Source organism: Zootoca vivipara, chromosome 9 (genome assembly GCF_965207765.1).
Source record: "Zootoca vivipara chromosome 9, rZooViv2.hap1.1, whole genome shotgun sequence".
Lineage (NCBI taxonomy): Eukaryota > Metazoa > Chordata > Lepidosauria > Squamata > Lacertidae > Zootoca > Zootoca vivipara.
This window is the reverse complement of record NC_142592.1, coordinates 37,446,397-37,518,485: the sequence shown is the minus strand read 5'-3', so window position 1 is coordinate 37,518,485 and position 72,089 is coordinate 37,446,397. Positions and strand designations below refer to the sequence as shown.

Here is a 72,089-nt window from a genome sequence, read left to right as displayed (position 1 = left end):
GCCTGCCCCTCCTCCTGCATCTGTATACTGTAAATCAGGGGTGGCCACCTCCCAAGAGACTCTGATCTACTCACAGAGTTAAAAACTGGGAGTGATCTACCCCCTTTTGGGGGGTTCAGGTCAAAGCTGTTGAGTTTTTTTAAGGAAGGGAAGCCCTGTTTTGGGGGGTTTAGGTCAAACTTGTTGAGCTTCTTTTAGGAGGGAGGGAGGCCCATTTTTGTTTAGGGCTTCAGATCATAGTTCAACTTTTTTTAGGGAGGAGGAAAATTTTGGGTGAGCTTTTTTTAGGGGTGCCAGTGACCCCTAAAAACATCCAGTGATCTACTGGTAGATCACAATCTACCTGTTGGACGTGCCTGCTGTAAATCAAGCAGAGAGAAAGCTGCTTACAAGACTCCTCTTGCTGCAGAGTTCCAGCATCACAGCGTCACCCAGAGGCACCCAAAAATATGAGTTATCCCTCTCTCTATTTCTTCCTTCCTTCCCTCCCTCTTCCATCCTTAATAAAATACTGGGGGGGGCAGATAAGCCCCACATAGAAAGCCCATCAACATGGGGGGGGTGACTCTTTCAAATACGGTATTTACCAGTAATTGGGGGGGGGGAGGGGAGAGGCACCTAGGCCTCTAGGAGTTGGCTGCTATGCCTAGGAGTAGGACAATTCAAGAAAGCAGAATGATGCATATGCTATGGTAATATATCAATAGAATTGTAGTCGGAAGGGACCACAAGGGTCATCTAGTCCAACCCCCTGCAATTCAGGAATTTTTTCCTAAGGTGGGGCTTGAACCCAAGACATGGTTGAAATATTATGCTGATATGCAGCAACGCCTTGGAGCCGTCGTGGCTGCGGCCGTGCCTTGCCTTGCCCTCGCCCGCGCTGCCACCCCCTCTCGCCTGCCCGACCCTCCCATCCTCTCCAGCCAAGCAGTGTAGCTGCCAACGCTGCCAGCCCCAGAAGCACAAGGTGGCCGCTGCCACCGCCGCCACAATGTCATTGGGCCCACTGGCCCTGTGGCCCCTCCCCTCCCGTGCCTTGGCCCCGCCCCTGAACGACCATGGCTTGCCCCCCCCTAGTTTTGATCCTGGCTACGCCCCTGCTCAGCCACCCTACAGCCGAGGGGAAGGTGGCGGAGAGGCTTTGCGCAGTGTGCCCTGCCCCGGCTCGCTCCCCAGCAGCTAGCTGTGCCAAATACACCCTTTTCCTGTCACCACACACACACTCACCTTGGCAACCTCTGTCACTGGTGAGCGGGTTACTGTAATCAAGGGTGCAGGGAAGAAACATGCCCATATCAGAACTGTTGGGAGATAGAGAGGAAGATGGCTGATGAGGGTGGACTTGAATTGCCCTGCAGTAGTGGCTGAGTACTGGCTAGCTGATTGGCTAGCTGATTGCCTAACAGCTAATTGGCTAACAGCCCATGCTCATGCTAGGAGTTTGCATCCAGTCAGCAATCACATGTTGCATTGTGATGACTGAGTAAATCCCTGCTTACTCTCTTGCCATTGGTTGCTAGAAAGTATGGGCTTGCCCTTCTCCTCTTGATTGTCTTGGAATGGTGCACTGGTGGCAAATGGTGGCCACCAGAGAACCACCTCAATGGACACTGCTGCCCAGAGCTTCACTGTTTCCGGTAGTTTTTATACCCAGGTAAATGTGCGTAGTGTTGCAGACTTACCGGTAGAACATCTGTCTGTCTTCATCCCAAATTCAGGTTCAAGCCACACTATATATATATATATATATATATATATATATATATATATATATATTGGCTTGGCCTGTCACCACGTTTATCCATAAACAGCAGCAAGGGGTGAATCCGTGATTGGGTATGATTATTTATATACTTTATAGAACTTGAAAGGTGTAGTCAAATAACGGTAAAAAAAAATCAATAAAGGAGAATCTACATTTTCATTTTCATAGAATCTCAGGCTTCCTTTTGTAATGTTCCATTTGAGAAGCAGTTATCAGTAGTAAGATATTTCTAGGTAGCAAACCTTTATCGACTAACCTAGGAGTAAGTCCTTTTGAATTCTCTGGGACTTACTTAAGTTGACATATATAGGATTATTGCCTCGCTTCTGACACTGTTACAGGCATGGCTGCATTACCTTCTAAATTATTTCAATTCCCCACACATGAGAGAAAACATAAAACATTGCCAATTGGAATGAATAACAGGATTATTTTGGGGTTTTTCTATATAAGTTTCATAATTCTTACATTTTATTTTATATGTAACAGCAGAAGCAGTTAAGAATTTAGCAGGAAGAAAAAATGAGTAAAAAGAGTAGCTTCAATTTGTAATGCTGCTTCCTTCTTATCTTAGGAGGCTGCTCATTATATAAATTAAACAACTGGGGAAATTATTCTTTAAAGCAATTGGTTTATAAATCAACTAAGTATATATCACTTTAAGACACACAGGCACCATAGCAATTTCTGACCTTTTGATGTCAGAAGGTGTAATCAATCCACGTTGATTATTTGCTTCAATGTGTGCTGGCAACTAAAGTTTAAATGCCAAATAGTGTTTCTTACTTCACATGTGAGAGTCTGAGGGGCATTTATTGTAAAAGTTAAACAGAGTGACAGCTTGCTTTGGTTGATGTGGAAAGTTCTTGATGGGGCTAGTTTACTTTCTCCCATAATAAGCAGTTAATAGAAATTCACTGACCTGCAGTGCAGGCTTAATTTATCACGAACAGCAAGTTGATTTAACAGGATTGGAACGCAGTAGAACAATAGATTTTTTGTTGTTGTTGCACCTCCTGGTGATCTTTAGACATTTTGTCAGTAAAGAAAATCAGTCTTAACATCCGGGAAGGCCTGTGTGACTTTGAATAATTAGGCTACATCTGCAAAGGTAATTGATCAATATACACCAAATCAGAGCCAACGACAAATTAGAAGATATCTGTTGATTATTCCTTTCAGCTGAAACCTTTTCAGTGCATAATGGTGCCATTGCTTGATTATGTTTGACAAATGAGATCGGTATGTTTAATATCTCAGCAAAAAGACATTGACCTGCTTTGCACATCATACTTAAGCCAAACCATGGCATAGTGCAGACCCACGGCTGTACACGTTCCAGGAGAGGAAACTATGGCCGCTTTGTTCCTCTCCGCACTAAGTCATGATTTGTCTTAGTATGTCATCCAAATTCCAGTTCATGGCTTAGCCCTCCATGACAAAGCACAAGCTGTAAGCCATAGAACAGGCATCCCCAAACTTCAGCCCTCCAGATGTTTTGGACTACAATTCTTCCCATCATCCCTGACCACTGGTCCTCTTAGCTAGGGATCATGGGAGTTGTAGGCCAAAACATCTGGAGGGCCGCAGTTTGGGGTTGCCTGCCATAGAACAAGCTTTAGTTTTAGATCATGGTTACTGTGGAGAGTGCTAAACCATGAGCCCATGTCTGAATGGCATGCCCATACCTTCCAACATTTCTCTGATGAAAATAGGTGTGTTTCATTCCATAATGATAATTTAACTATTTATACCCCCACAATCTTACTGGGTTGTCCCAGCCTCTCTGGGAAGCTTCCAACATATGTAAAAACATAATAAAACATTAAACATTAAAAAAAAAACCTTCCCTATACAGGATTGCTGTCAGACGGCTTCGGGTCAGATAATTCCATACCCTCCAGTGAAAATAGGGACATTCTACCATACCCTCCAACATTTCTCTGATGAAAATAGGGATGTCCTAAGGAAAAGCCTGACATTCCGGGATCAATTCAGAAACCGGGGTGGCTTCTCTAAATCCGGAACATTCCTGGTAAATAGGGACACCATGCCACAGTCACTGTGTTCCACTATTAACTGAGATATTAAAACAAGCGCAATTAATATATGCTAGAGATTCTCCATGGAGCTTTCAACTTCAAGTATCAGTGCTTCTATATCCATTGTTATTTAAGTAATAAAAGCGGTAGAAACCTTGCACAGTCAAGATGAGAAATGTCAAAGCAGACAGAAGCAAGTCAGCCTGTCTTGAATACCTCACTTTCTGTTCAAAGGCTGACACATGCTTTGCCATTTGAACTAAATTACTTTCTTCCCTATTCATCAGTTGTTTAAAATCATTATTTTGCATTCTGGATCATTCTTAATTAGCCAAGTAAGAGAACATACCTAATTATATTTTCTCTTTTGCTGTTTAATTAACAAAGTGTGACATCGTATTGAAACTTCTTGCCTCAGCATTGCATTGGTACTCATTATGTAATACATTAGAAGGCAGAAAAATCACAAATAAAGTGGCAAGAGGGGTGGGGGTGGTTAAAGAGGATGTGCATGGCAGAATAATATTTTTGTATAGGGCTTTTCTTTAGGGGGGGACAAGTTATAATGAATTATGGCACTTTAAACTTAGTTTTCTGCCTTGTGTTGAATTTTAGATTGTCAACATCATTATTTATTCGACCGTCAGTCAGAAAAGATACAATTCTCAGTAGAAAGTTAAAACATCTAAGACATCTAAAAACTAAAATAAAACATGGGCAGCACTAATAAAGACTATACAGATAAACCCGAATTTTAGATTGTAAGATGCGTGGCGCAAGGACCTGTCATCCTATGCTTATAACCCAGAGGAGGAGGAGAAAATACTTCCAAAATTCACATGTGTGCATGTGGATATGTGCTACTAGCGCATTTTTCTAAGAAAGCCTTTTTAGAAAGGTGCAGAATTTCTACTCCAGTGGATAAGGCTGCCCCCCCCACTACCACCTTGGGTGGATGTACTGCTGAAGAATAGCAAGGAAAGAGTGAAGCTGTGATGACCCCAAGAAGTGTCACAGAATGGGAATGGTATGAGAGGACGGCTGATGCCCAGTTGTGGCAAGCAGTGGCAAACCTACATTTTTGGGGCCCTGAATCTTGAACCCTTCGCAACCAGCAATGAGATCTGGTAACCACTGTTATCTTCTTCAGTGGGGTTGTTCCATGACAGATCACCACACCTTTACAGTATCTGTACTACTGGCTGTCAAACTTGTTGAAATATATACCCCAAAAAATTAATAGATTTGAGTCGTGCCACTCAAATTGGATCTACTAGACCCCAAAAAATTAAGCAATGTGGACTAAAGTTGCCTCTGTGGCCCCTCTGGGATTAGGGGCCATGGAGTTGAAGCTTCAATATTGGATGCAGAGCACATCTGTGGACATTTTGTCGAAAGCAGTATATAATTTATCTTAGGCACAAGATGCTGTACCTGTAAATCTACTGGATTGGCATTGGATTGGCATTAGACCACCAGAGCCCCTTCCAACTTTAATCCAATGATTCTATGTTGTAAGACCTGCAGGGTAAACAGTATCAAAACCGTATCAAAACCAAGCCAGACAAACCTTAGAACAACATGATGAGCAAATTGTCTTAGGCAAAGTGAACAAAACCTACAGCCTCTATTGTACATTGTCCAATGTGTCTATAAAATTTATGAATCTGAAAGTTGTGATAGCTCGCAAGCGTTTAGCAGTGGTCACTATCACCGGCAAATTGCTGATTTAGATGTCTTGTGACAGCATGGCCGTTTCAAAGTTCTTATGAAACGGGATTAGTTGGTTCCCTAAATCTGACCAGCAAATCAATAATAGCAACTTGGTAATGTGCATCTTAAAACAGAAAAAATAGAAAATAGATACTAGTATGTTTGAGAAATACAACACTGTCTTCCAGGTGTAGCCACTGGTGAAACTGCCCAGCAACCCAGTGAAAAACAAACACATTTCAACATTTTCAAATGTTATTCATTTATTTCTGGATGCTAAAAGGTGTAAGAATCAATAGGTCAGGTTTTTTCAGTTTACCTATAATAATTGCTCCAGTAAATTAGACAGGTGTAGGATGATGTTAATGGACACTAAATGCTGTGGATATTTATACTTTTCTTTTGAATCCTCCCCCACAGCCAAGTAAAAAGGTTTTCAATCTTCATAATTAGACTAAGTTATCCAGCTTCTTTCTAAGTTGCATAAGCGGTTGAGGGAAAATAATAACCAGGATTCTCCCCATAAAACGTATCTTCTGCCCTTCATATAATCTCCCTGTAATGTTAAAGGTTTGATTTACAAAAGTATGTGCAATGTCTCTCTCTCTCTCTCTCTCTCTCTCTCTCTCTCTCTCTCTCTCTCGTATTTTTTCCATTTATCATTTTTACAAATCAGTTTCATTTGTTGAGACATTGGGAAGAAGAGGGAATGCCGAGAAAACTAGTGCCAATACACCCAGGAACCTCACCAAAATGCTGGAGAGGGTGCACCTCCACATGTGTTGGGAGTGCCCCAAAATCTAGCTGTAATGTTAAATTCAAGATAGCGTGTAATAAACTCCAACTAGACTAAACGTGAAGTACTATACACATTTTCTTTAGGAGTAAGTCTAACTGAATACTTATTTCTGAATTACAGTCTCCATAAGAGTAATCGTGTTAGTCTACTGCAGAAAAAAATGGTATTGTATCATCTTAAAGACTAAACAATTTATTGTGACATAAGGTTTTGGGGACTTCAATATACTTCATTGGATGTATGAGCCATTATCCTAAATTGCAGGTATATGTGGTGGGGGATTGTAAACAGTGAAGTCAGAATGAAAGGAAATGTGGGAAAGTATTAAAAAAAATTAGGAAAAAAAGGTAAAGGACCCCAGTCACAGACGACTCTGGGATTGCGGCAATCTCGCTTTACTGCCGAGGGAGCCGACGTTTGTCTGCAGACAGTTTTTCCAGGTCATGTGGCCAGCATGACTAAGCCACTTCTGGTGAAACCAGAGCAGCGCACATAAACGCCGTTTACCTTCCCACCGGAGCGGTACCTATTTATCTACTTGCACTTTGATGTGCTTTCAAACTGCTAGGTTGACAGGGGCAGGGACCGAGCAATGGGAGCTCACCCCGTCATGGGGATTCAAAACGCCGACCTTCTGATCGGCAAGCCCAAGAGGCTCAGTGGTTTAGACCAAAGCACCACCTGCGTCCCTGTGAAAAAGTATAGACAGTGATAATTACATTATTAGCAGTGACTAGTTAAAACACACACACACCAGTTGTTGCTAATAACACAGACCATATTGGCTGTAGAGACCAGTATGGGAGAGACATGTTTTGTTGCAGTTGGGGCAGATGAAGATGCCCAGTAGTCATGCTACTACAGAGATGCACCATAGCGTTTCTTCTCTCTGTGCTCCTCCCAGTGGTCATTCCTCCTCTGGTCACATTGCCAGCCTTCATGTCACATTTGCAGACATCTTTGTAATGCAGAATTAGCACAGACATTCTGTCATTGGTAAGCCAATTAACATGTCAATCCACAAGAGATAACACTGAATCTCTTGATGAACTGTAATTCAGCAGTTTCACATGGTAATCTCCTTTTAAAGTTCCTCTGTTCCAGTATGGCCAATTTGAGGTTAATTGCAGAGCATCCCAAGAGACTGAAATATTCACCCACCAGTTTGGAGCTATTGCCATTTTTGATACCAGACTTGTTTCTGTTTATTCTTTTGCGTACAGACCGGCTAGTTTGTGCTATGTAGAATGACAAAGGACATCGCTGGCAGAGGACGGAATGGAAGACAAGTGAGTGGTCAAGGTTATGGGTGGCATTATTAGGTTCTGCAATAGTGTTACTAGAGTAGACATAGGGACAGAGTCACATCTGGGTCTATGCACAGTATGTAAAAGGGAAATTGTCCAGAGTGAACTGTAAGTCATTAATTATAGTTTTGAATGTTTTTAATTGGAAGCGGTAAGTGAAAAGTGGTGGTCTGCCATTTTCTTTTCTAAGTCTACTCTGTAGTATATTATTCCTGGAAATGCTGGAGAGGGTGCACCTCCACATGTGTTGGGAGTGCCCCAAAATCTAGCTGTAATGTTAAATTCAAGATAGCGTGTAATAAACTCCAACTAGACTAAACGTGAAGTACTATACACATTTTCTTTAGGAGTAAGTCTAACTGAATACTTATTTCTGAATTACAGTCTCCATAAGAGTAATCGTGTTAGTCTACTGCAGAAAAAAATGGTATTGTATCATCTTAAAGACTAAACAATTTATTGTGACATAAGGTTTTGGGGACTTCAATATACTTCATTGGATGTATGAGCCATTATCCTAAATTGCAGGTATATGTGGTGGGGGATTGTAAACAGTGAAGTCAGAATGAAAGGAAATGTGGGAAAGTATTAAAAAAAATTAGGAAAAAAAGGTAAAGGACCCCAGTCACAGACGACTCTGGGATTGCGGCAATCTCGCTTTACTGCCGAGGGAGCCGACGTTTGTCTGCAGACAGTTTTTCCAGGTCATGTGGCCAGCATGACTAAGCCACTTCTGGTGAAACCAGAGCAGCGCACATAAACGCCGTTTACCTTCCCACCGGAGCGGTACCTATTTATCTACTTGCACTTTGATGTGCTTTCAAACTGCTAGGTTGACAGGGGCAGGGACCGAGCAATGGGAGCTCACCCCGTCATGGGGATTCAAAACGCCGACCTTCTGATCGGCAAGCCCAAGAGGCTCAGTGGTTTAGACCAAAGCACCACCTGCGTCCCTGTGAAAAAGTATAGACAGTGATAATTACATTATTAGCAGTGACTAGTTAAAACACACACACACCAGTTGTTGCTAATAACACAGACCATATTGGCTGTAGAGACCAGTATGGGAGAGACATGTTTTGTTGCAGTTGGGGCAGATGAAGATGCCCAGTAGTCATGCTACTACAGAGATGCACCATAGCGTTTCTTCTCTCTGTGCTCCTCCCAGTGGTCATTCCTCCTCTGGTCACATTGCCAGCCTTCATGTCACATTTGCAGACATCTTTGTAATGCAGAATTAGCACAGACATTCTGTCATTGGTAAGCCAATTAACATGTCAATCCACAAGAGATAACACTGAATCTCTTGATGAACTGTAATTCAGCAGTTTCACATGGTAATCTCCTTTTAAAGTTCCTCTGTTCCAGTATGGCCAATTTGAGGTTAATTGCAGAGCATCCCAAGAGACTGAAATATTCACCCACCAGTTTGGAGCTATTGCCATTTTTGATACCAGACTTGTTTCTGTTTATTCTTTTGCGTACAGACCGGCTAGTTTGTGCTATGTAGAATGACAAAGGACATCGCTGGCAGAGGACGGAATGGAAGACAAGTGAGTGGTCAAGGTTATGGGTGGCATTATTAGGTTCTGCAATAGTGTTACTAGAGTAGACATAGGGACAGAGTCACATCTGGGTCTATGCACAGTATGTAAAAGGGAAATTGTCCAGAGTGAACTGTAAGTCATTAATTATAGTTTTGAATGTTTTTAATTGGAAGCGGTAAGTGAAAAGTGGTGGTCTGCCATTTTCTTTTCTAAGTCTACTCTGTAGTATATTATTCCTGGAAACCTACGTGGCTTTGCTGATTGGTTCCTTTACTTTGTTGAGTAGATATTGTAGTCTGAAGAACACTTGAAGTAAATTTTAAGTACTCCGGTTGAACTCATTAGGGCTTAGTTTTGAGAGACGTGCATAGGATTGCAGTGTTAAACATCATTCTTTATTCACATCTGTAACTGTGGTAAATAAGGAGGCCATATGTGAATCTTGAAAGTTTTAAGCTTAAATGAGGCTTTGGGGAGGTAAAAACCTATGTGCATTGGGATGAAAGATAGGTTACAAATGTAATGAATACATATAAAATATAGTCTGGATCATAAACACATATTTGAAAGAAATGCTTAGCTGATAAGCCGCCCAATATAGAAAAGAAATATTGAACACTAACTCCTACTGATATATATATAAAGTATAAAGATGTACTTCCATCATGATAATTAAACCTAAAGACACTTTTTTCTATAAGCGGTGAAGAAGTTTCATGATCCAAACTATTTAAAGAAAAAAAAGTTATAATGAAATAATCTGGAGAGATTGATTTTTCTCTGAAAACTAAAGTAATAGGTCTAGGAGACACCATAGCATTAGAATGACCATTACAAGGAGTTGATAGAACATGACTTATCCCTCTAACTACCTTTTATTTTTTGCTGTAATGGTCTAGATTCTTGATGCTAATTCTGCCAGACGGCAGTGGGATATGACCTGCCTTCCCACTGCTTGATATAAATCTCCACTGATACAAATTGAGTTCAGCCGCAGTGAACTCAAATGCTAATGCTGGTAACATAAGGCAACCTGCTGTTTGTTACCAGAAAGTTTTTAACACTGCCATACACCCACACACTCCCTTTCACAGTGTAAATCAAAGTGGCACCACACCATTAAGGGCTGTAGCTAGATTTACATAAGACAACAGTTCACATAAATAAGCCATCCATCAGCATCAACATTTTGTGATGATGCTGCCTCCCCGCCGCAAGGTTAGTGCTTATTTCCCCGAAACAAGAGATGCCAGGGCTCAGGCCTATGAGGGGGAATCGCACCCTGTGACCTGAATACTTATCCTATGAGTTGAGACAACATTACCCAGAGGTCATTTTTCTGATAATTTTTTTGAGATTCGTTTCCCCTCAACTCCCTGCCCCCTCCCCATAAAAAGAATTTTGCCTGCTTTTTGTTTGTGGGGGTCGCCATTTTCCCACTCATTTGTTCATTTATCTGGACGTCTGTTTTGCACACACACACAAAATCATGCTCCAAGTGGTTTGCAACAAAGGAACAGGGATGCATTTCAAACACTATTAAAAAAATTCATAACACTATAACAAAACAATAGCAAATATGATAACATACTTAAAAAAAAACACAATCCAATACAATGGTACCTCAGGTTACAGATGCTTCAGGTTACAGACTCTGCTAACCCAGAAATAGTACCTCAGGTTAAGAACTTTGCTTCAGGGTGAGAACAGAAATCGTGCGACGGCTGTGCAGCAGCAGTGGGAGGCCCATTAGCTAAAGTGGTACCTCAGGTTAAGAACGGTTTCAGGTTTAAGAACGGACCTCCAGAATGAATTACGTTCTTAACCAGAATGAGGTTCTTAACTGTACTATAAATATAACCAACAACATCCAGCGGCAAAAACAAGGGAGCATCACATTTTCATCTTAAGAAACACGACTTCCATGACATTGCTCCTTGCAATGCCTCTGAACAATGCTAAATTCAGGGCAGTGTGGGGATGCTAAATCGTGATTAGGAGGCTAATACAGTTGTTGTCACTGTTACTTGAAGTGATGGTCCAAAAAAACCCCCCACAGAAAACACCCTTTTGGGGGGAGGGGGGAGAAGTTTAGCAATGGTAAATTGGGAGCACCATTCCAATACCATTCCAACCTTACAGCTACCCACTTCAGCCCAAATGTAAGTATGAGCTATTAACGGCTGTGTGGTTGGCCCTGACAGGAATCTGCATAACCTGCAGGATTAATTTCACTAAGAAATCTGTTTCCTAGCCAGGAAGACAGATTTCCATAGAAAATTAATTTCTCCTTGTTTCAGTTTCAGACTCCAAAATGTCAATTAAAAACCCCAGAGGTCTTTGTGCATATGTATTTAGCACATCCAAGCACTCACAAGGCTCTGGATCCAGAATGAAAATACAGGGAAGGATGGAATCTCGCATAACCTCATTAGCTAGGGGAAATTAGGCAAAATACATGAGGCAAAAAAATACAAGGGAAATTGCTCTAGCAGTTGACCTGGAGCATGTTTCAGCTTTTTAAGCAAGCAATTTGCAAACATTGTTTGAAGTATTCTCTTTTTTAAAAAAGAAAAAAAGTCACACATACAGAAATCTGAAACCTCATTTCAGGCTGTATTGCTATAACTTTAAGTACAGCATCTGAGGAACAGAAACAAGTCTACATCCAATTAGAGGCAGAGGTTGTTTATAACCAGCCTGGAGTCAATAAAATCCTAAACATTTTGGAACTTCTAAAGAGAAAGAAAAAATATTTTATTATTTCAACTTAATTCTTATCTATACCAAATTTATAGCTAATGAAGAATGGGTCAACCAGCCAACTAACCACCTTTTTAAAATTTTGGTCCCTTTTTCTAGGTTTTTAACTGTTTCTGTTTTATCTGTAAGCCACCTTGAGTCCCTGTCAGGTGAAAAGGCAAGGAACAACAACAACAAATGTCCTAAAGTCCTTTGGACTAAAAGTCTCTCTACCCAACCCTTGGTAAGGTACCTGGCAGTGTGGGGAGTGACTGTGGTGGCAGGGAAGCCAGCACAGTGAAGGTGGTAGAGCCTAGTGGTGACTATAGGCTACGCACTCACTTGCAGTCTAACCTACTTCCTAAGATTGGTTTGAGGAAGTTGAAGCAGTCATAGGGAAAAACCTTGAACCCTGCCCTGAGCTCCTTCAAGACTGAGCAAGATAGAAACATAGATCAATTAAAATACATCTGTGAAGTTTACAAGTGGGACGTAAAGTTAATCGCATCTCACCGTTGCTTGTAACTCACACCTGGCATTCAGTAAGGGAGTCTTTCAGGCTTTTTAACATGTAGGTGATATATATATAATCACATCTCTGAAGTTTAAGTGTTACGTTCCCATCTCTAAAATAGGTAAATGTTTTCTGGAAAGTTTTCTACATACAGAACTCCACTTCTTGGCACTATAATGCACATTGTGTGTGACCTGACTTTGCTTACGGGGCGGCTGAGTGCATTGCAAAGGGTGCATTGCGGGTGAGACCCCAGAGGCATTTTGCCCCGTCCCACAATGCGAAGGTGGGTGTCTGAGCATGATTGAAAGCAGAGGGCAAGAAGCCACCATTCCTTTTCTATTTTAGCGTCGCTTCCTCTTCATCTTTCTGAATTGCATCATGGTCCTGCTCAGTCCCATTATTTCTCTCTCTGTCTGCGTTTCCCATTCTGCATTCACCCTGGTGGTGTTCTTCACACTGTCACCTTTATGTTAATAACTTCTCTTGCTCTTTCACCTTCATCGCCCTGTTTCTTTTGCATTCCCATTAGGATGTTCTGTCTCCGCCTGAGAATGGCAAAGGCACAGGTCTCATCTTTCCTTTCAATACTCCCACAAGCTGCAGCCACACACATGCCATTTCTCTTGGTCCATGCCTCTCCAGTACAGGTATGTCATCCTGACCCTTTTCTTCCCCCAGCAAACCAGGGCATCTCCAGAATCTCCCCATTTTCCCACCTTTATCCACTGCTAAAACCTTCATTGGTTGCTTAATCACTCCCCAGCCTTCCTTTCCTATTGTTGCTTCTCTGAAGTCATCTGCGGTGGTCTCTCTTTCTCTGAACTACTTCTTCTCTTTCCTCCTTTTCTAATTTTTCACAAACCTATTGCCTTTTTGGATCCCAGTACAGTCAAACCTCGGTTGAAGAAGATTTCAAATAATGTCAGCTTTATTAATGTGGGAAAGTTTTGCCTTGGCTAATAGTGACTTGAGGCCATTTGTCTGCCATAAGGTAAATATTTAGCAGCAAGTTAAGTCAATTCAAAACCAGTAGAGAAGCTTTTTAGTCCCTAGCAAGTTCTCTGCCTTTACCCAGTCTAGTTGCTGGCTCAGAATTCAGTTACTAATTAAGGACAGAAAGTAGTGCACTATTCTTACTAAGGACTGGGGGGAAATCTGCTTTCTTGCTAATTTACCATGAGGTGGTTTTAAAATGCACATTACCAGAAAATTTTCATCATACATTTAAGGAGCTCTTGGCTACAGATCAGACTATGTTTTTATAGAAAGGAAGTATTGCATATTGCAGAGTCTGCTCTACTTTATACAACCAAAACTTGCACACCAAAGTTAGTGAATATGCAAGTGTATTAAATATTAATCTTTTGTTAAGATTGCTTGTTTTCCATTTCTGTACTAAATGTGGCCAATAACTATCCACACTTGTTTCCTTGTAGCTGCTGAGCTGGTGTTCAGGTAACCGGTTACCAAGACAACATATTGGCAAGGGATTATAGCAGACACTTGTATGTGTAAAACTCTGAATAATGCAAACAATGTTAAGTGATACATTTTTCATTATGCTAACATAATGCACCATGTGATGCCATCTACTCCTTGCCTGTTGAACATGGCCTTATTAAGAATCCGGTTTCAAACCTTACCGGTGGGTACAATGATTGCTTTATTAAAACAATAAAAATACTGGTTCATACACTTTTTCAGATGAGTTCCATACACAGTTGGTGAAACATCTGTTCAACTTACTGTAATTCACTTTTAGAAGAAAATAATCATCACCAAAAAAACCCCCACATTTTCTTTTACTAAGGGGGGGGGGGGACAGTGATCACGCAATCTTCTGTGTGGGCTTAGGAAGGGAATACACCCACAATGACATTTACAAATGATTAGTGACATATTTAAGCGGCCTTCTGCAGCCTGGGAAATGTTGGTTTACAAATTTCCAATGCTCCTTCAAAATTATTGGAGTGGCAGCAATGCAGAATGTAAATTGTAAATTGCAAACCATTACTAAAAAGGAAAGCTTAATTTGACCCCATCAAATGAGCTTGAACATCCACTAGAGGTTGAGAGATCAAAGCTTCAGGATAAATAAAAGGGGCACCTTGTAGTGGGAGTAGTCAGAAATAAGTCCTGGTGATGCACACAGCAAGCCGCATGGTAGCAGAAGGTGCTATTGACAACAGTCCCAAGGGCAATGCCAGAGAGGAGTCAGACATTCCAGTGATCAGATGCACATTCGGCTCCAATGCTATGAGAAAGATTCAAAGTCATACCATAAGGCCAGGTGCCCATCTCTGAAGAAGATCCAAGGTTGGAATCTTGGGGTCAGTCCCAAAATCGCAGTCCAGGGGAGCTCCCAAAACAGTGGTCTATCAATGGTGAAAATTGAGCAGGCAGAGTCTCTGCCTTGCTTCTTTTTTTGTTCCTCCCAATCTTATTTGATGCACCTGAGCTTGCTCCAGCTGAGTAGCTGTGTCTCTCCACTTAACAAAGCCTGTGATTGTCACCTGCCCTGAGATTAAACAAGCTGAGTGACCACAAACCTCTTCCCAGACCTAACGAATCCCATGACCTTCACCTCATCAGCTAGTAAGCTGTGCTGTCTTCTCTCACCTGCCTCAGTCTCTTAAAGCATACTTCCCACACCTTAGAGCCCATCATGTTTGCCAAGAAGGGGTGACCTCCAGTTCTGGGGATGTGTCGACTTCCTCTGGCTCCCATGAACTGTTGGTTGCCCCTTCAGTGTCCTCTGAAGTCCACTGAATACCTCCTAAGCCCCCAACTTCCTCTTCCCCATCTTCAGCTTGCCCCAGTCAGCGGCAGAGCAAGCTGATCAGGCGCCTGGGTTGGTGTGTGCCCATTGCCCAGGGGCAGGGCCAGCCACCCACAGGGTGGGGCAGAGCACTCCGTGAGGCCTCCAAGAAGTCTGTCTGCGTCCTCCCACTCAGCTGCCCTACAGCTGAGGGGGAGGCAGTGGGTGGACTGTTTGGGGCAGCGTGGAGCCAGTGGGCGCCCAAGCCACCACGTCATTCCCAGGAGAGACGCATGGCTCGGGCGCACTGCATACCCCACGGTGAGTGCCACCCAGCATTTTGTCACCCCCTCAGTGGTGACACCCGAGGCAGCCTGCCCCCACCCCCTTCCTCCGCCCCTGGTCCCAGTGTGAACCAATCGTGGCCTCACCAGGATCTTCTTCCTCCTCTTCAGTGTCCTGCCAGTTCATGACACCAGTGTAGGCAAACCAAGTCTGAAGTTTAAGTTACCTCCTTATTTGGAACAGCAAAATACCACTATAAGGTAGCACCAGAGGCTGTTGTTTCCCCCTTTTCATTATCCCTTCTTCTGAATGCAGCCCCATGTGATGAAATGCATAGTTGCCTACATTATGCAAAAACAATAGAAAGCTAGCATTTTCCAGGGCATGCTGAAATATCAGTCTGAGCACATGAATGTGCATTGGGGGGGGGATATTTCCCACAGGAGGGTGATGGAAAAGCTCGTAGTAATGTTCCCCATTCAAAAGCTATTATTTATTTATACACTGCTTATCCTCCAAAGACCTCCGAGCAGCTTGCAAGGGATTCCTGGGTTGTCTGACACCCAGGAGACCGCTTGCTGTATCATGTGCCTTCAGAACATTTTCTCAACCCCAAAAACTAAAGCTGCTCAATTGTTAACATGCTTTGGAACCGTAGCATAAATAGGAGAGTATTAGTGTACCTTTACGCTCACTATTTGCATGACATTCTCTGTATATTTGTGCAGATATAAGTCAATGGGACAACCTGCTCATCCTATAGTGTCCACCCTAATTGGCCTTAACTCTTTGGGGTCTCGGGATTTTGTTTCCCTAGTCCCAAATCCCTCTGCATGCCTGAGGAGATACTTTGAAGTGGAGATGACTGAAATGGAGACTTTTCACATGCAAAACATTGTGTCCCCTGGTTGGATCTATACTTTCCTCATGCAACATAGCTGTCAACTTTCGGATTTGAAAATAAGGGATCAGCAGCAGCCTCACCTGTCCCGGGGGACAGTCTACGGTATATCTAACAATCCAGGATAGCAGCGGGAAACGGCGCTGGAATAAGGGAATTTCCAGCAAAAAAAAGGGAAGGTTGACAGCTGTGGCTTGGAATAAGGGTAAAGGTAAAGGTAAAGGGACCCCTGACCATTAAGTCCAGTCGTGTCCGACTCTGGGGTTGCGCGCTCATCTCGCATTATTGGCCGAGGGAGCCGGCGTATAGCTTCCAGGTCATGTGGCCAGCATGACAAAGCCGCTTCTGGCAAACCAGAGCAGCGCATGGAAACGCCGTTTACCTTCCCGCTGTAGCGGTTCCTATTTATCTACTTGCATTTTGATGTGCTTTCGAACTGCTAGGTTGGCAGGAGCTGGGACCAAGCAACGGGAGCTCACCCCGTCGCAGGGATTCGAACCGCCGACCTTCTGATCAGCAAGCCCTAGGCTCAGTGGTTTAACCACAGCGCCACCTGGGTCCCGCAAAAAAGGGAGGGTTGCCAGCTATGTCATGCAATCCCTGAAATCTGCATGTCATACATACATACATACATACATACATACATACATACATACATACATACTGTGTTCTTAAGGCACTGCAGAATCTGTAAACAATGGAGTTGATGTCCTGCTTGTGGGAACAGAGGGAGAAAACATTACTGGAACTAAAATGGGCCACAACTTGATTAATAAGCATGGCATGAAAAACAGAAAGACTTTAACCTAAGGTCAGTGCATACCTCCCAACATTTTGGGAGAATAAATCAAGGCACCCCCCTTCCCTGCTCGCTACTGCCTCCCCCCCCCTACCTTTATCTGCAGCTTCCTCCTCCCCCTCCACAGCCTTGGTAAACACCATGCCGGCCTAGGGGGGAGCCTCAACAAAGGGGAAGCCTCTGCCTCCTCCTCCACTGGGACCCCACAGAAAGGAGGAAGAAGAGTGGTGACATGCAGGGGAAATGTAAGATTTCATTCTGTTTTTTTTTATCCTGTGCTCTGATGTGAGACAACTGACAGTCTGCGGTTTGGAATCAGCTGTCTGGCACAACAGTAGGTTTCTAAAAGTCTAGCCTGGCTTACTCTTTGCTGAGTTACCTATGCTGAGATTTTTGTTGCTTGGTTTTACATACCAATATTTGAGAGGGCAGGGGGAGTGGGAAGAGGAGAAGACCAGTTCTCCTCAACATTCATGCTCAGGAAATATTCTATAAATTATATTGGAGGAGGAAAGTGTTGCTGTTCTTGCCCTTATCTGAAGAGTGGGCATTTTCCAAGTTTGGATGGTTTGTTTTCCCCAGTCCCCTCCCTACAAAGTTCTATTTTGCATAAACAACCATCATCATTGCACTCTTTGATTCAGTGTAGAGATAATTTGATGAGAGGCTTATACAGATAACCTTTAGAATTTTCCTCTGTGGCACAAGTATCTATTTTTATAGAAACATAAATAGGAAAACAGAACTTTTACTATGCAGAGATCTTCAGTGATACTCTTTTTAATTAGATCTTTGTTTCGCCTCCTAATTAAGCAAGTTTTATCTTACTTCCACTGTCCTGCCACTCTTCATCAACCTCTCACTTCCAGCAAAATCATTTCTGGCTCTTGAATTTGCTGTTTTCTATGTACAAAGGCACCCTCTCAAGATTGTTCAAGCAAAAAGAAGCAGCAAGATGCCTGTATTTCTCTCTTGAGCATAATTGCCAGCAGAACAGTTTAAAGTTGCTTTATATTTAACATAAATGTGACGAACTCTTCTTTTCTGTTGTTTGCAATTACAAAACTGACTTCCACAGTAAACTTAAAGGTTTACAGTCAGCGGCAGAGCAAGCTGATCAGGCGCCTGGGTTGGTGTGTGCCCATTGCCCAGGGGCAGGGCCAGCCACCCACAGGGTGGGGCAGAGCACTCCGTGAGGCCTCCAAGAAGTCTGCCTGCATCCTCTTGAATTTGCTGTTTTCTATGTACAAAGGCACCCTCTCAAGATTGTTCAAGCAAAAAGAAGCAGCAAGATGCCTGTATTTCTCTCTTGAGCATAATTGCCAGCAGAACAGTTTAAAGTTGCTTTATATTTAACATAAATGTGACGAACTCTTCTTTTCTGTTGTTTGCAATTACAAAACTGACTTCCACAGTAAACTTAAAGGTTTACAGTCAGCGGCAGAGCAAGCTGATCAGGCGCCTGGGTTGGTGTGTGCCCATTGCCCAGGGGCAGGGCCAGCCACCCACAGGGTGGGGCAGAGCACTCCGTGAGGCCTCCAAGAAGTCTGCCTGCATCCTCTTGAATTTGCTGTTTTCTATGTACAAAGGCACCCTCTCAAGATTGTTCAAGCAAAAAGAAGCAGCAAGATGCCTGTATTTCTCTCTTGAGCATAATTGCCAGCAGAACAGTTTAAAGTTGCTTTATATTTAACATAAATGTGACGAACTCTTCTTTTCTGTTGTTTGCAATTACAAAACTGACTTCCACAGTAAACTTAAAGGTTTCCAAACAGAGCCACCAGGAGATTGGTATAGGAGTATATCTGCACAAGACCAGGGCCAATGAAAGGAGGGTGCAGACTCCAAGGTTTCATGACAATAAAAAAAAGGAAGATGGTACCATGTACAGAATGAAAGTTATGAAGAAAGCTACGAAATTATGAAGCATGAGCCCATTCCGGCTCTTTTGTGTTTTTAGCAAGTGTTCCCAGCTTCAGCTCTGATTGTTGAGTGCTATAAAGACAAACAGAGGCCTAAAAGAGGCTTCAAAATTATCCAGGAAGTTCCTTCTTTAGACACTGGCGCCATAGCACCGATATGCCATGTCCACATCCAAATCTCCCCATACATGGCTGCCAAAGCAAAATACATCAAGAGATAGGATTACTGTAACATGTTGTATATTAAATATCTGACTGTAGGCACCATATAGTGGCTGTGTTCAGACAATGGTTTTAGCATACGAGAACAAACCTGGTCTGACTCTGGCCTTCTGCATTCCCCATGGAGAAGCCACTCACTATTTCTTAGCCTAACCTTCCTCACCTTGTGAATTCTCTGGAGAAAAAAGTGGGAGATAAGTGTAATAAATAAAGGGACAAAGGAAAGTTAAAGCAGCTGCTATGGCTGTAGAGATCAATATGGGAGAAACATATTTTATTGCAGGTGGGGCAGATGATGGCATTCAGCCTTGCTGCCACAGGTGCACCATGGCGTTTCTTCTCTCTGCTCTCCTCCCAGCGGTCATTCCTCCTCTGGTCACTACTGTGGATACACAACTTGACTGTCTTGTCTCCAAAATGTAACATTCTGCAAACTGTGACAGTAGAATTATAAGCAGAACACAAGGTATGATAATAGAAATGCTTCATTATTCATTTGATTCCAAAGGTAAAAGCAATTTCACACAAATCTTCTGCAGTTCTTACAATCTTAGCAATACAAAGCTGCACATATTAAATATAACCTATTGCATATAAAATTGAAGAGACAGCTGAGTTTTTAATACTTTCAATAGTTTTAGTGTCTTCAGAAGTATAAGTAGAGAATGCTTCTGTACAATACTGACTTTTATTTAATAATTAGTTTTAATACACATATACAAAGTATTCTGCACTGGTTTATGCTGAGGTGTGCAATCATGATGTATTTATGAAGTTTCTTGAGAGAAATTCCTCCCTCTTTCCCTCCCACCCTATTCGATTCATTTTCTACAATAAAGTCCTTGCAAAGTTTTCAAAAATTCTGGATGTTTCTCTGTTCTCTGAAAGTCCCAGAATAACAACCTGAATACGGGGGTTATTTATTTTAATTCTTGGGAGCTTTCTGGCCATGTATATTCATATCTGCACATGCAGCTTCCATCTCTTTTAAACAACCCATCTGCTATTCAGACAGAAAGGTGCCAGATGACGAGGAAAGCACTGGGGTGAATTACAAATTCCCTGTTTTTGCTGTAATATTCAAAACGTGAACTTCAAAGCTCACCTGTAGCAAGATCTGAACATGCCAGGGGCTCCCCTGCCCCATTGCAGCACATCACCTCTGGGGGTATTCTCTCCACCCACTTGAGATTCTTGTACATGAGGGGGGCAGGGATGTGCACCCCCAGGCATTATTACTGGTACCTCTCCCCTAACCCCAAATGACATGCTTAGTCTAGAATACAACATACCTGCTCTGTTCACTGACAGCATGTTGAATGTTTGCTCTCCATGGCAAGAGACAGAACGTTCTCTGTGGTGGCATTATGGCATTATGAAAGATGGTTCCACACTCAGGGAGCACTCAAGCAGACAGCAGAGCAGCGTGGTGTTCATGTCGCCTTTAACAGAGAACGAGGGCAGAGAAGGAGCTGAACTCAAACTGGTGTAAGGATTGACTAGATCGTTAGACATCTGGGGATGGGAATGGACATTTCTGAAATTAAACTGCTCTAAACCAGTTGCTATAAATATATTTGGGGGTGGGGTTGTGAGCTGAGATGAATAGCTTTCACTATCAAGGGACATTTTTTGAAGAAATATGAAGCCCAGTAATAAAGAACTGTTGAAGAAGAAATGCAGGATAAAAATATGGGGGAAAGAAAGAAATAAAAACCTTGAACATATTGACTTGCTTGTTGAAAGGAGAGGGAGAGGCAGTATGCCCTCTTCCACTAAACTAGGAAGACCCAACTGGTAAGGTCCAACTGGCACTTGGTCGTCCCCTCTTCATATAATTGCATCAGTCACCAGTTGCCCTAATTCTGTGCAAAGATCCTGCCCTTTCCATTTCCCTCCCCAATTGGCCTCATAAACTGGCACCTCTGGCCCTAACTGTTTAGGGTTGCCAGACTCAATAGAGGACAGGACTTCTGTGCCTTTAATTGCCCTGCTCTCTTTTGAGTCTGGAAACCTTAAAGAGAAACCAGCAGACCCTTTGCTTGGAAATTAAACAATATAATTTATAGAATATTTCCTGAGCATGAATGTTGAGGAGAACTGGTCTTCTCCTCTTCCCACTCCCCCTGCCCTCTCAAATATTGGTATGTAAAACCAAGCAACAAAAATCTCAGCATAGGTAACTCAGCAAAGAGTAAGCCAGGCTAGACTTTTAGAAACCTACTGTTGTGCCAGACAGCTGATTCCAAACCGCAGACTGTCAGTTGTCTCACATCAGAGCACAGGATAAAAAAAAACAGAATGAAATCTTACATTTCCCCTGCATGTCACCACTCTTCTTCCTCCTTTCTGTGGGGTCCCAGTGGAGGAGGAGGCAGAGGCTTCCCCTTTGTTGAGGCTCCCCCCTAGGCCGGCATGGTGTTTACCAAGGTTTACACAGAAGTCCTGTCCTCTATTGAGTCTGGCAACCCTATAACTGTTCCCCTACCGAAAATTTCATCCCACGCCACTGCATAGAAGGTACTTGTGGGCATACTGACACCAGCATGGATATATCCATAATGAAGAAATTCTATTTAAAATGAGTATTTTCTTGAATTTATCAACAGTTAAGCGATCTACATAATTGATTGGAAATGCTCCCTTTCCTTCCAAACACTGTAACTCCCTATCTTATTCTCACTTCACCTCCAGATTTATTATCTGCAATTTTAACATGCTGTTTACCTTCGTTTCCTGATGCTAAATAAATATGTTAATTAAAAAATTCAACTCCCTGGTGCACACCCTGGAAACACTACAATTTATAATTAACTTATTTATTTCCAAATTTGTAAATCGAACACTCATACCAGTCTCTGTGAATTTAGATCAACAGATTTTCAACACTGCCAAAGACTGTTTACATTCTTTCATTAGTTTTAAATCCATGTAGTAATCTTCATATCCAAGCCCATTTGAGTTACCTTTTTCCATGAAGACTGCACTTGGTAGGTTATCAAAATAACGTAATGAACTCCAGACATCTATATCAGACAAAATACCTGCGGAGGCTTAATCTTTTAAAAATTAAGCTGCTTCATCAGTTATGCAAATCTCTTACATTTTGCATCAGCAAATCAATGGGCCATAACAAGTCAGTGGACTCTAATAAAATGGTAGGTAATTAGAGACATTCACAGAAATGCAGCACAGATGTTTATCTAAAGTATTTGAGGCTCTTCAACTTTTTTGATGCTTATATTTTTACAACCTTATACAGTATTTGAAGAGTCAAATACCATAATTTTCAGCCACTCGGTTTATAGCATTGTAGAGTGCCTTCTTTTACAGTCAGCTAAAAATATTATATTGTTTAAAATGTTATTCCAAAAGTTCACTCAGAGTTAGTGATGAACTCTTGTATTCTGATGGAGTTCAACAGTGTTCTCCATTTCCCCACGCAAAGTATCTTTACACATATGGGTATTTGGCTTCATTGGTTTTAAAATAATTTCTATAGAATGTCTCCCTAAACTCTTCCCTGCGTGCTAGACTGTGCAGCTATTAACTTAGAATCATAGAATCATAGAGTTGGAAGAAACCTCAAGGGCCATCCAGTCCAACCCCCTGCCAAGCAGGAAACACCATCAAAGCATTCTTGACATATTCCTGTCAAGCCTCTGCTTAAAGACCTCCAAAGAAGAAGACTCCACCACACTCCTTGGTAGCACATTTCACTGTTGAACAGCTCTTACTGTCAGGAAGTTCTTCCTAATGTTTAGGTGGAATCTTCTTTCTTGTAGTTTGAATCCATTGCTCCGTGTCCGCTTCTCTGGAGCAGCAGAAAACAACTTTTCTCCCTCCTCTATATGACATCCTTTTATATATTTGAACATGGCTATCATATGACCCCTTAACCTTCTCTTCTCCAGGCTAAACATACCCAGCTCCCTAAGCCGTTCCTCATAAGGCATTGTTTCCAGGCCTTTGACCATTTTAGTTGCCCTCTTCTGGACACGTTCCAGCTTGTCAGTATCCTTCTTGAACTGTGGTGCCCAGAACTGGACACAGTACTGCAGGTGAGGTCTGACCAGAGCAGAATACAGTGGTACTATTACTTCCCTTGATCTAGATTCTACAGGCATCCCCAAACTTCGGCCCTCCAGATGTTTTGGACTACAATTCCCATCATCCCTGACAACTGGTCTTGTTAGCTAGGGATTTGTAGGCCAAAACATCTGGAGGGCCGCAGTTTGGGGGTGCCTGATTTAGATGCTATACTCCTATTGATGCAGCCCAGAATTGCATTGGCTTTTTTAGATGCTGCATCACACTGTTGACTCATGTCAAGTTTGTGGTCTCCCAAGACTCCTAGATCCTTTTCACATGTACTGCTCTCAATCCAGGTGTCTCCCATCCTGTATTTGTGCCTTTCATATTTTTTTTTTGCCCAAAAAACTTGGGCAAACTTTACATTTCTCCTTGTTAAAAACATCTCCTTGTTTGGCCCAGTTGTCTAATCTGTTAAGGTCATTTTGAAGTGTGATCCTGTCCTCTGGGGTATTAGCCACCCCTCCCGATTTGGTGTCATCTGCAAACTTGCTCAGGATGCCTTCAAGCCTATCATCAAGTCATTGATAAAAATGTTGAATAAGACTGGGCCCAAGACAGAACCCTGTGGTACCCCACTAGTCACTACTCTCCAGGATGAGGAGGAGCCATTGATGAGCACCCTTTGGGTTCGGTCAGCCAGTTACAAATCCACTGAATGGTAGCATTGTCTAGCCCACATTTTACCAGCTTCTTTACAAGAATATCATGGGGCACCTCGTCAAAGGCCTTGCTGAAATCAAGATAGGCTTACCCCCTTGTGTTCTAATGATACTTTACAAGGGTCCTTTGGGAAAGCAAATCCAGAGCGTCTCACTGCCTTAATAAGACCTGGGCTTAAGGAAAGAGGTCCTTGTCAGTAACTTAGAAATCCTTCAAATAATCAGACAACCTAGTGGTTTTGACCAGAGTTTTAACCTGACTGGGTTTGGGGGGAAACTTTGTAAAAAGGGGGGTTTGGCTGCCTGTAGATAATGTTCCTTCCTGTTTGCTCACTGGGTGCAATCCTTCAGCTTCACCAAGTCCAGCTGAGGTGTTATTGGATGTGTATCTATCCTACTCCACTCCAAGGGAGGAAAGGAAGGAAGGAAGGAAGGAAGGAAGGAAGGAAGGAAGGAAGGAAGGAAGGAAGGAAGGAAGGAAGGAAGGAAGGAAGGAAGGAAGGTCTCCCACCTTCCACATCAAGTCAGCAGGACTTAGGAAATAGTGGTAGCTCCACTCAGGGCTTTTTTTTCAGCTGGAATTTGCCGGAATTCAGTTCCGGAACCTCTCAGGTGGGCACCATTGCTATTATAAGAGAACAAGGGAGGCGTTCATGATGAGTTCTGGCACCTCTTTTTCTAGAAAAACAGCACTGGCTCTACCACAGAATCTCCTACACACACACACACACAAAATGATCGTTTTGCCAAAGTTTCAGAAAATTACTTCAGTCACAGCTGTTGACTATTGTGCTTCACAAAACAATGGAAATCCCTAAACTCTCAAATTTTTAAAATACTGAATCAAAATCAGTAACAGGAAACCACTTAGTAAGCCAACAGCAGAACCTGAAAAATCATTAGGTATAATTAAGGCAGGCTTCATGGGTTTCCAGCTTAGTGACCTTCATGAAATTCCCTGATATGACAGGCCATTCTTATTCCTCTTTCGTAGCATATATTATAGGTGGATGAGGCTTAGTTGTCTACGCAACACATCACATCCTCTGGCCTTTGATTAATTTACCACAAGCATTTGAAACGCAGGCATTTTCTTGCAACAGCTTTATGAAATAAAGCTTAACAGCGACAAAAATAAGTAATTTTTCGCCTGCTATGTCATCTGTTATAATTAATATTCATTGTAGTAGATTCCTCTGTTGGATAAACATTGTAACATATCACAAAATTTGCAGTTCATCTGTTTTCATAGTCAAATAAGAACAGGAACAGCAAGTGCCTTTACACAGAAGAAGCATTTTGCTGACATACAAACAAGAAATATTCATGGAAAGCTGACTTTTTCCGCACAGTTATTCTGATGAATCTGTGTATATGATGGATCCATTTCCTGCTCCTAGACACTTTCCCAGATGTATCCTACATGCTAACCCATCTGTGGTTTTATCCTGGATTAATCAGATATTTTACTCTCTCCTAGTTGTTTTGGCCTTCTCAACATAAAGCTGCAGCAAGTATTTTTTTCAAAGTTGTCTGGAACATATAGATATGTGGTTGCCAAACTTTTGAGGCCGAGGGGTACATTTGGAATTTTGAGAAACTGTCATGTCATTGACACAAGTCACAAAAGGGACCATGTCTTGGCACAAAATGGCTTCCCACAAAATTGGGAATACTGTTATTCTTTATAACAAAGCATGAATTGATTGGTTGACCTAATTGGTCAACATCATTCAAATCCGCATTCAGTCATGAAGTTCACTGAGAGATTTACTGGTAAGATCAATCACTGTCTCTCAGCCTAACCTACTTCACAGAATTGTTGTGAGGATATAATGGAGATGGGGAGAACAATGTATGCCTCCTTGAGCTGTGTGGAGATTATCATTATTATAATAAAAATAAAAAAATACAACCTTTTGAGCAAGAAAAAACAACAAAACAAGCCTCAAGGAAAGAGGAAATACAGCCCATTTGCTACTGCCTCTCACACTGTAAATCAAAATGAAAGATGGCAGCCATTTTTCTGCTAGTCATCAAAATGGCCTCCAGAGCTAGGAAAGTGGGGAGCAGTAGACCCATCACTGCTTCTCCTCACCCTCCTAAAAATGCCTTCTGTTGCTAAAAGAAGCAGGAAGACACAAGTACGAAACCATCCCTGACATTGGTCACATTCAGCAACAAGTGTAGACACAACTCTAACTCACTGAGTAATTGAGTATGGTAATTTACTGTCCCGTCCCCTTTAATTGGAGAGGGGCATACGTTTGCAGCCACTATGCTTATCCTTTTCCACCATACTCCCAAATCAAATCAAATCAAACTTTATTTGCATAGCCGATGGGCCATAGCAATTCTCCAAATTCTACCTTTCTGTTTTCCCTTTTACCGCATCGTAGTTATGATGGCCGAGCTCAGGCACCCCCAAACTGCGGCCCTCCAGATGTTTTGGCCTACAACTCCCATGATCCCTAGCTAAGAGGACCAGTGGTCAGGGATGATGGGGATTGTAGTCCAAAACATCTGTAGGGCCGAAGTTTGGGGGTGCCTGGCCTAGCTCTTATATCAGCTTGAATTATGTCACTATAACATAGGGCAAAGCACAGATATGATCACACTATATGATCTGGGGATCATATAGGAAAAGGAAATTCCTATATGATCTGGGGATCATATAGGAAAAGGAAATTTGAAGACTCTGCATAATAGTTTGGACAACTGTCCTAAATTCTTTTCTCCCACATTAGCTGGGCAGCAACAGTCCAGATGAAAATCCTAAGGGAGCACAGAAAACATTTTTGGCATTTCCCAAAGACCGGGTGTTCACATGAGGTCAAATTTCAATTGTTTTTACAAAATTCAGCCACAAGAAATTGTGAACTAGAAAACCAGTGAGGTTGTAGGTGTGTCTCTTTGATGGTACATTCTAGTGCACTGTACTTGGAAACAGGTTCCATTAAGCTCAATGGGACTTATTCCCAGGTGTAGAAATGCGGCCTTAACTATGTTTATGGTGAATTTATTGTATATTTCTTGGTCATGGTTTTTGTTAGTAACATGCTTATTATTTTTATTTTTGTAGTAAGGTGGGGTTTAAAGACCAGACATTGTTAACGTTACACTAGTCGAGGGGAATCACTGACGCCACTTCCTTATTCACTTGGCCTAACTGGGATTGAGAAGTACTGTAAATAAATAAAAAACTACATCACAGAGCTGTGGAGTCTGAGGACCACCATTTCTCAGCGGTCCCTGCAGCACCCACCTGTGACCTATAGAGGAGGGTTGGTTTCCTCACAAGAAGAAAAGGCAGGGGCCTGAGAAAGGACTAGAACCTGGGACCAGGCATGTAATTGGTGGTGAAGCACCCGGGGGGCTCTCAAAGGGGGAGTGGAAGATCCTTACTAGTAATTCAGAAACAAGTAAATAATGTAACTTTCTGTTAATTTACATTTACTTGTGTGATACAAAGTGAATAGGGGTTTTCAGATCAGAGTTTTGTTGATTGTTGATCATAATTGCTAAAAAGAAAATACAAAGTGCGAGCGAAATATGCATGGTAAATGGTTATTGCCATCAAAGAAACATTTCACCTCCCAAATCCTAGCACTGTCTTTTTCATATAACCACAGTTTGTGCACAAAGACAAAATAAATATTTCAATCAATATTGAGAGCATTGCTGTTTTTTTAAAAAATATTTGTGTGTTAAAGCCTGTGCAAGAACTGTCACCACCTACAGATCTATGCTGGATAGCCTGTTCTTCGCAGCCAGTTGGCATACTCTTCAGGGGTAACTGATGCATTAAATTGTAAAAATGACGCTTTTCTGTTGTTTTGGACAAACTATGAAAACAAGGAATTTCAGGGGCCAAATTATCCTTGGCAAAGCTTCAGTTCTCATACTCCAATCCAGGTGAGGCCCCTAAAATGTATTTTCATTTTATTGAGGGGGAAAGGTTGAGGGAAAACATTAGGGGAAAAACATCTCCCTGTATGTTCTGCTCGACAAAATTATATTGAATGTGATTGAATTGTACTAGCACAAAAGCAGAGCTCAGTTTTAAAAATCAAGTCAGCCAGTGTGTCTTGGCATTCTTAAAATGTGAGGAATGTCTAAAATAGTACCAGGATATCTCTCTCTCTCTCTCTCTCTCTCTCTCACACACACACACACACACACACACACACACACACACACCACTCACACCCTACTTTAAGTTACCCTGAGGATCAAACTAGACAGTAATGTGTCTTTGTATATAATGTGCAAAGCATTTTTAAAATGCAAATTGCATGAGAGAGGGGGGACAGATAATTTCTAGAATCAGAAAAGCCACGAAGATAACATTTAAGCTTTTCCTCCTGTGTTGTGGTAACTGAGGAAAAACGCTCTTCTGAACCTGCTGCAAGCAATGGATTTTCTCTCAATGCAACTACCTTCAGAGAAGGGATTTTCTGCAAGAAAAAGAGGAAGAGAGAGTTGACTTCCCTCTTAATGCTTGCTCTGATCCCATTAATTATCAGTCCGCTCCCCCTTCCCAAAGCATTTTGCATTGTTTAAAACTTGCATGTTAAATGCAAAGAAACATTTAATGTCACATCTAGTTGGACCCTGAGGTCATTGTAGAAAGGGCAGGAACAAATGAAAAATTAAGTCTATACAACAATTTTCTATTATTATTAAATAATTGTTTTGAAACAACCAAATATATAAGCTTCTTGATTAACTGCATATCTTTGAGATGTGCTGCTCTTATGGCACACTCCTGAGAGATGTTGACCATTAACGGCCAGCGACAATATTCAGCTAGGGCCACCCTTCCCAAATGTGGTGCCCTCCAGTTGTTTTGAACTGAAACTCCCACCATCTTTGACCACTGACTCTCCTGCTTGGAGCTGATGGACGCTGGAGGCCAACAACATCCAGAGGCCGCCATGTTGGGGAAGGCTGATCTAGGAAGTGCAGCAGCCAAGCAATTGGTCTATTTCATGACACACCTGGAAATTACTGGGTGAGGTCTTGCTTGGACTTATTCTGCAGGGTCTTCCATTTGAATATGGGAACTTAAGCTTCTAGAATAGAGAAATCAAAGGAACTGGATTTGTTACTAAACACTTCACTCCCGTTTAATTATAGAACAGAACTGGGTTGTTGTTTTTAAAATTAAAAATAAACAAAGAAATACTTGTTAATGAGTGGCATTAAAATGCTGTTAATAAATAAGGATAATGAAACCCTTCAAAACTATCTAGCACACACTCATTTTAGATGATCCAAAAATGTCTGGAATGCCTATTTTTAGAGACCACGAGTGTTTCCTGCCTGATCTTTGACCCTGAACTATGCAGTAGGATTATCAAGCCACTGCTACCAGTTACTGAACTCTGCCTCCCAAAATGCAAATGGGATGAAAGCAAGGCTGATTGTCAGCTATTTCTCTCATAGCATGGCCAGAGGCATAAAGATCAAAAGGAAAGAAGAAAAAGGAGCAGGGTCACAAGCTGTTGCATCAGCCAGTGACCTCCCCTTCAAACAGCATATACTGAAGATCACTAAAGTGGATTATTTCACTCTCAACACCCTTAACGACACTGAACAATGAAACCACTGGCAAAAGGTTTAAAAGATTTTAACTTGAACCAGACAGTTAAATCTAAGATACATGTGATCATGTTTACATTCCATGGTAGAGTGTTTCAGTGTCCATCCCCACAGAGCAGCATTTCACAGCCATTTGTGATCACTCCATTTGTCTGTTTGCGTATTTGCTCATTTCAAATTTTCTCTTCATTTTTTCACACATAAAAGCCCCATATTTAATTCTGCTCCCTTATCACCTCCCTCCCTCAATCTGCCCCCTCCTCACGCAATATTCCTCCTGCCACAAGTAACTGAAGGAGGAAAATAAGATAGGCTTTCAGAATAGTTCAAATCCATGTGTTATATCCCACACCTTGGTTTTTTTGTTTTTGTTTAGGTATGATACAGTACTCTCAAACTCACAAGCTAGAGCAGCAATGGTCAAACTTTGTGGGGTACATGTGACACAAAGAGGAAGTACAAAATATGAGACACTACTACTCTACCGTGTGCCTCAGAACTACAGACAGCTCCAAAAGTGTGGGAATTGTTTTTTCTATTTAGTCTACTGATCTAGAGAGCAGGTGGCAGCACAATATGGGAGACTCTAAGAAGGAGAACTGGAATGGCTGTAGCATAGCTAGGTAGCGGCAGACCTTGGGGGTCTCTAATTCCAGTGGCACCCTCTGCGACACCAACATTTGGTGCTCCCCCTGCCTCTCGCCTTCTATTCTACACCATAGTTGTGAAACCCCCATGGCTTGTGGTCCCCTAACTCTGCCTCTGAGCCGGGTCCAGAGAAGTGCCACAGTCTCCAGTTGTCACCTGCTGCTGCTGAGGGCCTTTGAAAACCAGAAGATACTTCCCCGTAATAATGCACACATTTGCAAAGCAGAAAAATCACTCCCACCAGCAAATCTCTAACCCAATCTTCCCCTACACACACAATATTATTTTATGTTAATAGTAGTAGCAAATTTATTACCTGCTCTTCACCAGCAAGTCCTAGGCCATGCTACAACATTTAATTGGGCCTGGAAATGAGCCATTAGCCAATGCAGCTGGTTTAGAACAGGCGTTATAGGAATTATAAGGCAACGGGCTAATGTGCATTTTGGACCTGTTGGAGTTTCTAAATCATTTTCAAGGGAAGCCCTCATGGAGAGCTCTTTGCAATACAGTAATCCAATCTGGAAGTTACCAGCACATGAAGTGCCATGACAAAGGCATATTTGTCTAAGAGAAGCTGTTGCTGGAGAATCAGCCATAGCTAGAAATAGGCACTTAGAGACAGGCACAGAGAGAGAGAGAGAGAGAGAGAGAGAGAGAGAGAGAGAGAGAGAGAGAGAGACAGACAGACAGACAGACAGACAGACAGACAGACAGACAGACAGACAGACAGACAGAGACAGAGAGAGAGAGAGACAGAGAGAGAGAGAGAGAGAGACAGAGACAGAGAGAGAGAGAGACAGACAGAGAGAGAGAGAGGGACTGGATTTAACAATGTAAGATTGAGATAGAAAAGAAATTCTAATCAGTAATTGATCTGAAATGATAGGCCATGTAATATTGTTTTACATAACATAAACATCCCGAGAGTGAAATATAACGATGTACCCAAGAAGCAACTTTTCACTTTCTTCCCACTCAGAGACTCGAGTTTACATTTTGGTTTATAGTGCACCCATTAAACATTTTCCTGAGGATAGAAATTTTTTTATTTAAAAAAAACCTATAAATGGTAGCACCTTTAATTAAAATCTGCTGCATAGATTTAAACTCAAAGGATCCCTTCATGTTTGCCCACCAAAACTTGCAGATTTATTTATCATCTGCAGGCTTGTGTCTTCTCTTACGGCTCATTCATTTAAATGATTTGGGTTTATGAACGGTTAGCTTCCGTTAAGGCAGATATAGCGGCAGTTATTCATGGGGAGGGCCAGTTCAGGCAGAACATTCACTTTTGTTCCCCCAGATCCAATAAAGAGCTCCAGCAATCCCAGTGCAATATGTTGCCTACAGATATTAGAAAAGGAGAAAGAAGTATTTTTGTTTTGGTCAGAAAGCAAGTTTATGAAGATAAGCAAATCAGTTTCAAAATTAATATCATTCTACTGTGATAGGCTAAGATATTAAGACTGATGTGTGAAAAATCTACATTCATCATTGGCCCAGCTGAAATTGCGGTATTGTTTTTCGCTTGGGGAATGGGATTGAACACTGAACATAAATGCACCCAGCAGCATGCAAGTGATGTTGTATGAGAGCTGAATGATGGTTGATCCATGATTCACACAACCTGCATGATACATCTTTTGTTTGGGGGGGGGGGTCAAGGAAGAATTGCTTAATTTTCTAATATTGCACAAGGAAACATAATCAGGATGCTAGTTCTCAAGGCCTGGGTTCGCAGCCTCCAGCACATAAAGCATTACTACAAAGAGCCGCAGGATAGAAACTGGAACTTAAAAAGACTTTTGTTTCACTGGGGTTTTCTAAAAGGCGTTATGCCATAATCCTTGACACAAACCCAGAGTATACAGAGCTTAGACCTATTGCCCTCCTATCTTCACCCTTGCCACATGGAGTTTTCATTTGTGATGGATCGAGCTTTCTTCTTCTTCTTTTAGATAAGTGCGGACCTATACTTCCATTACTCCCAGGATTATTGTGATGTCCTTGATGACAACTTGGAAGCTAGCTAGTCAAAATGTGTGTGTGTGTGTGTGTGTGTGTGTGTGTGTGTGTGTGTGTGTGTGTCAACCCGTTCTGTTAACCTAACTGCCAGTATGCTTCCAGGGCCAATTCAATGTGCTGATCGTAACCTCTAAGGCAGCAATGGGCAAATCTTAGTCCCTCCTGCTGGACTCACATTCCCTTTAGTCTCAGCAAGTATGGCCAATCATTGAGGATTGTGGGAGTTGTAGTGCAGCAACACCTGGAGGCTCTCAGGTTAGCTTCTTTTGATGGCCTTTTGTGGCCTTGGACTCTCCTACCTTAAGGAGCACCTTTTCCGAAGCAGCCCACTCACCATTTGAAGTCAGGTATCTGCCCATTCTGTCCATGTCACAGATCCAGACAGGAGCAGCAAAATAACAGGGCCAGGCTATTTTGGTGCTTGCTACTGGAGGGTTTAGGAAAGATTGCCTTTTGATACTGTTCTGAAAAGACTGTAAGGTTGTTGTTATTATTATTATTATTATTCAGTAGAGCTTTCAAGGAGTGTTGAATTCTTTTGGTGATCTTGCTTTTATTTGATTTTACTGTTCTTAGAAGTCACTTCAGAAAAGGATCAATGTTATGTGCTTTTAAAACAAAGTGCAAAAAAGTAAAGCCAGGGCAAGCAAAGCCTACTTTTGTTTTCCTTCAGATCCAGCTCAGGTACAGCTAGGATTTAGAGTGCATGAACACTGGGTGGTACTCAACTAAATAAATGTGTGAACAGAACAACTTCCACTTGCACAGTGGGGCTTCCCCTGCTCTCGTCCCTCAACACAAGCTGTCTGTCATCCCCAAATCTGCTCCTGAACAATTTTAGGGGGCACAAAGTGGGAAGGCGGAAGTCTTATTGAGCAGGCACAAGTCATTCCACTCCTGCAAAGCGCTACTTAACACAAAGTTGAATGCAACCCACTATATTGGGAAGGGTTTACAATATTTGCCCCCCACTCCCCCCCCAAAAAAATAATGCTTAAATCCTTATGGTTTAAAATACATATTGTTCATAAGAAAGTCTTGTTTCATTATTGAAAAGAGCTATAGAAAGGATGGTAGAAAATCACGTGAATGTTGAATGGAATGGCCAAGAAAGAATGATTAAAATTCAAATAACTATCTGTGTTTTAGAGTTTTTGTCGTTCCCACAGGCACTTTTATCACCACTGTGTAAAAATTGGGATGAATATATGTATTTAGACATATTTAGAAAGCTGTTTAAAAATAATAACATTTTTCCACCTTGGAGCTCAAGGTATGGCCGTGCAAAACTGGCAACCAACAATATAGTCCAAAGGCGCATGAGGCCGCCATCTTGCTCAACGTAATCAGGTCTGGGTCTGGTCACAGCTTAGAAGGGTGACCATCCTGGGTCCCATGACAGAAGGAATGCAGGATAGAAGTGCCAGAAAATAAATGAGAACAAAATACAGAAGGAACTGAGAATAGCAGAAAATGTAAAATTTCTCATATGTGCAGCAACGGTGCTCACAAACACATATCAATAATTTCTTCCCACGACCAAGAAGTGCTCATTAATGCCTCTTATTAACTGATGTAAGGTGAAACTTAAAACACAGGCTAGCTCTGCCCTCTTCTGGAGGCATTTTGTGAGCAACAAAATTTCACAAAAATAAGAGCTACACCGATTTTGGAAAGAACTAGACATCATACTAGAATATTTTTAAAAACAACACTCAAGGTATGGCCTTTATAAAAATTGTATATCAGGATAAAGTTATTCAAAGATACGGTGAGTGGCAAAGCATAAAATGTTTCCATTCAATAAACTTGTATATATAAAGGCAACATCTTCAAGAGCTAATACCGGTATTCTAATGGTCTATAGGTTGAAGGTATTTCACTACACACCTGCAAGGCTGAAATCCTACACCAAAGTGTAAGCCTCACTGACTACAGTGGAGCTTACTTTTGAGAAGATGCATATGACTGTGCTGTAAAAATCTCTTAATACAGTCTGTGGTTACACGTCCAAGACAATTCGTCGCCATTGCTCCAGAGTACATTGCAACCACTGGCAATTCCAAAAGCGATGGCTCCTCCACTTAGGCATCACACGTCCATGAGAATGTTTCTACATTTTGTAGCAGTCTTTAGGACAAGGGCAGGGAACCAACCAGAAATTATTTCCAGCCTATGCCTTGTATCCTCCAGTGACAGATGTAGTGACAGCAAGTTGGTCTTGCTCATTCTTTTCTAATAACTCCCACAGGTAGTGATAGACATCTGTTCCGTCTGTGGAAGAAGTCTCAGATGCAGAATCCTGTCACTTAGTGAAGAACTGTCTAAATTGGGGGGAAAGAATTCCCTCTCTTGTGCTCAGGAGGCATCGATGCCATCTATGGGCTTCTCCTGCCCCATCCATATGCCTAGTGTGCAAACATTTTCATGGCCTCACATGTGGCTCATTTACACATTTAACTGTTCAAAGAATCCAGCGACACATACAGCTTTTGCCCTGGGATTCTCAGAGTGTTTCTCTGTGGCACAGAGAGTTCTTGCTATTAGTAGTGGCACTGGTGCTGTTCACATGATCTCCAGGGGTGAAGGAAAGAGCGGGGAAGAAATTTTGAGCTCGACAAGAGTTGTTAGCACTCATTCAGCAACCATTTGATCCTCTGAAGACGCATCAACATCTCCACTTGGTCATGAATGAAAAGGCTCAGCTGGCATGATGGGTGAGCTGGTGGCTTTGCCCTATACACAACTGGGTACCAGGCTAGACTAAGAGATTGAGGGGTGGGTGGGTGGGTGGGACTTGCCTTCCATTCTTAACACAATTGCCAGCTAAACATTCATAACTCTGCAAGCTGAACACAAGTAATTCAGAATCACAGTTAATTACAAAGCACCGTATTACGTGTTATCGTTGTGAGAACAGTCACTGCCACAGCACCCCTCTGGACACCCCTCTGTTTATTGGCCGTTCATTCCAATTTGCTGTAGGGTGTTGATAGGGCTTCCTGGTAATCACTCATTCGTCCCAAACATCTCAGTACATTTCCCCTGTCAGTCTCTTAACCACACAAACACACACACAAAAAAAATCAGTGGTGATTTAATAAGTGGATTTGTGGTGCAAAGGCAACAGAGCTCATTGATCCACTTTAATTGTGGAAACTTAGATTTTCATAAGCAAAGCAGGGCGAATGGTCATTTTCATGAATCCTCCCCCCACAGCAAGTTTCCCAAGTATGCAGAAATCACTCTCCGTTTTTTGTGATCCTGTTTCACTTCCAAACTTACATGCAATCAACCCCATCTATAGGTAGTTCTTCCTTGATTCCAATCTTGCCTCCTGAAGCCCAAACTGAATGCCATCAAGTTCTGGAGTGGCCCTCAGGATACACATTTCCTGTTCTGTCAACTGTGGAGGTTCTTTAAGCGGGGTTAAATAGCGCCACCTAATGGCAGTTAACAGCAATACACACTTTGGTGCTATCTAATTGACTGTTAATATTTTAATTGCAAAGGTAGAACTCTGGTAAATGTATCCAGTTAGAATACTAACTTTTTGAGTCACCCAAACACAAAGTAATTTCCCCTCCTCTTCCCCTGACATAGCAGTCAAAAATAAAAAGGAAAAGGGCATCTAGCCATCACAATTAGGAGCAAGCACTTAGGTTAATTAAAGCATCCTACTCTTTCCCAGTTACAATGTGTGACTGACATGATCATCTAAAATTTTAATTTTCTCTTAAAATAGAACAGCTTATAAGCCTACCATAAACCTTTCAGAACAAAGAGCTTAGCACACCAGGACACCCGGGCAGAAATGAAAAATGCAGATAGTAGGATAGTATGTCCTAACTTGCTTTATTTATACATCACAATGTGAGATCAAAGTGATACGGTAGCGTGGGAGGTTTTACCATGCATTTGGATTCTGTGCAAATCTGTTGTTTCAGAGAGTTGAAATGGGGAAATCTTATCCAGTATCTCTGTCCTGTGTGTCTTTTGGCACCCTGCTCCTTCTCTACATCCTTTAAACTGACTGGCCATTTTGCATTTGTATCAGGGGCTCAAACTAATGCCCCTCATGTGCTGAAAGGAAGGCAGGGAAGAGCCCATCAGCCCTTTCCTGCCATAAAAAGGTAAAGGGACCCCTGACTGTTAGGTCCAGTCGCATAGACTCTGGGGTTGCAGCGCTCATCTCACTTAACTGGCCGAAGGAGCCGGCGTACAGCTTCCAGGTCATGTGGCCAGCCTGACTAAACTGCTTCTGGCGAAACCAGAGCAGCGCACAGAAACGCTGTTTACCTTCCTGCTGGAGCAGTACCTATTTATCTACTTGCACTTTGATGTGCTTTCGAACTGCTACGTTGGCAGGAGCAGGGACCAAGCAACGGGAGCTCACCCCGTCACGGGGATTTGAACCGCTGACCTTCTGATCAGCAAGCCCTAGGCTCAGTGGTTTAGACCACAGCACCACCTGCGTCCCCTCTTTCCTGCCATACCCGCTGGCTTTACAACCCCACACATTTGGCATGGATGAGAAAGGACTGTGTGTGACATCAATGTGCATTGAGCTCTTTCATTTAAATTGGGGTGGGGGTGGGTTCCCTACATTCAGTTGCAGTTCATGTGTTGATCTGTTCCTAGGGTTGTCAATTGCCTGCTGTGGGGGTACATGCTTTGAAAGCATGAAGGGGCCCAAGCTGAACCCACCTACCATTAGGCTGCCTCCCACTCTTTCTGGACTTGTGCCCTAAGCCAAGTATTTCCTATAATAGGGTCTTTGCTTGTCTGCTTCTCCACGGTTCCTATGACTCAGCCACTAGTCCATCTCCACTCCTCAAGTGTCCATTCAGTTGTAAACAGGGATGAGGGAAAATTCGATTAAAACATGCACTTAAAAGGCAAACCTACAAATTCACACTTTTCTAAACAATATGTACACTGAAAAAATAGCCCTTCTTTGAAATTCACATATGAATTTCATGAACACATGTTGTATTAGGGAGAGTTGCTTTGCAAAAATGTGCATATTATGCAAAATTGCATATCCAAAATGTGTATTTTAGGAGAAATTCACACTAAAGTGCTGACGAATCTTCATGGGGACTTTTCTTTTAAAATCACAAACTGATAGGGAAATGTGGAGCACTGAATTTAAGACTGGGAGAAATGAGAAACAGAGAGAAAGCAAAATTGACAAATTCATCCATCCCTATTTGCAAACCAGCTGGTTTCCGTATTCTGAAGTGCACATTGCTGTTTTAAAGCTGAACAATGTCTATGCACATTGGTAGCAAACCACTAATGGGAACAGGTTTCCTTCTCTTCCAAGACATGGAACCATCAAAACTTCCATTAATACAGGAAGCTTCTAATGGTTCAAACTCTCTCTTTTCCCCAGTATGGCTTACTCCAACTGGCAGTGGCACTCCAGCAGAAGCCTTTTCAGCTACTGATGGTGGCATGCTAAGCAGAAACTATAACTTGGCTATTATGCAGAACTATAACTTGGCTATTATGCAGAACTATGCCAGTGTGAAGATTTAAAGCCAAACATATACTGCAAAAAGGAGAAGAGAATACCATCATTCCTTTCCACATACTGTATTTCTTTTATAACCATCAAGTTTCGTGGCCTTTAGCTATTCTGCAACAGAAGCAGGACTATTGAAACAAGACGATGACATTCCAGACGCAGCGACTTAAAATGCAGGTGTTTTTGGGGTTTGTTGCTTTCACAGACAGGTGCGCCACTAGAAATAAGGGACCTTTCAACCAGGTCCAGATAAGCGCTTGTCAACGTTGTACAGAATAAAAGTCCTAAAGGGCGGTGGGGATGGGGGGAGCAGCAACACTGACCATATCATTTGGTGCTCTTGCAACAGCAGATATTATAATCAAATTCCCTTACTCCCCCCCCGAGCTTGAGCCTGGCTTTCAAACCATTCTATATTAAGCAACTACATGCTTCACTTTCAAAGCGGAGGTTAGAGATATCCCTGCCACTTACATCATTGTTTCTATGGCAACTAAACGTACTTCAGAAAGACAGACTGTATGGTTTTGGTCCTGTTAAAATAAACAGAAAGCCCCAAAAGGGAGGCATGGAAGCTGGGAAGACTTTGCTGTTAGTTCAGGGATATGCATCACTCCTGAACAGCAGAAAGAATTCCTGGTGGATGCCAAATGCTTTTTCTTTCTAATTTTATACAGCATCCATCACCATTCCTTGTTTCTGCTGCCTATTTTGTTAATTAAAAGAAAAAGATGGCTTCCCCCTTCCTGAAAGACATGTTACTATGGAAACAATGGATTTGCTTGATATAGATATCCCTTGGGTTCACCCCAAGTAAGAAATGAAGCTAAATAAAAGGCCAAGGCAAGCAACAGGGGGTCGATATAGAAGCTAGTGGAGAATCCAGCGTTAAAAAACACTGAAACATAATGCACTTATAAGGAGGCTCAGCGTATTTGTGGCATGTGTACAGCTGGGGGTAGGAAGTCTTTCCATAAAGAATCATAGAATTGTAGAGTTGGAAGGGATCCTCGAGGGCCATCTAGTCCAACCCCCTGTAATGCAGGAATCCTGCCCACCGCGGTTCCTGGGTGGGCTTGAACCACCAGGCTTCTGGTTAACAGTCACATGCACTGACCCATTGTGCCACAAGAGGGTAACAGTAATACAATAGGCACAGGATAGAGTTTAAAAGTGGGTTTAAAACTGGAAACCGAAATCTGGCTGCCAACCCGAAACCACCTCCCTCCCTGCTTTTTAAAGGCTTTTCTCATGAAGGAAACAATTGTGTCAGGGTTGTGCACCATCACTGAATAAGCAATAAGGGAAGTTTCCCTCATACTCAAGAGAGACCAACTTACACTGGCTTAATTAGCCGTTTATTCCAGTCCTCCTCCTCCTCCTCCATCACAATATGCATATATTCCTCCCAGGCGCTTTTCGATCCTAATAGTGGACCAGTCTGTATCTCCAGAAATATTTTTTAGAACACAGAAACAATTCCCTTATCCTCACTACCTCTACCATAACCACAATTTGCTCAAAATTTGTCAATGGACTGCAGGGGTTTTGGCATTTTGGTCAATAAGGAACATAATGTTACAGAACTCTGGACAACTTAATCATTATACACGATGCAGATTTCCTCTTTTTCATACCTCCTGGTACAAATTCATTTGATATGAACATCCCCTTTATTTTTGATTTGTGTATTGTTTTATACGTCTTCTTCTTTTCGATTAAAATAGAATTGTTTAAGAAGGGAACTAGGTAGTCTGAGAGTTTCCTGAAAATGATTCAGTTTAAATGCCCAAAGTACAGCATAATTCATGTACGGTATGTGTTGTGGAGCCTGTTCCTCCTAATGTGTTTAAGAAGATTTGTCACTACATTAATGCAACCCCTTCCTCTCAAGCTCTCACCTCCTGAAAATTGACAAGATAAAAATCCCGTGATGGCTTTTCTATACCAAAAGGAAACATGGGAATGGAAACTAATTTTCCTCTAAAAAGAAAGTTTGATATGACAACTTTTGAGTACTTATAGCATACCATTAAAAAAAATCCTGACTAGCGTCAATTATTTTATTTTGATGGCAGATGCCAGTGTATTTTATGTTATCGGCCCCCAAACTGAACAGAGTAGGTTATACATTGGAAAATAAACTGATAATGGCATTTTAAAAGCCAGCACAGTGTGTAGTTGGTTAAGGATTTAATCCTATGGTCCTTGGGAGGGTAGCTGAGGGTCCAGAGGCTCTGATTTCAGAGGGAGATCCGATGTCAGAGCCTGCCACTCTGCCACCTCCTCCGTTGTCACTGCCCAGAAGTGACACTGCCCAGTTCTGTTGGCAGAGCCAAAAAAGGGTCATGTTGCAATGGGGTTTCGATGCAAACCAAGGACAGTCCCTAGGAACATCCTTAAACCTTTTTTTGGGGGGGGGATTAGACATGTTTCTGAAACAGGGTGAATTTTAAAGACATGAATGAATGAAGTTAAGGGAGGGGTGCAAGTGTGTTCCTTTGCCTTCACTTCCATCCTGCTGGCTCCAGCTTTTTCCTTACACACACCTAAGGACTGCAGACTAAGTGAATTAAGCCCTCATTATGTCTTCTACTCATCTTTCCTCATAAACACACAGAAGTCAATACACCCAAGTATGAACAATGTGCAGCCCTGTTCACCACGACTTATTTTAATCATTTGTTTTAGGCTGGCTTTCATGTGAGCCCAGATCTTCCATGTGTGTGATTAGCTATCACAGCAAAACACACTAAAAATGTTAATTACTGAATACTGCTATTCTGTTTCAAAACTGAATAGCTTCTAAACATAAGCTTTCACTCACTTTTGAATGGAGTAGATCTCATATTCTGCAGCAAACAAGCTTTCTGTCTGCCTTCTGAGCAGTTAACCTAGAAGCATATCAGCATTGTAAGACAGATGCAAGAAGAAATGAACTGATGAAGCCCAAGTTTTCCATAAGAGTTTATGAGTACAAAAAGCACCTCCTTGTCCCAATTATAAAGAAAAAGAAAATTATAACAAGCCAAAGGTGAGGCATGTAATTAAACACAGAAATATATGCTTTAAGTTTAAATTATTGATGTTATTGCACCTAAGGTCAAAGGTTTAACACATAAAACCAAAACAAAAGCATTTAATGTTCTGCTGTGAAAGTTTTAAAACTACAAGTACTCAAAGTTTCTCCCCCTATCAAGGTATTTCTCAATTTTATGTCTACATATTAGCATTTTAATGTCCCATTGATTTTGATCTATGCAGCATGCAAAAGCAAAGTAGTATATCTTACAAATTCTCTTGCATCAAACTTTAAAATGCTTTACATACTAAAATGAGGGCAAATGAAGACAAGTACTATTTTGACGTGTGTTATCTCAAAGTTTTATATCTCTGCCAAGACAGCATGCATTCTTTCTGTACAAAGCTGCAGCTGAATCATGCACTTAAATGCTTTACTTTCAACAGTAATTCCCATAGGTATGATTGCATATAGTCATCTGCAATTTCAGTTTCAGGAACATCAATCCTGTATTACTCCCCTGAGGTCTGGATGATTGCTGCATAGTTTCATGACGTAGGAGGAAAACAAGGTAAGTCTGCACAGTCAAAGGTTATCTCTAAATATAAGGAACAGCCAACACTGAGGTCAAAAAGTTTCTTTTCTCCAAAATTCCAGAGAAGTACCCAGGGTCAAGTCTGCTACCGTGAAAACAAAAGCATGACACCTTAAAAAGTAAGCTTGCGGTAACACAAGTGGAAGGCAGCTTGTACAACCCCTTTTCTCTTTTGCTCCTCTCTGCACCCCTGAAAAACACTTTTTAGGGACTGGGAGGCCTCCTGAACAATAGGGCCTGTGTCACATTGGGCTGCTGTGGGAGAGGGGAATCTCCAAAAAGTGGGCAGAGAGATCTTGTGTCGTTTAGCTGTACACATACAAGAAACATGATGGTCAGCAGAAGTTATTGGATGTTGCCAAGCTTCATACTGTCCTTCACAACATAGTATTTATAAATAAAAAGAGCAGAGCAGAAGCTATGATCCTCAACATTCTTCCTGAAATCCTAAAAAATGGGATGAAGTCCTAGTGAACATCAAATTTCCAAGTAAACTTGTTTAACTTTAAGGGTAAATCCTCCCAAGGCAACTATGTGCATAACAATTACACTATTAATATTGTTAATATAGATTTTAGGCTTCTAAGAAATAATGGCGTCAGAGAACAGCAATGCTGAGAAAGCCAGGCTGCAAGGGTCAGTCATTCCCTCCACCCAATCTAAAGCCCTTCCCAAGGCAAAAACTGTGTTGAAATGCTTAAGGCTGTTCCTTAATGATAATACTCTGAAGACAAGCCACGTTTTGTAGTCAACTTGAGAGAGAGGTTCATGATAATCTTACAGTGCAATTCTATAGAGATGTCTACCTAGAAGTCAGTCTCATTAAACTCAATGGGACTTGCTTCAATGTAGGCTGGCATGACTGCAGTCTTAGTTGCATAGACTGTTCAAAATGTAGGCAGGGCACAGGGCAACAACTTTTCATTTTAAAAATTAAGTTTGCCTACTGTCTGAACAGGCTGCATGTGAACCACAAAGTACCGTAAGCACTCAATTCACAATGCAAAAATGGTAATATGATGCCAGATAAAAGTATGCCCAAAGAGTTTAAACCTGTAATCAGCCATTACATTTAAGACAAGAGTCAAATAGGAATATGAGTTTGATTTTCTGCTCTTGACCATTCATACAATGGTAAATATATCTTTTCCAACCACAATTGCAGACTGGGTAAAATGACAGATGTTCCTATGACTCTTAAGACTGCACTGGACCTGTGCTAAAAAGAGAGCTTGAGGACCAAGCTGAAAGTCAGAGGACTGTTATTAGTCAAGCATGTTTATGCAACTTCACAAATTGTTTATTCAGTCGAAACAAATTATCAGTATGCCATTAAATTATGTAAATATGCAACTCAGTTGTAACAAAAATCTAAGTTTGCATCCTACACCTACAAAGTAACATTTACAGGAAAAAGTCAGTAGCAAAAGAGCATATACAATAAAAACTGCTTGTGAAACATTAATGTTTTTTTCTAGCCAAAGGAAACAAAACCAAGACATTGTCATAGAAGTCTTCACTGCAAAAAAAATCACTGAAATGCATTATAAATTTATCAGAACAAAGCAATTCTTATACAAAATACATTTCCTATTTAGTTTCCCTTTATAAAAAGGCACTTTGTTTATAGCTAAAATTGATTGCAATGTATTTCAGGTTTTCCATTAAAATCCTTTGATATAAACATTATTAGTGCATGTTTTTGTATTAATCAGTTAACTATTGCCTTTTCTATTTTAAAATAAGGTTCTTTAGTGCTGGAAAAAAAACACCGAGTTTACACATACTACTTAAGTATCAGACACATGACATCATTGTGCCATAGCACAATAAAAAAAATTCAACTCATTTTCCTTGCATGAACATGGACTTTTTAGAAGTGGGCTTGCAATCTTTTATTTTCCTCACGTAATCTTTCAATTTCAGCTATTAAGCCGTCGTTTACAGAATATCTTTCAAGTAAGGCATGCATTTCATTCTAGAGAGGAAAAGAACAGAACATTACATTACTAGAGAAAAAGATTTTCAAACCCGAGTATGCATTTTTATATAGAATACTAATGTTGGAATCAAGGTGGTCAGAAGATATTGGCCCCAGTTCACATGCCATAGCAAGCCACAGGCTGAAATGAACTCTGGTTTACTGTGATTGAGCAGTATGCTCATATACGCTACTCAAATGCACCCACCTTGTTCCCCCCCCCCCCCTTTGCAAAACCACACAGAGTGGCTGGCTTAGCATTACATGTGAACAAGTGCTCATGGGTTCTCTCTCTCCAAACTACTAGAAGGAACATTCTCTGGTTTGTGTCTCACACTGGCAAAGGGTGGGCGCAACTGAGCAGTGTACATGGTAAACAATCGTTTTTGAGACTATGGCTTCTTGTGACATGCCAACTGGGCCACTGTAATTTTTCCACAGAAAGATATCCATCCATCCATTGCCTTTGAAAATTTGAAGTCAATCAGCGAGAATGTAGGAAGTCTGTCTCAAGCACTACTTTCTCAACAAAGCAATCTAGTTTCCCTTCCACCCCAAGTATGTGATATTACACTCATCGGACAGTACTATTCTGTGCCCAGCTTTTAAGAAACAACAGACTGCGAGTTAGTTTGCAGTGTCACTTTGCAAAAATTATAGTGTTCCAAACCTAGCAAACTGAGGTGCTCAATAATCTCATTGCTCTTTCCAGGATCTTAAGATGAACAAGCAATACAGAGTAGGGCTTTCAGCTGAAATGCTTTTAAAACATCTGCACATTTCTGTATATATTTTATACATACCAGCTGCACATGAAATTGTTTGATCATCTCCACTTGCAAATTCACAATGTCACGGTGGCAGTCTTCCCTGAAGGAACAAATACCATGCACCTTCAATTCCAAGTTTACCCATTTCTCTTTGGTTCTTAAATTAAAGGTGATTTTCAGGACAAAATTAAACATCTCATCCTACCCCCCTCTAAATTAAACAATAATGCATATCTTTATCACAGCCCACAAGAACTAAGATGAAGCATAGCTCCTTCACAGCAATTAATTTCCAGTACTGGGTTCTTAATGAGTCATAGGATCACAGAATTATAGGGTTCAAAGTGATCCCAGGGGTTATCTAGTCATCTAAGGTTAAGGGCACAATTGAAATCTCTGATATTTTATTATTTTGGATGCACCAGCTATGGTCTGGTGCAGCAGAGAGGCCCATATTGGACTCAGTGCTTGCCAGTAGCTTGACTGGCTTGATAGCCAGTAGATTCTTGAGTAGCTCAGCTCCACCCCCATCCTACCTCGAAACACCCCATTTCAGAGATATGCACCAGCTTCCAGTAGTAACTTCGATCTACCCACAATTTACATGGGAGCACACGGAACCTCCATGGCTAGGCAGAGGGGCACCATCAACTTAAATGCCTTCCAGCATAACAGATCAGGGGTTTGGATTACCACTCAGTAATGCCATAGACTCTGTTTGCTATAGACTATGGTAAATGCCTGGCGTGCTATGGTCCATGGGGTCACGAAGAGTCGGACACGACTAAACAACAACATGGTAAATGGAATAGAGACAAACTTTGGAAATGAAGGACAAAACACTAGAACCCCCTCCTCCCTCTGCTTTTTTTTACAAGTCACTCCTTCTAGCCAAGAGGCAATGGCCAGTTTCACAACACCAGGTGCTAGCAGAATGCTCTGCTATAAGCAAAAGCTAAACAAGGCTAGTAATAAGAACAGAAAAGAAGAAATCAAGGAGATATCTGATGACAACCCAAGTAGTATTAGTCAACCAATACTGAAAATGTACTATTTCAGATTCCAGGAAATGAAACACGCTGAGAGTTTTTTGCCATAAACCAGCTCAACTGTTCCTAACAGAGAAATTTATTTTATTATAAATTGGGGAAATGTAATTGCTCCAGATGCACATTGGAACAGATTCCAGCAATCTTTCTTCATTTACAATAAAAGCTTCATGATATGTGCCTACAGATGCACCTGTAAACTGTTGCTCTGTGGCAGATTGTATTTACTCGAGTTGAAGAGAATCTAATGTTAGGATCTCTTACTCTCGAGTAGGAACCTGGTAGAGACACATGGCCGGCTGGCATGTTCTCTTCCTCCTGGTCGATCGTTTGGGAGCTTCAAAAGCTTTCTCCAGCCCGAACATCACAGCGACTGATGCCAACTGACATCAGCACACTTACGGATCCGCAGAGTTTGCACAATTGCGTAACAGAACTCAGTGGCTCAGCATTTGGCTAATCTACATTTATTTACATATAAACACACACGGAGCACTGCAACAGGGCTCCCTCTCTCTCTAGCATCAGGCAGCAAAAAGAGAAAGAACGAAGGACAACAGTCCCACTTCATGGCACACAGTAACACAAACATCCTGTCTCCGTCACATCTGACTCTGTGGAATGAAAACATACACCATCATGTGATAAACAACAATCCCATGAATGCAAACACGGGGAATGAATCTCCAACATCTAAGCCATTGTCTGGCTGTTTAAAATGTGCAAGAACAGCACACTCCAGGAGCTTTGTGAATTAACTTACCAACTTCTTGAATTAATTCTGACAGAAGTTTGATTATGTCCTGATTGAGTTAACATACTGAAATGTGTGTTGTTGTTGTTTTTGCTCATAAACAAGTAACAAGGCTAAGAAAAGATATAGTGATGTCATAGAATGTCACAATTACAAGAGAAGCACTTAAGACACAAATCCAGAGCTAACCCCACTGCTTTCTTAAAACCACTCAAAGACAATTAGCTTTCCTGGGGCAGAAAGAATGCGGACGTGTATATTTGGTAGATATATTAATTTGATCTATTTCTGATGTGATGCTTAAATGCCAGCCAATTTTATAGCACCCTGCTAACCTTTTCTTTTTTAAGTCAGAGTTGCAGAGGCACATGCCACCCAACAGACTGTGAAGAATGAAGCCAGTAATTTGGAGCATTCATATTCACCACAGGGTTGTTGTCAAAACAGTCTATTTGAGGCAGGCCTGCAATGCAGCCCAGAGTTAATACTGCAGGTCAGACGAAGGGAGAGGCTGGCTCAGAGTCTGCCAAAATTCTCCCATACCTCGCAGGTTGCAGCAAAGGTCACCTTATTCTCTCAAACCTCATCCCTGGTCAAATCTAGTACTTGACTGCATGGGAACTGGACACACTTTTAAATATTCATAAACAAAGAAGATGTACCTTAAGACAGACCTAAGCTAGAGCTGAGATTAGTGCCTTTGATGTATCTTCTGTTTCTTCACACACACACCTTCAGCCACAAGTAACCCACACACTTCAGAGATACACTGCAACATCTCGTTGCCGAGCTCCGCTAAAGTTATTATTTTGCTCAGGCTTTATAAACTGATAACTGTAGTCAAAGTGTCGATACAACTCAACTTACCTGAAGTTATCCAGAGTTTCTTGTATCATATTCTGAATGAAATGAATTTGAACGGATGATAAAGGTGCATTCAATCTGCTGCTTCCAAGAGTGTCTACTATTTTTTCCGATAGCGAATTGGCAACTCCAGCAGTAACCGAAGAAGTTATCTTTGAAGCTATGCAAAATAAAGTATGAGCATTTCATTTTAACTGGGGCAATAAAAGGGGACCTAAAAAGATACAGAAAACTACTATATAAACAGGCAAGATGGGCATACCACTGCACACAAGTCACATTATTTCTAATCACCACCTATATTTATGAAATGAAACCTTAAGTTCTTGACTGTTCATAAGTGCTGGGATTTAAAAATTTAAAAGCAGGCACATGACTGGAAATGTGATTGAAGTGCTGGAGTGATTGAAGACCATTCTCGGAAAATTACGCAAACTAATTGCCAGAGTACACCATGCGCACAAAGACAGAAACATTAGATTATGCCACATTTTTATTCAGTAGTACATCATAAATTGTATATATTAAAAAATATTTACAGACTGTTGCACTCCCTTTACATTCACCTAGGATGCCAAGTCATTAGCCAGTTGATTATGTCTCATAACAGAAAGGTAAGATCTAGACCTACTTGCTGAGGTAGGACCGTTCACTGGCGATTCATAGGTCAGTTGTGCCTGAAGGTTCTTAATAAGCCTCTCTCGGGGATCAGGACTCCTGATTATGGTGCCCAACGGGGAGGTATTCATAGTTGTAAACTCAGAGCTGGAGGAACTCAACTTTGTACAGAAGGGGAACAATAAATGTGAAAGCCAACACAGCCCCACAAATATAAACATTTCTTGCCTGATAAGTAGTACACTCAGTCATGTGCTGGGCCCTTTGGGACAATCAAAATCAGCACTATCTAGCAACAACAAAAGCTGTTTAAAGATGGGAGAAAGCTTATTATCTCAATCCACCCCAAGCTGCAGCTTCTAGGAGTCACAGGTGAGAGCTGAGTGGAGACCAAAGGTGGACAAACTACCCCAGAAGAAGCATGATGTGTCCCCTGCCGGGAGCACTATCCCTCTCCTAACACCCCAAAACTGAAAGGGGGTGGGGGGATTTGCATGCATTACGGTGCTCCGAATCTCATGACTATGGTTAGGAAGCAAACAGCCCACGCCTAGAAGGCACTACTATCCAACATGTGCATGTTTCTATGCAGCAAAAAGCAGAAACAGCAAACAAAAATGCAAGGTGGACAGCTCAAGTCACAGGCAATTAGAATTACAGCATTACCTGTTTGAAATGTTCTCTGGACTCTTGTCTTCCATGATTAGTTTTCTTAGCATCAGCTTCTGGATTCTCATCATCTTCTTTGATAGGAGAGCCAACAAATATATTAAGTGGACTAGAATGCACTATTTGTGGGCCAGATCCTACTGGATTTTTTCTTGCAGGCAATGCAGTGCTGAACTGGGAGAGAAAATCCAAACTGGAAAGGTAAGGTTGAAAATCCATACCTAGAATGAAAAACAAAGTCACACACATGTATTTTTTATTACTTTGTTCATTTCATTTCCACACCACTTTATATTTTAAAGGATTATATATTTGTACTGTTTGAACTAGGGGACGCGGGTGGCACTTCCGTGCGCTGCTCTGATTTGCCAGAAGCAGCTTAGTCATGCTGGCCACATGACCAGCTCCCTCGGCCAATAACGCGAGATGAGCGCCGCAACCCCACAGTCGGTCACGACTGGACCTAATGGTCAGGGGTCCCTTTACCTTTACTGTTTGAACTAAGAATGTTTCCTGAACACATGTTTAGCATGCACAGTGTAGCAAATATTACACCCCATGCCCCAGTTTGTTTTTACTTATCTTCATTTCCTGCTACTTATTCTGATTTCCTGTAGCATTAAACCAATTTAATGTAAGGCTGGGCCCTCAGAGATACTAGAAATGTACTACAATAAGTGCTTACCATCACTCTTTCCAGGAACATCTTCACTTGTTTTACAAACTGCAACATCTATAGGACAAAGCAATAAATACTCACTGTAAAAAGGAAATAAATCCTATACAGGTAGAATCTGAGTAACAGCTGTACCTGATCTTTTGTTCAAACAGTAAACAATTACTGCTTAAGTTTTTAATACAGAAGGCATGGTTTTGGGATTATCACTGACTACTATGTAAAGAGGCACCTTATTAATTTGGCTATAATATTTTATTTTATTTTATTTTATTTTATTTTAATAGCATATGCTCTATAGGATGGGCATGACTGCAAGCATTAAGGGTCTTAACTGCAGGATGTAATATCACATGTATCTTTCCAGCACATGTATCTATACAATCTTTTTCCAATGTCAACTTACCATCTCGAAGTGGAGAGAACAAGTCACCAAAACTATTTCTCCCCAAATCATCAGCTGGATTAGAAGTATTCCCATGATCAATTTCTTTGGAAGGAATTACATCCAAACTGCAGCTGCATGGGAATCCTAGAAGAGGAACACATCCATTTTCCTGAATAAGAGAGTCATTTTAAATGACAAATTAAGCTTTCTTCACAAAATCTATTAGACACCAGCACTTTCTAGTTCCATAAGCAACATAAATGCTTATGCATAGAAGAGTCCTACAGGAAGAACAAGACAAGTTGAATATAGTTCAGCCAGGGTATTAAAGCACCCTAAAAGAACCTTTAAAAAGGTAGAAGGCTGCCAATAAATAAACTGGAAACAAGTCTCATAGGAACCAATAGAATTAGGTTCTGAGGGAAGATGCCAAGGATTTGGAAAGAAGTAAAAGCTACTGCCATTATCAATAAGCTTCTGACAACAGGTCCAGCAAACACACTAAGGTACAACAAAACCTGTTGTCTTATCACATTAACTGTGTGGACAATAAAATTACTCAGGAGCACCCTATCCTCCAAAACTGCAATAAGAGGATTCCGCCTTAAGCTTTAATGCTAGCAGTACCTAGCAATAAAGATAGCTTTACTTCAATTTGGCACCCAAAGTGCTTGACAGAACTCCCACTCACATTTCCACAAGGAGGTGAACAGGTATGAACTCCATTCATCAAGACAGATTAAGCTGTCAGCTTGAGCTTAGTGAGAAAGCATCACACTTAATTGAATGTTTTATATGTACCGAAAAGGATCACAACATACAGATATTTTTTAATGTTTTTATAAAATAGTTAAGATCTAGAATCACGTTCTTCGTCTTTATTTCAGTCACTTGTGCAGTGGTGTGGGGGGGGGGATTAAGTCAATCGCTAGCAACGATGAATGAACACATGGCTGGAGCTTTCCAAGTCTGTATTCTGGGTGCCCTTTGGGATGAACTCTGTCAAGAGAAGGATAGGAAGAGTATAACCCTGGTCCTCTTGGCCCCCTCAGTGGCTTTCAGTGTTATCAACTATGGTGTCCTTCTGAATAAGCTGTCTGGTTCAGGGTTGGAGATACTGTCTCAAAGTGGTTCCACTGTTACCTGGATAGCTGATTCCAAAAACTGGTGCTAGATATTGCTGTACCCATTGGCAATTATGCTAAGGGCTCCACAGGGATATTTTTTATCCCCATTCTATTTAACACCTAGAGTAAATGACTCAAATAGATAATCCAGAGATGAGGACAGAGGCATCACCAACACGTTGCACAACATGCAGTTTTCTCTCTCCTTTTCAACTAATCCAGGTGAGGCAGTGGGTGTGCTGAAAGGGGCCAGGTTGCTTAGGTGATCTTCTCCAGCCATAAGAGACCCTAAGAGACCCTTCTCTGAATGCATCCCACCAAATGAGAGGAAGTGGGTGGCTACTATAAGTATCTTAAATAAAAGAGAGTAATAGTACGACTGGCGCCCCAGTTGTGGAATATCCTCCACATAGGTGGTGGTAATAATAATAATAATAAGGTAATAATAATTTTATTATTTATACCCCGCCCATCTGGCTGGGTTTCCCCAGCCACTCTGGGCAGCTACCAACAGAACATTAAACACAGAATAAAACTCCAAACATTAAAAACTTCCGTAAATAGGGCTGCCTTCAGATGTCTTCTAAAAGTCAGATAGTTGTTTATTTCCTTGACATCTGATGGGGGGCACTCCACAGGGTGGGTGCCACTACCAACAAGTCCCTCTGCCTGGTTCCCTGTGACTTCGCTTCTTGCAGTGAGGGAACCGGCAGAAGGCCCTCAGTGCTGGACCTCAGGTCAGTGTGTTGAGCTTCTTTTTGGCACCAGGTAAAGACCTTATTTTCTTAGTACTTTGGTCCGCAACGTTTTGGGACTGGGGTCACTTTTTAGAGATCTAGAACACTATTGGGGATACTTCAAAATGCCCTTTTCACAGAAGAAAAACTGGCAGTGTTTAAAATCTCCCAACTCCAACCCCAAAACAAACAAAACAGACCAAAAGAGCAGGTGCCATGATCCAAACGCCCTTCCCCCCCAAAAAAATTGTTTTAAACATTTGGAGGAGCAGGAGGGCTTTGCAGGCACCAAACAGGGTGGCTGAATGCAACCCACATATACCACACTGGGGAGCTCAGCTTTAGACTTTGGGTGCTCCTGTTTTCTCTGTTGCTGGATTTATTCTGATATAATTATAACTTGGTTTTAATTTTCTCTATTTTGCATTTTTATATTTTAATAATTTAATAATAAATACTGTAAGTAAGAAAATAAAACAAAGAACCAATTAAGCAATTCTAAAAATAGCAACAATTGGTATTTTCGTATTTCCCTCGTTCACAAAAGTGCTGGCATCTTTTTACCAGATTTATCCTGAATGGCATCAGCTCCTTTAACTTCAGCTGTTGGCAAGGATGGGGACAGGAACGTGGCAGGCATGTTAGGAGTAACGTTTTTGATCACGCCAGCATTCTGAATCCCTCCAGTATTGCTTGTTGTTTTGATATCAGATCTTTTGCAGGCCTGCTTAGTTAAGGATGGCTTAAGGCTAGACTGAAACAGAAATAAGTTAGTCAGAAGTGCTCTACTCTGAAGGGGAAAAGGACAGTCAAATATAAAGTTACAACTTTCTTCTAATGCTGCTTCTGATAGGACTCTAATCCCAAAAAGTAGCAGACACCATTTATAATATTGGGAGGGGGGGAAATAGAGCACTCAAATAGATGTGTGTTAACTACACAGAGCCATAAGCTTTGAAAAAAGGGTCAGATGCATACATTCTAACTACAATTACAATAGAAAAGTGATACAGGGCTTAGCACAAACATGCCATCTTGTGTGCTTTGGCATATATTGATCATAATTAGGCACATTTTATTTCCATTTTAACCTACACTTAAACACTAAATGCACAAGACATTTACCCTTGAAAAGTTGTTAGGGCACTGTAGTGTTATGCACTTCACAGAGGTTTTGTGAGCACTGACTGATTTCACAGGTGCGGACAGTTTTCTTAGGTCATAATGGTATATCTTTCCACGAGAAGATCCAACCACCAAGGAAGTTCCTTCGGGCATGAATTCTACTGCAGTTAGAGGAGATTCTGCTACTAAAGTCTTCAGCTGCCTTTTTTGCGACGAAGAAACATGTTGAACACCCGAGAAGGGGGGGAAAGAAAGGACAGCCACAATTTTACATACAGTTTCCAAAATAATAGTTATTTTTCATTAACCCTTCCCTTAGCTATTGGCCAGGTTAGACTAAAAAGTATTGTCTGGCCCAATATTACTCAGTGGGCTTCACTGCCAAGCTAAGACTTAAACCCAAAGCCAACACTATCTGTTATACCACACTGTAATTGTAGTTCTGCTTATTTCCCTATGTTATGTTTAAGTTAATGCAATACATAAAGCTACATTCTTCAAGCAGATACACACATTCCCAGCTGCTAATGGATATCCCCTCTCCTCAAACAAGACAAGAATTCAAGTGTGTAGGTAGGATGGAAACTGCCAGTGTCAAACAGCTCCCTGTGGGACCGTCCCCCTTTCAAGTGTCCTCTTGTTCTTTGAAGGACCCAAGGCTTCCTCTGCTTTGGATGCCCAACTCTGGCAGGCCAAGGAAGGCAGAAGGAATACCCACAATAAGTACATCCAGCCCAATGAAGAATTCTGGAAATCTTGAGAGCTTGCTCCCTATTTTGCAAACTTTGGTTGGTCCCACTAAAGATATTGCTTGGCAGTGGGTTTTGGCATTTTCCCTGTGGATCAAGAGAACTTCCTTTGTTTTGCTGGCTTGCCCTATGGCTCACATATTGGCTCTGCAGATGCAATAAAGAGACTACAACCAAACTACAACCAATAAAAAGTCAAAATGTCTCATTTTTAGACACCTCTCACGAAACGTGTGTGTACCAAATGAGAAAGCTTTCAAGTCAAGCAGAAGGACTCCATCAGTTTTAATATTCCTACCAGCAATTCAGTAACTAAGACAACCACACACAAATTGCTTTCCACCATTAAGAAGCACACTCCAAATATTATTTTCACAAAACCAAACCTTGTGGCACATTAAAAGTTCCACACCTACCTAACCATTTTTGTGAAGAAATGCTAAATCTTCCAGTTGCCTTGGTCAATTAAAAGGAGACCAAATCAAGCCTCAGTAGACTGGCTGTATTTTTATTTGTTTGTTGACCAGCAGTGCTTCACAAAATATATAATAGCATGCCGTAAATTCCTTTTTAAACCACTGAAAAGCACACAGAATTCTGTCAATAGATAATACTCTGACAAAGGTATACATACTTTTTACTGGTGGTGTCATAGAGAATGATTCTTTTATCCAGACCTACAGTTACAAGTAGCAGCTCACTGATGGGAGAAAAACAGATTTCATAGGCTGGAGCTTTATGAGCACTTTCGAAGTTATGATATGGGGTTTGACTGTTGACATCCCACAGAGTTACAGACCCACTGTCGGAAACGCTACCCAATAATGCTTTCTTAAAGGAAGAATATTTCAAGTGCCGAATGGGCTGAAAAAGAAAGAAAACACATTTGCATATGTTAAAAGTGATGGCATGCTTTGCCAATGCATTTATTTAAACTACAGTACTTGTGTACATTTTTTAAAAAAACTTTGCTAATTAGTTGGCAAGAGGCTGTACCACTGGAATCCTAGTACCTAGCCTTACCTTCAAATGCAGCAATATCATCACTTACCTACACAACTTTTAGGTCTTTGCCATCCTTAACACCCAGTTACCGTAGGTGAAATCTGGCAATAAAGCCTAATCTATTGGGGGAGCAGGGAATTGGAGGGGGAAAACAGCACACCCCTGCTGCTCGTTTTGTGGCACAGTGGCAGTTTCAGCACATTATAAGAAAACAGCAAGTGACTGTCTTTGCAGCAGAAGCAGTCATAAAAATAATAAAAAAATGGGGTGAGCACAAAAGTATTCGTGAAAAAATCAGCCCCCAATTTCGATTCAACTCCATGAAGTGCTCATGCAGTGCAGCTCCCCACCACAAAAGAGATTGAATTTGACATGGTATCTAGTAGTGAGAAACAGAAAAAGTAACACCTAGAAACCCTTTAAGTGAGCATCAGCACTGATACATCTTTATTACAAGAACAGCCATTTCAGATGTTTAGTCAGCAAGTCTGCCATCCAGGCCTCACTGGAGTGACATGCAATTAAAATTTAACAACTTTTCCAAGCTCGGCATTTTTGCAGTAACAATAGAAACTTGAATCCTGACAAAGTGCCAAGCTTTTTAAGTCTCAACCATTAAGAGTTTTCAAGAGTAGAGCTGTGATTCAACAAGATACTTTAGACCTGAAATTGATGGAATAATGGGCTTTAAGTTGAGTGCATTCTTTGTTACTGTTAAGACTTTAAATAACTGTCCTAATTTCAAATCCATGACAATCTACTTTCAAAAAACAATCCTTATGGGTTCCTTCATGTATTAGGCTTTTAGCATGCTCTGAACATACATTTTAAAACAATGCAACAAGCAAAAGGCACATAATAAGAAAACTTTTCTTTGCCTTTCCTCACTCCTCTTCCACAAACCTCTTTGACATGGTCTTTGTAGCTAGGAAAATATGCATCTTTGAGGAATCTGCTGCAGCTTCTCTCCATCACCAGGAAAGACTAACAAAGAAACATGTACCAACCAAGCCAGGTGATGACTATCAAGTATTTAAACTTCCAAAATAGATGTGAGAAAAGGAGAAAGCCTGTTTAAGATGTCTTGTTTAATCAATATTTAGAACAGGCCCTCTATCTTGAATTAGGGGCAGGGGGAAAGCACCCAGGTTCATAGCTGCCAAGTTTTCCCTTTTCTCACGAGGAAGCCTATTCAGCATAAGGGAATTTCCCTTAAAAAAGGGGAGAACTTGGCAGCTATGCCCAGGTTGCAGGAAAAAATTAAGCCACCCACTTTATGTCTCTTCCTAGGCTTTTCTAGCTTCTCAAACCCACTGCTTCCATTGCCTCTCTTTTTCTTTTGTCCCACATGACAGTTAAGTAAAATAACTCACTCAGGAAAAGAAATGTATAAATAGGTGGTAGTCAGAAAGAAATGAGATATTTTAATGCTTCTAACATTGTCCCACACAAATAAAGGATTGCATTGTTTTCATTAGTGCTATATGGTTTATGTAATAGGCAATATTTAAACCCTGTTTTGCTATTCTACCATAAACCTATCCGACTTCACTGTAAATTACATTGCTCCCTTTATTTTACATTAATATTCTTCAAGGTTTAAAGAGCAACCCAATCTTTCCTCAGCAGCATGTAGTGAAAAGCTACAAATGGCAAAGTAAATAGCAGGAAATAACAGTCAATGCAACTCAGCTGTAAGGTTTTCAGCATCTTATCACTGCAGCTCAGATCCTCCTCCACCTCCACCACCCTGCTTTCATTGCTTTGGTCTTTAACCCACAGCACGTTGTCCATCAATAACTGTCAGAGAGAGTTTCCCAAATAAGCCACACATAAAGCACAGCTATGACAACTTTATTAGCTCTGCAACGAGGTGGCTTTTTAAAAAAGAGCAAACTGACTATTAAGAAGAAGTTTGCATCAATATAACTGATGGATGATAACAATGAATCAAAAACAGAGCTTTTGAAAACTGGGCTTTTGCTTCCAATGAATACAATGCTACCATTTGCAACCCTCAGTATGTGTGACACTTAACTTGTCCAACCTGCTAGAAATTCTAATAAGAAAACCCAAGCACATTCATTAAAAACAAAACAAAAAAATTATAGTTTTTCAACATCAGCACTGAAATGTGGCTATGACCAAGCTGTGCCAGCAATAAAACTATTCAAGGAGACAGCAAGGAGAAATGCAACCAGGCCCATGTTCACATTAATAGTTACCTGAGTTTTAAAATCTCAGATATTAACACTGCTATAAGCTGTTCTGAACCAATGGGAAAGAACAGGATATAAGTTTGTTTGTTTGTTTTTGTTTGTTTGTTTGTTAAATCAAAAATAAGAGTAAAGTTTTAACCCTTAAAGCCCCATTTCCTTGCAAGGACTTCCAAGTCTATCCGGACTCTGATAACCCATTTTGCCATGACAAATAAATTCAATCAGATGTGCAGCAGAGCTGATCAAGAAAAGACCCAGTTCCACAAAAATCCACTGTGTAGCATGGACAAAGGTTCTACATCAGGGATAGAGGAACTGCTTGTACAGTATACTGCAGAAGTGTAAGGTTTGGGGGGATTCGGGGGCTCAATTCAATACACAAGTTTAGCATGGGCTTCCTGAAATGTCAACAGCCAAATGCTATGCATTGTTACTTGGGTGGAAAGTTTCACTGTATTCAACGTGACTTACTACCAGGTAAGTGTGCATAGGATTGCAGCCCAAGTATGGAAGTTATTGGGGGTGCAGAACAATTATCTGATGGAGAGACAATTGCTTATAAATCTAATTGCAAATGGTTAGACCCTTGTAGATCACTTGTATGACACACTGCAACTGCATCATTGGAACCACATTCCACAGACACTTTACCTGACTGCTGCCAAAGCCAAATGGAGTGCTGGATAAATTCGTAGTAAGACTATGCAAGATAATTTCACCGCTCATAGACCCCGAAGCGATATAGCAATCATTCCAATTAAATGTTACAGAAGTTATTTCATCTCTGTGATCCTAAAGAAGACAAGGAAATGCAAGTATTAGCCAGTTGGTTTTCTTGTTTTTTAAAAAGGTAGTTATCATTTTAACCTCTCTTGTTCTGTCAGGTTTAAAGAAATATAAGTATTCAAGCCACATGGCATAATCCAGCCTTGTCTCTCTCACACTTTTAGGGCTTCACAAAGCAGCAGCTGTCAATGGACCCAGCTAACTTCTATGTCACGGGTGTCAGACCCAAGGCCCGCGGGCCAAATGCGGCCCGCGAGACCTCGCCATGCGGCCCGCGAGACCTCGCCATGTGGCCTAGAGCGCCAGAATGCAGGGGGCGCTGAGCAGCCCGCCCGCCGCCCGCTGCCGCCACTGCCACCGCCGCCGCCGCACTGTGCTGCCTGGGGCCGACTCCCGCGTCTGCAGGGGGGCGTAGTTGGCCCCCTGCACCAGCCCCTCCCCGCCGCCGCATCATACCCTCTGCCAGCCAATAGGGCTCAGGGGGGCGGAGTCCAGCTGCAGCGGGAGAATTTCTCTTTGCTGGGCTTCCGGCGAGGCATCACGGCGCGCGCCACGGAGCTCCTGAGGGCAGCCAGCGTGTTCGCGCTGCCCAAAGGGCTCCTAAGCCACTGAGACCGCCGCCGCGTGAGTGCCGGGGGTTCCTGTTGGCCCCCCCCCCAGCTGAACAGAGAGAGAGAGAGAGAGAGAGATCGACCCTACTGCGCAAGTGCCATTCATTTCCATGGGAGTTCGCCCTGCAAAGCCCCCTGAAATGAATGGCGGCGGCAAGAGTGGGTCGTTTCCTGAGCCATTGAGCAAGGTTAGTGGCCGCTGGAGACGCAGGGAGGGAGGGAGGGAGGCTCTCAGAAGCAGCCGGAGCCCACCCGGGCAGATTAACCCTTGGGCTGCTGGGTACCATCAGCTCATTCACCCGCTGCCTTTCTTCCGCTGCTTTCGAGAGAAGTCCGGTTAGGCGGCAAGGCTGGAGTTGCAGGCTGATGCAAAGGAAGGGGCTTGAGGAGCTGGGGACGGGGAAAGAGATCTCTGCTGGCACCAGAGAGGGATGGCTGGTCTGGCAGTTTCAGCTCACGGAGGATTGTTTTCTGTTTGAGAAGTGGGGAGGCTATTGACAGGGAAGCGATCGCTCACTTTCCCTCTGGAGAGCTCAACAGCTGCTATCGGGCTGGCAGCGCCTTGAAATCAATTTTAAAGAGAGGGAAAGGGGAGAAGAACAAGCGGGGATGGATGGAAAGAAGGCGGGAGGGAGGGAGGGAGAGAGAGGAGGGAGGGAGGGAGAGAAGGAGGGAGGGAGGGAGGGAGGGGAGGAGGACAAGCCGGGAGCCTCTGAGGGGGAGAGCGAGAGAGCTAGGAGACAACGGGGAGCAGCCGCTTTGCAGCCGGCCTCAAGATCTCACATCTATACACTCTCCGATCGATGGCAAGGAGGGATAATATTTGTCAGCTGCAGTCCTCCCCCACCTTTTCCATTCTAACCCAAGAAGGGAGGGAGCTAATGTCTAAGAGGCATTTCCTCTCGGTTCCAAAAACAAAACAAGAATTAGCCCATTATAAAAGAGGAGAGAAGAACCCCGCAAGCGAGTAAAATCTAGTCAGAAAAGTTTAAAAAAAAGTTAATGCCTTGTGTTTGCCATATGTGTAATAAACAGTGTTTGGCAATATTTGTATGTTTTTTTAAAAAATTACTCTGTTACCAAATATCATTTTTCAATAAATTGTACAATAATTGTACATTTGAATACCTACTTGCCATTATTCTGACTATGTTTTTGCTTTCAGAGCTAGTTATTACTTACATTATTACAAAAAACAGTAATAATTGAATGCAGTGACAATAATTTATAATAATAAAGAGTGGACACATAGTCCTACAGATACAACCGGCCCTTTGAGGGTGAGCAAACTGCTGATACGGCCCCCCGATGAATTTGAGTTTGACACCCCTGTTCTATGTGTTTGGTTATAATCTATTCCAGAAGCCTATCAGTTAAAAAGTTCATATTTAGATTTGTAACTGGCTCAATCTCCAAAGGTTGGTATCAAAAATTAAAAGACCCAGCAGGACTAAGACCCTGACCTGCATGTTTAAGGGGTCAATGCACATCTTTGAACAATGGTAAAATGGGCTAATCCCACAAATGAATCCCCCACATCAAGGGGGATTGAATTGTTTCAATTTATTTTAATCTAGTATTTCTATATTGTTGTCACCTGCCTGGGACCTTCTGCTGTAGGTCGGGTAAGAAATCCAACAGACTGACAACTCTGGCAATGACAAGCCAGCACATCAGGCAAAGCCTAGCCTAATCTAACATGCAACTCCTTCACATGGTAGAGTATTCAAACTTGCAATAGCTAAACAGTTTGAGGTCACTGTCATCTGAAGGGTCAACATCTCCCATATGATCAAGCCAAAAATCACCCAGAGATCTAATCTACCATCTGCTTACCCCTATTCTACAGTGATGGAAGTAGTGTTTTTAATAATAATTTATCCATAGAAGACATTCAGTCATATACAGAGTTCATGTATTCAAAAGTTTCCCAGATTCAGTATACACAAAATGCTATTCCAATATAGCACAGTTACATCAAGTGTTTCTCCAACACATACAATTTTTGTTCAGCTATTTGCCTAAGAACTGTCAGTCTTCCAGATAATCCTGCATTTGCATACATATAAATGTCAAAGCATTATGTTTTCAAATAAAAGCTAGTTATTTAAGAGGAGCTTTATTGCCATTTGGCAACTATAAAGCTGGAAATCCTAAAATTAGCATTGAAACTAAATTCCATAATTATGGTGGCATAGGTATGCAGGGATTATCAACAGATTAAAAGGATTAACTGATTAAAAAAACAGAAAACTGTAGAAAATCACATTCAGGTTTGTTAACCGGTATGAAGCCAGAGTTCCCCATTTCAAACACAACAGAAGAAGACTGGCTTAATACAAGCAAGGAGCTTCGCACTGAAGGCAGCATACAACACGAGGGGCAAGAGAAGAGGAGGGAGTGGAGGAGTGCTCAGCCCCGACACTCATTGCTAACTTCACATAACATGGTTTCTGAAGACTCAAATAATCAGAGATACAATGTAATAAAATAACAGCTTGAAAATATTCCTTATACAGTTGTACCTCGGGTTACGACCACCTCGGGTTGCGAACAATTCGGGTTACGAACTCCGCAAACCCGGAAGTATTTTTCGGCGCACGTACGTTCCGCGCATGCGCAGAAGCGGTGCGCGCTTTGCGCATGCGCAAAGTGCAAAAATCACGCTTTGCGCATGCGCAAAATGGCGCTTCGGTTTATGACCTTTTCAGGTTATGAACTGCAATCCGGAATGGATCGCGTTCGTAACCCGAGGTACTACTGTATAGCAACACAGTCCACAAAGCCTGCTGCTAGCACAGACACCTATAGTGGTAAGAATTAAAAATTTGAGTTGAAATTCGGGCTTTAAAGATCAGAACCCAAAGCTATTTTTGGGGGGAGGGGGTATTTTTTCAGAGTCATATTTAATAGACAAATAGATAAAACAGAAAGTGTTTTGTCTTACCTTAAGAGCTCGGTGAAGTTTTCTGAACTTTAAATCCCATATGTTAACAGTGCTATCCACACCTCCACTTGCAATGTACATTGAATTAGAACTCAAACTTATACAGGTTTGTTTTGCCTGGTTAGGGGGGGAATAAAAGGGGGGAAATCAACATAGTATCATTTGGGGGTCCCTGTAGTAAAGTAGGATATGATGATGTTGTTGTTGTTGTTGTTGTTGTTGTTGTTGTTGTTGTTGTTGTTACATGCGCATAGTTCTACTCATGGAATCCCTAACCAAACCCAGAGAAATATACAGTATTGAGGAAGCGAATTTCATCCCCCTTGCAGAATTTCATCCCCCTTCCCCTCTGGAAGAATGTGGAAGTGGGCATGACAATGGGAATCTAGAAAAACCATTTCCCATTTCCTCCAGCAGAAACCTCTGCCTCCCATTCAAGAAATGGTATTCAACCTGAGTTGACATTCAATGTCCATTAAAAACAATATTCTTATCTGGCTATTTAATTTGGCAGGGTTCTAAAGCATGTGAGGAGGCTATGAATGTCGGGCAGGGTCTCTAATTCAGAGATTCTGTGATGGGGATGAAACAGAGGCAGCGAGGCCAGTGAGCACAAGCCCACTCTTCCCTTTGTGGGATTCATATTATGTTCAGGAATGAGTACCTCAATGAAGTTTTGTTGTGCAAGTCAATGAAATATAGAGTACTCTATATCCCTATTTCTTGTTGCCCTTTATGTGATTAATACTGCTGAAGGGTACAGCAGGGCCATGCCTTCTAGACTCCCCTATTGAGACTCCTTCCCATCACCCAGCCCTGCTGACCTCCATATGCTGGAGGGAAATGCCTGAAGCTGTGAGCCTGCACTACATGCAAAGGTGCCCTATGCAATTCAGAACCCTGCATATGTGGCAGAGCAACTGGCTGGGGGTGGCCCAACTCTCCCCATGACTGTTGATCATGTGAATGAATATTAATCAAGAGTTAAAAGGGCAAATACTCTTCATCAGTTACCGGTTAGAGAAAATGAAATCAGGGGGAAGTGGAAAAGAGGAATTCACCATGTTTAGCTTGCATGTAATTTGCAAACAGCATGCTCCAAAAGCTAACATACATAACAAACAGATTCTACAATATTCCTTTTATGATTTTCTTTATCCCCAAGGGTGAGTAAGTATTGGCAAGATGTTGGAACATGGACATAAGCATCATGAGAATTAATATGCAGTTACTTGTCTGCTTGCTCATTTAAGAGTGTATGCTACTTTGGGGTGGGGAATTTGGTGTGGCCAATCAAAGAACGGCAGGTTGCTTGCCTGAGGTATATATATATTGACGAGCCAATTCTAAACTTAACACTGTTGAGGCATCACTCACTCCTTCCTCTGCACATTTCAAACAGTTTTCCAAGGTTTTCACATTGACACAAAGCTCCTTGGATTGAAAGCCCATGTTTGCATATACCGTAGACACCTTTTAAAACTTTTGTATAAAACTGAGATCATTGTACATGTGACAAAAAAGATCACAACTAACATAATGATCTGAAGAACATTGGTGAGAGTGTTGATTGCTTATTTAAACCTTAGAGAGAGTATTTTATCAGTCTAAGGCCCTAGGTCACTGCAAACCAGAGGGCAGGAATGTTCTGTTGTTCATAATGGGCCGAGAACAGAAATTTATGTTCAGCAATGTATCAAAAGATCTCTCTCAAGACTCCCAGCAATGTTCATTAATGCATGTCTGGGATTCATTAAAGTGGCTGCAATACAGCTAACAAAAGCCAATCAATACAAATACGTTTTATGCACACCATATCACCTTATTCAGACACAACACTAAACAGTGATTTAACTTTATGAGAAACAGGTACAATGAGCCTCTTGTACTCCCTCTCTGGTACAGCTGTGTGAAATTTAGTATCTTTCACTTCCATTTTACATTGACTGCAACTATCCATGATGTTCAAAGCCAGACAAACTGTGGCTAAGCTACAAAGCTGGTTTGTTTCAACTAAGCACAAGTGAGATTAGTCACAATTTGTTAAGGTTCAGCAGACAAGTTAAAAGGAAATTAAGATGAAACACAAAAATCCTCCTCTTCGTCATGCTGGAAAAGAGCCAAGGGGGAACTCAAGAGCCAATGTTAACTGCAGCTCCTCCATGTAATGCTAAAGCAGGCATAAGTAAACTTGGCCCTCCAGATGTTTTGGGACTACAATTCCCACCATCCCTGACCACTAGTCCTGCTAGCTAGGGATGATGGGAGTTGTAGTCCCAAAACATCTGGAGGGCCGAGTTTGCCTATGCCTCTGCTAAAGCACAGTTTAGAGCAGGAGGGGTGCTGTTTTGTGGTCCTCTGGATTAAAACTCTCATCATCTCTCACCATTGGCAATGATGGCTGAGGCTGAGATGCAACAACATCTGAAGAGTCACAGATTCGCCACCCCTGCTTTAGAGTTGCAGCCAAACACAGCCAGCGTCTGTGGTCCTCACTCAAAGTTGTTAGCAAACTATAGTCTTTTAAGAATGGCAAATAAAATTCTCTCACTTCCGATTTCTTCCCAGTTTCCAGCCCAGCCCCAGTGAATAACTGAAATACCTTTCTTCCCTTTTTATTAATTTCCAGATTTTGTTCAGACAACATGTAACCCTCTTGCATGTTAGCAATGTGAACTTATAAAACTGCACTGAAATTTGGTCAATGAACATATGCACTCAGCAGCCTATGAGGGGAGTAAAAAGACATGTACCAAAGTCAGTTAGACTTTGGAAATCAGGAAGTCAGACGGAACAAAATGCAAGGCACAGTGAACTCAGTAAACCACAGTTGAGCATCCATTTATCCCCATTTGTTTTAACACTGTACTTGTGGGGTTAGCATTCCAAATTGAAGCATACACATAGGAATGTCAACTTTACTCAATTTTAAATTTGAGTAGCTCATTACAATACTATATACAAATTACATGCACAAATGCTCTGGCCGAGGACTGTGTCATGTATGTTCAGTACAACTCCTTGTTTCCCACGAGTGTCAATTAAAGCTAGAGGCAGTAGGCAATACGGCTTATTGTTCAACTGGATTCTCCATTAAGACAATGGGACCATTTGAAGTATTTTTTTTTTAGGATCACCCTGCGCTCCAAATATATACTTATGTATACAGTAACTACATTTTTAAAAAACCTGTTATTTTGAAAGAGGGAATAGACGAAGTAACTGCAAGTCCTATCTGTGTCTATTCTGTCAATCCCATTATGTTAAATGGGGTTTACTCCAATGTAAAGGCACGCTTACCCGCTGAACACAATGGGACTTGCTTCCAAGTAAACATGCAAAAGGTCACACTCTATGGCTCTGAAGAAACAAGCTTATTTTACTTACCCCTTCAGCTAGCTCAAAGAGTGGAACTGGTTTACCTTTACCATTTGAAATCACTATTTTATCACCAGCAGCAGAAGCAGTGACCAGAAAATTATCTGAAACAGGTGTCATGGAACATAGCACAAAGTTTATAAAGTAGCTGAAAAGGGAAAAGTATTAAATCCAAGCCCTTTAAACAATTCAAAACAGAAAAATGTTGATTCAAGTGTATTTGTTAGTTTTTATATACTATGCAGTTTTGTTTAATGAAGAATAGAAAACAGAAATGGGGAAACATTCCAGCTTTGAGAGGATTTGTCCTTTCAAGAGATGAACTCCACGTTGCATCCATTTAACACAAGTTTATGATTTAAAAAATACTCCTCCAACAGAGAAGTGCAATTTATTCCATGTCCAGTTTGTTCTACTTGCCCACAAATTCTATCCCTATTTCAAAGCAGTATTTGCTGCTAGTATTTTTGTGATTAAAAAAAATGTGATCCAATGCAAAAAGTTGTGATCGAATGCATTCAAAAGTTAGCTGTGTTAATGCTAAGCAGTGGAATTACCAACCACAGATTGGGCATCTCATATCTCCAGACCTTCAGCCCAAAATATCAACACTCAATTCACACATTCCACAAAATTACATCAAGACATTAAGCCAGAACCTGAACAACAGCCTGTTGATGTAGATAATGTTTATTTCTAACACCTCCCCCTTCACTTACACCCACCCAGTTCAAACAAACACTATACAAGTGCAATAAAACCAAAGCAGATAAATACCCCTAAGTTTCAGTATCACACTGACTGTCACTGTTGAAGTCAGGATGGAATTCCTCCATATAAAACTTGCCAGCTGAAATCTGTACAGGGCTGTGGTGGTGGTGGTTTTTCGCTTCCCTGTTTATTACAAGCCATCATTTGCTTGAGCTATACAGGTGTGCTTTAGAATACTCCCTTGCCCACAAACAAGTGATATGGGTTCCTTTACTTACACCTGCCCCATGCTGCAGCAACACAAATTACATTATAAACAGTTAAACTGCTTAAGATTTTCAGGTATTACCGATCCTTTATTTTAAACAGTTGTCGCAAACAATGTGTCAGGTGGCTTCTCAATGAAAGGTACGGCCTTTAGAAAAGTAGAAAAACCTTCTATATGCCAAGGAACTTCTGCAGCCTGCTACTTCAGGTGTGTGCAAGGTAACTTTCATCTCTAATATTTAGCTGTCACTTTTAAGCAAAACAGAAAACGTCTAAGGAGATTTCCTTACTTAGCGCCATAGTACATTAGTACATTGCTTTCCATGCGCTGAAGCTTGTCTAACTCAACACAGGATGACAAGCTGCTGTACCGTTGATCCCGAACAGCCAACAAGATCTACTTAACTGCTCAGACATCCCGAAGTACCTAAAGCCTTCAGCAATTAGAGGAACAGATGAATTCAAAGCAGCTTCTGCTGTGCTGAATGGCACCTACACACTGCAGGGCGGGGGGAGAAGCAAGAAGATCTAAGTTATTGGGTGACAGCTCTGGAAAAGCACAAGACTCCCTGACACAGAACACAGACTTATCAAAAATGGTATGTACTAGTGTCCCTTCTCAATGATACTATTTATTCTGGGAGATTTTCCTTTGTATGACAGTTATCAACTCAAGGAAAATTCAAGACCTAGAAAAATTAACACTTCAGTTATCATTATTGGTTTTCTTACATGCCTTTCACTATATGGTGCCAGGTCAAGTTACAACAGTTTTAAAACACAGTATTGTCGCAAGTTACACCAAATTACAATCAAGAGGGTATTTTTTACTAATTCTTCTTCAGTAGAAATTACACTGCTAAATTTGCTGTAACATCCAAAACCTACCTTCTTACAAACAGAAACATGTTGTGAATGAATAAGAAAGCCATGCATTATCCAAGCAAACCATTCTTGTGCTTGCCTGTATATAGCCCCATCTGCACTATCCCCTGACATCATTCTAATGATAAACACGGCAGGTAAGGCTCCATCAAATATCCAAGCAAGCATCTTCTAAGATGCACCCAATCAAATGTGCATGGTTAGAAAGATGCCTATGATACAGAAAAGAATGGAGTAGCTGGTATGAAAACTCACTATCCCTACCTAGGAAGCAGAGGACATTTAGCTACAATGAACTACTGGAATCAGGCATTTTGTACAAACAGCTGACCACCTCCATTACTAAGGGCTGGTTCACACATGCAAGTGAAATCACTTGATTTCTTATCATTTGGGGTACCTTTTAGCTGAACTAAGCCTTTGTTTCTATTAGATGTATATCCACATCTGGTAAATGGGTTCAGAACAGCTTACAGCATTTTCTAAATGTTAACAGCTCTGTCCCCAAAGGGCTCATGATCTAAAGAAATCTAACAGTTTGGAGGATAAAAGAGGTCAAATAAAATATAAATGACACAGTAGGCATAGCATATATTTTCTAAAAAGCAAACCGAACCATAAATCAATCAATCAATATACTTTATTCGACTGATAGTCAGAAACAAACAAACAAAAACATTTCTCAATACAAGGATAAACATATAAAACTGAAGGCATCAGAGGGATACATAAATGGGGTATGACCGCGCTACTAAACCTCCTACAGATAACCCACATCAAGACATTCAATTAATCGTTTCCGACACTTGAGCGCCAGGAAGAGGAATTTAGCCACTGAGAAGGTTATTTTCCCAGTGGGCTTGTTTAGCAAATATGCTGCCTGCCGTTCTCTTGGTCGGGAACTAAACTGAGATAAATACGGGTCTATAAGATATTGCCTTAAATCATTATAAAAGGGACAACTCAGTAGAATGTGTTCTGTGGATTCTACCTCACCCAAGGCACAATGGCACATTCTCTGACCGTATGGGACTCCTCCAAATCTTCCCCTCAAAACCGCCGAATCAAGGAACCATAAATAACCAGTCCAATAAGCTACCCAGAAAACAGTACTTTTTTGCAGTCTTCTGCCAAGTGCCTAATCAATGAAATAATACTGCATTAAGTAAACTAGCTAATGCACAGACCTCAGTCCCAGTTCCTCTGGGGTTCTGCCCAGAAGGGAAATGATTCCTCACACTTTTCTTAGAAAAATAAAATAAAAAGAATTCCTTCAGGTTAAGACATGACAGCCAGTGTAGTGCAGTGGTTACAGAGTGTTGGACTCAGTGCTGGAGACTCAGGTTCAAATCCCCACTCAGCCATGAAGCTCACTGGGTAACCCTGGGCCAGTCCTTCCCTCTCATCCTAACCCACCTCACAGGGTTGTTGTGGGAACTAAACAAGGAAGAGGAGAACAACGTACACCACCTTGAGCTCCGGGGGGGTGGGGGTGGATAAAAATACATAAATTAAATAAAGGGAATCCAAGCACCAAGCAATGAGGCAATATGGAAATTTGTATACAGTACTGTATACTGGTGGCTCATATACACATTGTGATCATGCAACAGTGGGACAGCACTATGACATGCCAGAGCTTCTGGCCCATAAATGAAGCACCACACATGCTCATCTATACTTGGAATGCTATAAAACCACAATAAGGAACTGCATTTTCAAAAATGGACATATGCAGCTCCACTTGCACATAAAGAGGTAAAGGACCCCTGACAGTTAAGTGCAGTCGCAGACGACTCTAGGGTTGCGGTAGGGCCCTCATATTACAGAGCATGGCCATATCTAACACATCTGGAGAAAAAGCCCTGGCACTGCTTATTTCCTCATCTTATATCCCTCCTGGAAAGAACAAACAAATATGCATACTGCCTCAAGAACAAAGACTGTGTAAAGACACTGCATACTCCTCCTTACTAGAGAAGTTAGGGATTGAACCAGGAACCTTCTGTACACAAAGCACATGTTCTACCACTAAGCTACAGTCTTTCCCTTGAACAGAAGAGAAATAATGCAGCACTAATGGCAGCTGCTTCTAGGTGTTGAGAACAAGAATATGTACACATATATAACTGTTCCTCCCGTGTCCTGAAGGAGAGGCATGAAGAAGAACACAAGGGGAGCTATTTATAGCCACCTGTATCCAAGTATCCAAGGAGGAAGATAGTTTAAACCAGGGGTCAGCAACCTAAGGCCCATGGGCCGGAAGTGGCCCACGGAGGTCAACTGACTGGCCCCCGAGCCGCCCCTGAACCGAGCCGCCCGCTCTCGTGCTGCACTAAACCAGTGCAGCAGGCATGGGGACTCACTGCCGCGGTGCTGAAAATCGCATCTGCGCACACGCAGACAGCGAAAATCACGTCTACGCAGATGCTGAAAATCGTGGGCGCACGCACAATCCGGCCCACAGAGAGATCTTCGTGGGACCAATCCGGCCCAGGCAATATAAACCTTGCTGACCCCTGGTTTAAACTAAGCTGTTATTGAACCAAATTGCCAAGGCAGTCTGTAAGAAGTAAACCAAGTATATTCAAACGGAACATACACCTTTGAAATACATTCCATATCCATACTCTGATAAATTCAGCTTTTGCTCTTGAGCATATTTGTTCTCACATATGCTTGTTCACTCTCTCCAGAGGCCATATTCATATTCTTTCAGTTGTTACAGCACAGATGCTATTTAACAGATGATAGTTTATTAATGTGGATGCCCAAAACCCATGTAGATCAGGCATCCCCAAACTACGGCCCTCCAGATGTTTTGGCCTACAACTCCCATGATCCCTAGCTAACAGAACCAGTGGTCAGGGATGATGGGAATTGTAGTCCAAAACATCTGGAGGGCCGAAGTTTGGGGATGCCTGATGTAGATGCTACTACTATAGGTCATTAATTATATCAATTAAATCTCGTTAGTGCTGCAAATGTATCTGTGGCTTGTTTGTTTGTATTAAAACACAGCTCAATGGCCCCAGAGCCAAAACTAAAAATTGCCATTAAACAATTAGTGCTATAGCTCTAGCTGTTGTGCCCCATGAAGTGGCAAAGGATACTGTTGCTGCCCCAGCATACAGAGCTAACTGGGTGTGATGAAGCATGGGGACTGAACTGTTCCACTACAGTTATAGATGAAGCGTCCCATATTTTAACATCATCATCTCCCGATGAAGCAAATCGGATGCTTTCCTGCATGGCTGGACCTGTAAGCAGAAAGAAGAAAATGCAGGTGAGATTGGTCATACCTATTAAACATTCTAAATGACAAAATATTCTTTGTTATAATTGTAAGTGTAAAGCTAGGCAGGTTAATAGAGTAAGTTATGGAAAACATTTGAAGCCCAGACATTTTCTGTTGGGCAGCCTTATGTTCACAATTGTTCAGAAATGATCAGATCAATTATGAAAATAAACACCTGTTTTGAAGTTCCATGTGAGACAAAATATAAAGTCAAAAGCAATTAAAATCATGTGTTGAGATGCATTCTGAATTCATTCTGAATTATCAACATTCCAGGATTTATATACTCAAGTATTTTTTTATTATTTACAGCATTTATACCCACCTTTTAGGCAAACAGACTCTCACAGCAGCTTACAAAATCAGTTCTAAGGCCCTGCCCTCAGGCATACAATCTAAAAAGACACAACACAACACATGAGGAGAAAGGAATGGGAGAGGAGGGAAGAGAAGAGCAAGCTCTTAAATATTACCGTCCTTAAAGCTGCAGCCAAGGTCAATGCTAGTTTGGGCTGCCTTATTTATTTAGTTTCTATACTCTTTACCACCAATGACCTTGGATGGTTTACATTAAAAAAAACTACAAAACACAACATTAGAAATTAAAAAGAACTAAAATCCATATCAGAATGGGCAGCAGCGGCAGTTACCAAAAACAAGTGCACCCAAAAGCCTTGATGAAGAGGTATGTCTTCATCTGGCAGTGAAATCTATTCAAAAATGTAGGTGCCCTGCTACATTTATGATAGAAGAGTTCCATAGCTGGGGTATCACTATAAAAACAGACCTGTCACAAGCCGCAGCCCAGTGTAGCACAGCTACTGCAGGATATATACTGAAGGGTATATTATGTGGATCTTTCCTGTATCAATCTAATTTCCAGACTGTTAAATCTGTGTTTCAGTAAAAACAAAGAATTGCCAATTTCCAACAATAATTAATCAGGACAAGCCTGGAAAAAAATATGTTGACAAATCACCTTTGAATTCTGATGCCTGTCCCACTAAATTACAAACAAGTTCAGAAAGAAAATCCACAAATTATCTGCTCCCCATGCACCTTATTATAGAATTTCTACCTGCTTGTATTGATTAAACAGATTCAAAGGAGCTTACAAATAACTTTTTTTAATTGCATCAATACATAGTAAAAACAACCCAACATTTACTATAACCAGTATATAGTAAGAATAAGAACTTCAGTTGAAAAGCATTAAACTGCTGTTGACATCCACCTTACATCAGGTGATATTGGGTCCCAAGGCACCAGTTGAAGACCAACAGAGTTCATACATAGGGGTAGGAGCATTTCTGAAGTTGCCATAGAATTCCTACTTACCACCAGTTAACAGATACAGTAAAGTGAAATTGGCGTGTGGGTGTACACATTCATTAAGAGACTACAAATGACCCTCCATTCACAAACGTGATTTTTGTGTGACAAAAAAATTGGATGGAGCAACACATGCTGCTGATGGGGGAGAAGCTGCAATGAACCTGCCTCCAACCTGCCTGCCTAGCTAGTTGCTCGCTCAGGGTCAAGCATTTAGTGGCAGTAACCTAGTTTATTCATTTGCCATAAGCAGGAGGGGAGAGCCCAGCTTTCATGCTTCCCATAAGCATCTGGACTGCCACTGTGACAGCAAGATGCTGAAGTAGACAGGCCTTGGGCCTGATCCACCAGGGCTTTTTTTCTTATGCTAAGAAACAATTTGATTGACACCCTATGCCCTTTTAAAATGTGTTGGGAAGGTTACTGGGTTCTTGTTGTTCTTGTTGTTGTTGTTTTTAATTAGCTTGATTATGTACTTTGTGGTTTTATATTCTGATTTTATCCTGTGAACTGCCGAGACCTGCGGGTACGAATAGGGCGGTATACACCGGCTTTGTAAGAGATACTGTGGCAGTTCAAGAGCTCCTTCTGGTTACAGTAGTTCCAAGGGCAGCAACCTGGGGCAAAGGAGAGGGCTGAGACATCCCCACCCGGTGGCTCCCACCTCTCACTGGGGGCGGATAAAGCTGTTCCAGTTCAAAGGACAAGGGGCCCCTACACCCCTCAGGGCAAAACAAGCGCCCAATCCCAGCCAATCAGGGGCCTCCGTGTCCCAACAGGTGCCAAATCGCCGCAGAGGACCAGAGGGAGAACTCCGCCAGCTGTCAGGTAACCCGCCAGGGACCGCCCCCTCCCTCCAAACACCCACAATAACAGACCCCCCGCCTCCCCTTCCTCACCTTCCCGCTTGGCCGGGACGCCCTGCATTTAGTCTTCTTTCTACCCCATGCGACTCATTTCCCCGGTCGCTGGGCAGAAGAGCCCCAAACTTTCTAAGCAGCCGCCGCTTTCGGTTTCTTTATCTCGTGAGGCAAAACGGGGCCGCTAGAAGCGGAGCTTCCGCGCTCCTTACAACTTAGCGGCCCGTCCCAACATCCACCGCGGGACTGGGCTCACTCCCTCTGTCGGTCAGCGAATTTCGTTTACGGCAGCCGAGGGAGGACAAAAGAGAGAAGGAGCCGCGTTCGCGCTCCCTGGTTGAAGGGAAGAGAAGGGAGGGGAGAGAGGAAGTGGGCGGGGCTTCCATTCAAACTGAACCGTCGGCCAACGAAGTTGGTGAGGTCACGCGGAGTGTGCTTGTTTTGTCGTCGTTTCGTCCCGCTGGTTTGAAAAGCGGCGTTGTACGACCAGGAGGGTGGCTTGGCCTGGGTTGCTCCCTGGGTACTTCGTGGAAAGCAGCTGGGCTGCTCGGATGCGCTCTTCTGACGCGCTAACTGGATAATGCCAAAAGTTCATGCCATATGATATTAACATTTTATTATCGTTTCATGTTGGTGAAAAGATCCATCATGATATGAGTTAACTGAATTTGTATTGCGCCTCCGGTGCTTTGTTGTCAGAGCCCGGGATGTTCTCAAACTCAGTCAAGAACACGTAGGTAGCCGTGTTGGTCTGAGTCAAAACAAAATTAAAAAATTCCT

At 41.8% G+C, this 72,089-nt stretch overlaps 1 protein-coding gene across 2 annotated transcripts; it reads right to left on the bottom strand.

Moving 5' to 3' along the window:
* Nucleotides 1-42,781: 42,781 nt before the first annotated feature.
* NEDD1 (NEDD1 gamma-tubulin ring complex targeting factor) lies at nt 42,782-71,572 on the bottom strand. Of its 2 annotated transcripts, XM_035127533.3 has the most exons (16): nt 71,349-71,572; nt 69,443-69,512; nt 68,933-69,079; nt 63,966-64,060; nt 60,579-60,695; nt 56,886-57,026; nt 53,645-53,874; nt 52,262-52,463; nt 51,701-51,890; nt 49,291-49,416; nt 48,894-48,941; nt 48,206-48,429; nt 47,553-47,700; nt 46,925-47,081; nt 44,288-44,354; nt 42,782-43,481 (listed from the first exon to the last, which is right to left on the bottom strand). In XM_035127533.3, the coding sequence occupies exons 3-16, from the start codon at nt 69,069-69,071 to the stop codon at nt 43,377-43,379; spliced, it is 1,989 nt and encodes a 662-aa protein (XP_034983424.2). In that variant the 5' UTR covers nt 69,072-69,079; nt 69,443-69,512; nt 71,349-71,572; the 3' UTR covers nt 42,782-43,376. The 2 variants fall into 2 exon arrangements, with proteins under 2 accessions (XP_034983424.2, XP_034983423.2); XM_035127532.3 differs by lacking the exon at nt 69,443-69,512.
* Nucleotides 71,573-72,089: the final 517 nt, after the last annotated feature.

Bases quoted from the DNA above. Each gene is read 5' to 3' on its own strand.
- NEDD1 (XM_035127532.3), bottom strand. From the start codon at position 71,376: ATGCAGGGCGTCCCGGCCAAGCGGGAAG. The intron at 69,080-71,348 runs GTGAGGAAGGGG...TTCTGCTTACAG, and splicing joins CGTCCCGGCCAAGCGGGAAG to GTCCAGCCATGCAGGAAAGC. The intron at 53,875-56,885 runs GTAAAGTGTCTG...TTTCTTTTTCAG, and splicing joins TTGGCTTTGGCAGCAGTCAG to CCCATTCGGCACTTGAAATA.